This window comes from Brassica napus, chromosome A3, assembly GCF_020379485.1.
Source record: "Brassica napus cultivar Da-Ae chromosome A3, Da-Ae, whole genome shotgun sequence".
Classification (NCBI taxonomy): Eukaryota; Viridiplantae; Streptophyta; class Magnoliopsida; order Brassicales; family Brassicaceae; genus Brassica; species Brassica napus.
The window spans coordinates 36,539,294-36,611,382 of record NC_063436.1 but is presented as its reverse complement, the minus strand read 5'-3'; the positions used below and the strand labels follow the sequence as shown (position 1 = coordinate 36,611,382).

General features: G+C 31.6%; 3 protein-coding genes, 1 long non-coding RNA gene and 1 pseudogene across 4 annotated transcripts; all 5 read right to left on the bottom strand.

Annotated features, from left to right (window-relative positions):
- Nucleotides 1-14,499: 14,499 nt before the first annotated feature.
- On the bottom strand, nt 14,500-23,076 carry LOC106352232 (MD-2-related lipid-recognition protein 3-like). The gene is made up of 4 exons (XM_013791895.2): nt 20,332-23,076; nt 17,825-17,923; nt 17,563-17,726; nt 14,500-15,199 (listed from the first exon to the last, which is right to left on the bottom strand). Exons 1-4 carry the CDS (start codon nt 20,423-20,425, stop codon nt 15,071-15,073), a joined length of 486 nt encoding a protein of 161 aa, XP_013647349.1. The 5' UTR covers nt 20,426-23,076; the 3' UTR covers nt 14,500-15,070.
- A 9,544-nt stretch (nt 23,077-32,620) lies between these two features.
- On the bottom strand, nt 32,621-33,424 carry LOC106350738. Its single transcript, XM_013790590.1, has one exon. The coding sequence runs from the start codon at nt 33,422-33,424 to the stop codon at nt 32,621-32,623; it is 804 nt and encodes a 267-aa protein (XP_013646044.1).
- Nucleotides 33,425-44,019: 10,595 nt separating this feature from the next.
- LOC125607667 lies at nt 44,020-44,129 on the bottom strand (annotated as a pseudogene).
- A 1,949-nt stretch (nt 44,130-46,078) lies between these two features.
- On the bottom strand, nt 46,079-46,840 carry LOC125607266 (secreted RxLR effector protein 161-like). Its single transcript, XM_048777168.1, has one exon. It carries the CDS (start codon nt 46,838-46,840, stop codon nt 46,079-46,081), a length of 762 nt encoding a protein of 253 aa, XP_048633125.1.
- An 8,149-nt stretch (nt 46,841-54,989) lies between these two features.
- Nucleotides 54,990-56,587, bottom strand: LOC111214684. Its single transcript, XR_002664038.2, has 5 exons — nt 56,088-56,587; nt 55,914-55,977; nt 55,690-55,790; nt 55,443-55,600; nt 54,990-55,300 (listed from the first exon to the last, which is right to left on the bottom strand). It is a non-coding gene; the product is annotated as an uncharacterized LOC111214684 (long non-coding RNA).
- Nucleotides 56,588-72,089: the final 15,502 nt, after the last annotated feature.

The following is a 72,089-nucleotide window of genomic DNA, read 5'->3' as shown; positions in this document are numbered from 1 at the left end:
CTCCTGGCTCATACTACGAGGTTCAGAAACTCGTAGCTGGTCTTGGTTTATCGTATCAGGTAATAGATGTATGCAGAGACAACTGCATGATTTATTGGAGGGCGGATGAACAGCGGGTTTCATGCAAATTTTGTGGGAAGCCTCGTTATAAAGATACGAGTGGAAGAGTTCCAGTACCATATAAAAGGATGTGGTATTTGCCTTTGACGGAAAGGTTGCAGAGGCTGTATCTGTCTGAACGCACAGCGCAACCAATGAGATGGCATGCGGAGCACTCAACAGATGGTGAGATCAGACATCCTTCAGATGCAAAAGCGTGGAAGCATTTCCAATCAAAGTATCCCGACTTTGCGTATGAGAGAAGAAATGTCTACCTTGGATTATGTACTGATGGTTTCAGCCCGTTTGGCAAGAGTGGAAGACAGTATTCTCTATGGCCAGTCATTCTTACACCATACAACCTACCCCCAAACTTGTGCTTGCGACGAGAGTTTTTGTTTCTCTCGATTCTCGTTCCCGGACCAGAGCATCCTAAGAGATCACTTGATGTGTTTCTTCAGCCACTAATATATGAGTTGCAACAACTATGGGCTCAAGGTGCTGAAACATACGATGTTTCGTGTAAAGAAAACTTTCAAATGCGGGCAGTACTAATGTGGACAATAAGTGATTTTCCAGCATATGGTATGTTATCTGGATGGACAACGCATGGAAGGCTATCATGTCCATATTGTCAAGATAACACTGATGCTTTCCAACTAAAACACGGAAGGAAAACGTGTTGGTTTGACTGTCACAGGAGATTTCTACCACCAGATCATCCATATCGTAGAAGTAGGAATTTGTTTACGAAGAACAAGAGGGTGTTTGACAGTCCACCTCCGGAAATTCGTGGGAAAGATTTGAAGACACAACTTAGAGATTTTGGTGCAGAAAGGACGCCAGACGTCGGTGGACATGAGCGTTTTCCGGTAGATGGTGTTGGAAACCTACATAACTGGCACAAAAAAAGTATTTTTTGGGATCTGCCATACTGGGAGGATCATCTACTAAGGCATAATTTAGATGTCATGCATATTGAGAAGAACTTTTTTGACAATCTCATGAACACGATCCTTAATGTTCAAGGTAAAACAAAGGATAATTTGAAGTCAAGACTGGATTTAGTCGATATATGTGATCGTTCAGAACTTCATGTTGATGAGAGTGGTAGGGCTCCTTTTCCCATATACCGACTTGATGCAGCGGGAAAGGATGCGTTCTTTGATTGGATTTCAAACGATGTGGAATTTCCAGACGGTTACGCATCTAATTTGCGTAACTGTATCGACAGAAAGGAAGGAAAGTTTACTGGCTTGAAAAGCCATGATTGCCATGTAATGATGCAGCGCCTCCTTCCGTTTGCCTTCAAGGAACTATTACCACGAAATGTTCATGAAGCAATTGCAGGGATAAGTGGTTTCTTCCGCGATTTATGCACAAGATCAGTGACTCTTGAAGGTATTGAAAATTTGAAGACTAACATAGCTGTGATTCAGTGCAACCTTGAGAAGATATTTCCTCCCTCATTTTTTGATGTTATGGAGCATCTTGTTATTCACCTGGTAAGAGAATTGGAACTTGGTGGTCCTGTGCAGTATAGATGGATGTATCTGTATGAGCGGTATATGTTCCATTTGAAGAAGATGGTGAAAAATTTAAGTAGGGTGGAAGGGTCTATAGTCGCACAGATGATCAATGAAGAAACTTCAAACTTTGCCGAGTACTACTTTCCAGCAGAAGTTCAGACCAAAAACAGAAGACCTGCTCGGCATGATGATAGAGGCGAACGGGCAACATATCATTGGAAGGTTCCAGACATTTTCACAGACGTTGGACGACTTAGCGGAAAACCAAAGGACCGTCGACTTACTGATCAGGAGCGCAGTCATTTGCAAACATATTTACTCACCAACTGCGAAGATGTTCTTCAATATGAAAGGATTTTCATGGCAGAAAAGCGGTTCGAATATAGATACGCCACAGAGGACGAACTAGAAGAAATGAAGCAGAGAGAATTTGGTGGATGGATGTTTACTTATGTGAGTGATGGTTTGGCCAGAGGTGAAACATTTGACGATTGGATACGCGAGATGGTCGTTGGACCAAACTTTGTTGTGAAGTCATATCCGAGATTTTGTACTCGAGGATATGCATTCACAACTCAGAAGAGGAGACGTTCGAGTACGACTTACGATGCTGGTGTTTGTTCTGCATCAGGAGATGATGTATACTACGGACACATAAATGAGATTTTGGAAATCAAGTATTTGGGCATGGTTGGATTGCGCTGTACTGTTTTCTATTGTGATTGGCACGACAACACTCCAGATCGAGGTGTGAGAACAGATGCATTTGGTGTTACATCAGTAAATTCAAGACGGAAGCTGCAATATTATGATCCTTTCATTCTTGCTTCTCAGGCCGATCAGGTTTGTTATATCAAGTACCCCCGGGTAAGGAACAGAGATGATCCATGGGTTACTGTTACAAGACTCAACCCGAGAGGCCGAGTTCAGGGAAGTTCTGAGCTGGAAGACCCACTACAACCAAGCACATCCGGCAACTTAAGTGCAGCAGAAGATTTAGGTGGAGTTGGCCTTGTAGTCGATTTAACCGACTTCGGAGAGGAAGCCGCCGTTCACGTAGAGGATGAACCAGTGATTGGAGAGTTTCACCAAGATCCAGATTCAGATTCATCTGGTGATGACGACTCGGAAACAGACTAGCGTCGACTTTTTTTTTTTTTTTAAATATAAATACCGAGGAAATTCCGAGGACAGATAGGTTTTCCTCGGAATTTCCTCGGAATAGATCTTCTCGATTTAGGGACTTGATTATAGATTCCTTTTCCTCGGAATCTCCTCGGAAGTTTCCGAGGAAATTCCGACGAAGTAAGGAATTCCTCGGAATTTCCTCGAAAATTTCCGAGGAAATCCCGAGGAACATGGGCATTTGATTATAGATTCTTTTTCCTCGGAATCTCCTCGGAATTTTCCGAGGAAATCCCGACGAAGATAATTGTTTCCTCGGAATTCCCTCGGAAATTTCCGAGGAAATTCCGAGGAACTTGGGGTTTTAAACCGAAAACAACGTTTTACGGATTGAATAACACGTATATAACCTTCATTAAGTGTCTTAACCAGATTATGATGTTTGGAACTAGGAACTTTGGTGTTTTATCCAATAACAAACACTTTTACGATTCCATGAACGAAAACCACACAACATAAGAGAAACACTTATACACTTTAATAAACGGTAAAGGGAATACTTACAATTATTTTTGAAATTGTGTTATTTCATGGTTTATGATCATCTATACAAAGAATCCTCAATGGTATGCATTATAATTGTATAAGAAATGAAATACGGCGAAAATAATCGATGTTTTAAAACCCCAAACCCTGGTTCCTCAGAATTTCCTCGGTAATTACCGAGGGTATTCCGAGGAATCATGGTTCCTCGGAATATTTTCATTTAACCGGGTAAACCAAGCCGCCAAATATTTCGCGAAAATTGAATCAAAGAATTCCGAGGAAATTCCGACGGATGCATTAAATAATTCCGACGAAATTCCGACGGATAGTTTCCGTCGGACGCGTCATTTTATTAGGTCGAACGCGATCTTCTTCCCCATTTCTCTCCGCCTCACTTTCTCTCCCTTGCGATTTCCGCCGACTCCTCTCTTCTCCCTTGCGATTTCCGGCGATTTCTCTCTTCTCCCTCGCGATTTCCACTCCCATAATCATGTAAGAACCCTATCCCACTCTCTTAGGTAGATTTGTATGGTTTTGAAGTAGATTTGATGATTTTGGAATGAGATTTATAGATTTTTGTTAGGTTGAATGGTAGGATTGTGTAAAATCGAGTTTGATTATGTATTTCACTTGATTTGGATTTTTTTTTGGTTTTTATTGATTTTGTGGTTATAAAAATCGAATTTGTAATTATATATGTATATATTCAAAACGTTTTTTGTATATAAAATCTATTTTTTGCATTTTAAAATCATTTATATATTTATTAATGATTTTTAAAATCTATAAAACTTTTTTGTGATTAAAAATCATATATATATAATATTTAAAATCATTTTTTTGTGGTAATAAAACGTTTTATGTATTTTATATATAAAATATAAATTTTTATATTTATTTAACATTTTTAATATTATTAAAACTATTTTTTGTAATTATTAAACATTTTAAATATTTTTAAAACTATTTTTTGAAATTATTAAACTGTTTTTTGGGGTTTATTAAAACTATTTTTTTTAATTTTTAAACTATTTTTTATTTATAAAATTTTTTTTTTTTAATTATTAAACTATTTATATTTTTGTGATTAAAAATTATTTTTAATTAAAACTATTTTTTTTTTTAATTTACAGGTCTAATGATGATCAGATCCGGCCTCGCCAGCGTCGTAGCCGGGGTGGTATGGGGAGCCAGTCTCGGGGTTCGTCCAGCCATGTTCAGGATTCCGTTTCGCCCCACAGCTCCTACCATACATCTCCTTCTCCATTACCCGCTCCTGCTGCTCCCGCTCCCGCTGCTATACCCGCTCCTGCTCCTACGGGTCCTCCGGGAGTGATGAGTGTTGCGGAGTTGGTTCGACAGCCCGGTCGTGACCATCTTCCCTATCTCACTGAGTATCCACATGGACATGGTCAAACATGGTAATTAAACTTTTATTTTTTTCCTTAAAATTTGATTGATTATTAATAATTTGTTCTTTTTATTAGGTTCAACCGATCCGGGAACGGGATCAGCGCATGGATCAACCGTATGATGTACTCTGCCCTCGACAAGGGACATCCGACTTTCACTCACTTCCCCGTCGAGAAGCAGCATCTGTGGTTTCGTCAGTTTGCGGTAAGTATTCAAATTTTTTACTTATATTTTTTATTTATTAAAACTATTTTTTGTGATTATTAAACTATTTTCTATATTTATTAAACATTTTAAATATTTTAAAAACTATTTTTTTAATTATTAAACTATTTTTTATTTATTAAAACTTTTTTTTGTAATTATTAAACTATTTTCTATATTTATTAAACTATTTTTTATTTATTAAAACTATTTTTGTAATTATTAAACTATTTATATTTTTGTGCTTTAAAACTATTTTTAAACTATTTCAGCAAGAATTCAACTGGAATTCCGATGATACGCTCTCTATCTATAACCATTTTGTCCATAAAGTTATGGACAACTATGGGAAGCAGATGTACGAGTGGAAGAAGAAGTGGGAAGTAAACAAGGTAGTTTTTAATTTATTAAACTATTTTTTAAATTATTAAACTTTTTTTTTTAAATTAAAAGGTCCCAAAGTCGATGAACGACACGGTATGGAAGGAGTTGTGTGAGCATTGGGATAAGGAAGAGACGAAAGAAACTTTTTCCACCAACTCCAACAACCGCAGGAGCGACCGTAAAGGGAAGGGCATCTACAAGCATAACTTGGGTGCCCAATCTATTGCCACTCTCGCGGATCGCATGGTAAGTTCAACCGCTTTTTCTTTAATTATTTAAGTTTCAGAATTTTATTTTTTATGCATTTTTTCAAATTTCTAATGTTTGTTTAATTTATTTTTTTTTCAAGGCGGAAGAAAATGAGGGCGAGCCGGTTGATGATCTCGCCCTAATGAAAAGGGCGTATACCAACAAGAAGACCGGTCAGATTGATGATGGTCTTGTGAGGGACGTGGTCGACCTGGTCCAAACTCAGGTGTACGACGAAGTGTCTCAGCTTCAAACCGATGATGACGATTCGACGGCTTCGACCAACTTGTCCCGGGTTCGAATCAACGAAATCGTTGAATCGGTAAGTTTTTTTTTTTAAAGTTCAATTTATTTATTTCTTGATTTTTATTTTATCATCAATTTATATTATCTAAATTTGGTTTTTTATATTTCAGTCGGTTCCAAAGAAGAAGGGACGTATGGTCGGTTTGGGTCGTCGCTCCCGGTCGGCTGCTCCTTCTTCTGCACCACCGCCATATGTTGATCCGGAAGTTCTTACGGCTCAGCTGAAGGACAAGGATGATCGGATATCTGCGTTGGAGACCCAGATGGCAGCTCAACAGGCGGGCTATGAGACCCAGAAGAGGCTCAACGAGCAGATGATGGAGATGATGAAGAGGATGTACCCGAACGAGGTGTTCCCGAACATCCAAGACCCGTAGTTTTTTTTTTTTTTACCAAAAACTCTGAATGTTTTATTTAACTTTGACTATTATCTACTATGTTTTATTTAATGTTTTATTCAATTTTAATTTTAATTTTAAATTTTTAAATTTAAATTTAAAAAATTTAAATTTTTTAAAAAAAAATAAATTTTTTCGAAATTCCGAGGGAATGGAGTTCCTCGGAAAATTCCGAGGAACTTTCTTCCCTCGGAAAATTCCGAGGAACATATTTCCCTCGGAATTTTCCGAGGGAATGGAGTCCTCGGAAAATTCCGAGGGAGTTTTGTCCCTCGGAATTTTCCGAGGAACTCCATTCCCTCGGAAAATTCCGAGGGAAATATGTTCCTCGGAATTTTCCGATAAACATTCCGAGGAATGTTTTGTCGAAACTTCCGAGGATTTGACCATCGGAATTCTATCGGTATATTCCGAGGAACCATCCGACGAACATATGTTTCTCGGAGTTTCCTCGGAATTTTGTTTCCTCGGAATTCCGTCGGAAATTTCCGACGGAATTCCGAGGAAGTATGAATTTCCGAGGAGATATTTCCGAGGACTTTTTTCGTCGGTATGTCGTCGGAATAGCGTTATTCCGACGACATACCGACGATTTTTTCCCTCAGTATCCCGATGTTTTCTTGTAGTGGATTGTGTACTCTAAGCTTAAGAAAACTACTAGAGCTTGATCTGCGGATGTTTGTTTATATTTTTTATAAATAAATATTTATTTGTATAAGTGATAATATATAATTTTAAATTTACCTGTTTAAATAATTATTTAATATGACATTTCTAAACATAAAAACTTTAGTTTATATTTTTAAATTTACCTGTTTTTAAACCATCAATTGTATTATCCATATTTTAGAATATGACTCATATATCCGCACAAATGTATTTTTATTTTCTTATGGATCAAAATTTTATGATAATGTATAGTAAAATTATTTTATATACTTTTTAAAATATATGGTGCTATATGTTTTCTACTTTTCAACATTTATCATACTGAATTTGCATTGGACTATTATTTATTTGAAAATATATGTAACATAATATATTTATATAATAATCTATATATTATATAAATGATTCTTTTATGTGACTTTTATTTTAGTTATTACTTATAAATAATGAAAATAAAATCATATAGCTTTTAAAAAAATATTTTCCATTAACTATTTAAAGCTAAGTAGAGGATTAATAAGAAAAAATCCTAAAATGTAGGTTAATTAATATGGAATTAACTGTTATGTATATGTGAAATTAGAAAAATAATTACCATATAATGTATGTATTTCGAAATGTATATATGGAATTAATTATTTCCAAACAAACATTATATAATAAAATAGGAAAAGATTATATAGAACATACCGAATTTAAGGACTACAGGAAGATGGTGTTACACAGACGGTTCTTGGAAGGATAAAGATTTATTTTCAGGACAAGGCTGGTTCAGCACGCTACCGGGGTTTGAGGGTATGTTAGGGGCCAGGAATGTAAGGGTATGCCTCTCACCTCTTCATGTGGAGATGGAGGCACTCATTTGGGCCATGGAAAGCATGAGAAATCTAAGACAGTTTAGGGTTACATTTGCTACAGATTGTTCTCAATTGGTGAAGATAGTTTCGGAACCAGAAGAATAACCCGCATTTAAAAGTTACCTGAAAGATATTAAGCTCTTGAGAAGAAGCTTCATCAACTCAGATATAGTTAATGTTCCCAGGACGGAAAACATAAAGGTGGATCGCTTGGCACGCCGTGCTCGGACACAACCGTCTTTCTTCGTACACATGGATGCAGAGTTGCCACCTTGATTTACAGAGTCAACATTAGTCTAAAAATGTTTGCTGTAAAAAAAAAAAATAGGAAAAGACAAAGAATACTAAAAGCTAGGTTTATTAATTATTGTTGCTATGATTTTTTAGTTAGAATTTGATTTTGGAAATATATTAATTAAAGAGGAAAAAAACAAAGAATCCTAAAAGGTAGGTTAACTAACAATTTCAGTGCCAATAAGTTGAAAAACAAACAGTTTTTTTTTTTTAATGGAAATCATAGATAATCGACATGAGTATTTAAGTTAGGACGAGATTAAATAAATGCCAAAGTTCTTATAATATAAATTATGATACTCAATAGTTGCCATAGAAAAAACACTTTAGAGAAATCTTTACAGAAACACTCACCTAAAACAAACGAAATAGTTCTGAAAGTTTATGAAGCGATCGACGGAGCGAATGATAACGTAAGAAAGGCATCACCACCCCTCATGAACTCAGTGTCGCCCAACAGCCTTCTCTCTCTCCACCATGTTGCCAAACACACTCTCTCTCCTCCATGTCGCTAAACACACAACATCTCCCTCTCTCTCGACGGTGAACTCGTCATGAACAAGTGTAAAGCGGTGATTCTATAATCCCTTGTTCTTGCGCTGACTTACAACTTTCTATCTATTTATTGTGGAAGTTAGCTAGGTCTTTTTTTTCTTTGCTGACATAGTTTTCTTCAACCGCCTCGCTTCTTGCTATTGTCCAAGTTCATTTACATCATGGGCCTTGTCGAGGGACAAATTCTATCTCCAACAATAATTCCATCCCCCCCCCCCCATTCATTCATTGAGAGAAAAATTTGTTCTCAATGAGTTACAAAGAATGAGTTCATAGAGTAAATAAACCCGAAACTATGCAGCTTCAAATCTAATTGGATCAAAATTTGATCTCGGTTTGGCTGAAAATGTCATCTTGGTTTAACTAATTTTTATAGTCTGGTTTAATGTTAGACAGCTTATCAAGTGTTTCAATAATGGGAATCGTTGTCTCCATGTTTCAATAATCTTGTCCTAACTTAAATATTCATGTCGATTATCTATGATTTCCATTAAAATAAAAGCACAAAAATAAAATACCGTTTGTTTTTCAACGAGAAGCGGCACGAAAATTTTGATACTTAATAGTTTCCACGAAAAAACCACTTTAGAGAAATATTTACGGAAAAACTCACCTAAAACAAACGAAATAGTTCTGAAAGTTTATGAAGCGATCGACGGAGCGAATGATAACGTAAGAAAGGCATCACCACCCCTCATGAACTCAGTGTCGCCCAACAGCCTTCTCTCTCTCCACCATGTTGCCAGGCACACTCTCTCTCTCTCCTCCATGTCGCCAAACACACACAACATCTCCTTCTCTCTCGACGGTGAACTCGTCATGAACAAGTGTAAAGCGGTGATTCTATAATCCCTAGTTCTTGCGCTGACTTACAACTTTCTATCTTTTTATTGTGGAAGTTAGCTAGGTATTTATTTTCTTTGCTGACATAGTTTTCTTCAACCGCCTCGCTTCTTGCTATTGGCCAAGTTCATTTACATCATGGGCCTTGTCGAGGGACAAATTCTATCTCCAACAATAATTCCATTCCCCCAATTCATTCATTGAGAGAAAAATTCGTTCTCAATGAGTTACAAAGAATGAGTTCATAGAGTAAATAAATCCGAAACTATGCAGCTTTAAATCTAGTTGGATCAAAATTTGATCTCGGTTTGGCTGAAAATGTCATCATGGTTTAACTAATTTTTATAGTCTGGTTTGATGTTAGACAGCTTATCAAGTGTTTCAATAATGGGAATCGTTGTCTCCATGAAGTATGGAATGTCTGCTCCACTCCTATGTCTACTAGACCTAATGATGATGTCTATGTAGGTCTCTCTCCCTCTCTCTCTCTCTCTCTCTCTCTCTCTCTCTCTCTCTCTCTCTCTCTCTCTCTCTCTCTCTCTCTCTCTCTCTCTCTCTCTCTCTCTCTCTCTCTCTCTCTCTCTCTCTCTCTCTCTCTCTCTCATTTATATTTTTATTAGCCACGGTATTATCTGCAATTTTTATGATCGATTCCATGTTCTACACTTCTTACCTGAGAAGATGTCTTCGGTCCGTAAATGCTCAACAAAGGTAAAGAGGTTGTTGTTGCGGAATCAGACTACGATAAATCTAGCTCATCTGCCGATTTCGTTAGGATACACATATTGGGACTAGCGACCACCTAAGATTCCACCCAACTTAACTTGATTCAGTTTTCTGTGAACCTGCACTGAGATGAAGAGAACCAAGAGAACGAGTTGAGCTACATATCACACTCAAACAAAAACAATAGCCTAATCAAGGATCAAACTAACCCTAGAACCCTTCATAACCGCCTTGCCCTTATGTTTTGTGATCACATACACTAAACCCGTTGTGCTTATGGTCTTTCTTTTTAGATGGTACCTAACCCAAATCACGTCTTTCTCTACTTGTAGATTTCGTGGCTAGCCTTAGACAACTTACCAAAGAAGAGATATTCTCAAATCTTCTTTATGGAATATTTTCAATTCTTGTTCAAAGCCTTTTAGAAATCCTCTGTTGATAAATTACCATTCTCCAAGGTAAATCGTAGCTTGCTTAGCCTCTTATTAACTTTTATTTCAGTACTACATGAGCTCCAGTTCTAGTCTTCAATACAGCTACTCACCTTTACTTCACGAAGCACTTCTTGTACTATTTCATGTAACAATTCAGGGGTGGTACATGGACACCTGGAGGAGTTGTTTTTCTTCGGCTTCTAAAATTCAGTCTTCACTGCACTAACGATCTCCCCTTTAATGATTTAGTTTTAGAATACAACGCACACACACTGCTTTAACTCAACCACCATGCTTCATGTTGTACTCTATCATTCCTCTTTCCTCCAGGATCTAACCAGTGACTTTGGTGAACCGCTCTGATACCAATTGAATGCGCAAGATGGGTATGCTATAGTGTAGTACGAGTACTATATTAAGAAGTACTACGAGAGATGAACACAAAAAAAAATTCAACAAAGAAATATGTTTTTACTTGATATTTTCCAAGTAAACTTACATGATTTACTTAACCATAAAATACTATTCCTCACACGTTTCTGTGATCTAACACATGATCCAAGAAACTCTCTATTCTATAACAGTTTATGTTTCGCTCACAGTACAAGTTATGAAACCCCTTCTGCTATAAATGCTTTTCTTTGTGTTGATTCAGTATAACACTCCTCCAACCTAGTTATACTAGGTAGATTTCGTGGCTTACCCTAGCCAATTTCCAAAGAAATAAAAATTCCTAAATATTTATTTTCCTAAAAGAAAACATCCTTTTTAATTTCAAACTTGTTTTTTTCTCTCTCAAACCGTGCGACTTCTGAAGCGATAAATAAAAGTCAACACCTTCTTCACTATAACCTCCGGCCGGCGCCGGCTCCGGCGTCGGTACGTACTCTTGTTTTTCTTACTGTTTTCTAGTTTGTGTTTTAGTGTGTCAATAAAGTATGATTTCGTTGAAATCATTGTCACACTGTCTCCTCTATTCCGGCCAACGTCGCGTGATGGTTTCGCAGTGGGCATACAAGTTTCTGTTTATCAATTGGCTCATTGGGCAGTCACGGCGTTTGGGTCAGATTTGTGACAAATCCATCTTCTCCCTAATTGGTGAGTTTTTTATCTCCTTAATTGTTGAGTGTGATCTTCTGGCAAACAAAATTTGGAGGTTCTGTTTTGTCGGTGTGTTCCCATGGCTGGTAAGTCATGGCGGTTTATTCTCTCCAGAAAATTCTTTGAAAGAATTGAGAGCCCCATGTAACAAAAAAAGGAATCTCAAACCGCCATGGACATGGAATAGAAGGAATCTCAAACCGCCATGGACATGGAATAGATTACGTACTTCGTGTGCTTTAGACAATCTATCTTGGATGATTGTGGCTCCACTACTTCGGAACGATAAGATTCAGCATTATTTGACAATAAGAAGGGAAATGGATCGTTTATGTGAAGGCATGGAATGGAAGACGATGGTGTTTGATTATTATCAATGTCAATTTGAGGAATTATGTATGGTATGGATATGGAATACAACAAAGCATGTTATCTCCTGCAGCGGGAGTATATGGAATGGGCAACGATGTAACAGATGGATCGTGCCTCCTGATCTATTAAGTGATGAAAGGCGTTGGATCACAATGGATGATAGCCAAACACAAGATCATATAAGGCCGAGAACAACGATAGAAAAGTTAGCGAATCAGTCTATCCTGCAAAGTGAGTTAGGAAGCATCGTGTTATTACTTTTCTGTTATCATGTTCAGTTTAAAAATGTATTTGTTGTATGTTTCGATTCTGATACTTTGTTAAACTTCAGTTGATATTAATAAAAGTAAGGCGTTAAAAAAAATTTCAAACTTGTTATTAAACAAAGTCTCTTTTGCTTAATGGAAAACATCTATTTCTCTTGAAACAAATATTTTCTATTTTTTTCTATGTTTAAATAGTTCAAACACGAATTCTAACATAGCTCCAGCTTCATGACACACGCTTGTACGATCTCATGTACCACATCGCAAACTGATACACAAGATTATTGAAATTGCATCTTTATATATATGGATCTCTTGGTTTTTAAGAGACATAGTTGGATTGTATTATAATAAAAACTTTAAAATTCGTCTTCTTTGTTCACGGCATATCACTTTGTGATCTCAAAGTTATCCAGACGGCTTGAACCGGCCGTGTATTCTTCGACTAAACAATCAATTCTTGCATCTGCTATTCCTCATGCTATCAGTATATATTTGATTAGCAGAAAATAGAGCTTAAAATTAATTTAAAATTTCAACCTGGGTACAGCTTGGATGGGAGGAACCCTATATCTATCAATAAAAATATATACCATAATCAATCGGCTTTGAGTCTAATAATTAAATGCAAAAAAGGGAAAAATGTTTTTTTAGAGCAAAAAAATGATAACTATGTCCTTTTAGACTAATATCTATTTTGTGTTATTTTTGTCTATAATACCCTTTACTATTTTTGAAAATAATTTTAATAAATAGTTGGGAAAATTGTTTTTTTAGAGCAAAAAAATGGTAACTATTTCTCTTTATACTAATCTATACTACTTTATGTCCTATTAGACTAATTTTTTTCAAAATGGTAGTAATGCCCTTAAAATTGTAATTTTTTTTTCCGTTTTCGTTTTTTTTTTATTTTTTTTGTTCCTTTTTCGTTTTTTTATTTTTTTTTAAAAAAATCGATTTTTTTTTTCAAAATATAAAAGTGAATATTCTCAAATATTTTGTTTCCATATTTTTAGGAACTGATTTCTTATCCGTAGAATACAACTAATATGTAGAAATCGGTTTCTACAGTTTTTTAGAATTTTAGTAATGTTTAGATTTTGATTTCTACATGTTTTAGATTTATAGTAAATCTGTAGAAGTCGGTTTCTACGTGTTTTAGATTTATATTAATGTGTAGATTTTGATTTCTAAAGATTTTAGAACGATAGGTTAAGCGCGGAATGTGTATTCTAAATATTTTTAGAATACTCCTATTTACTTAGATCACGTATTCTAAACATTGTAGATTCAATGAAAAAAGTGGATTTCATTTTCTACTTCGTAGAATGTCATTTCTACTTTATTTAGAACATAATATGAAATTTATAATTTTGACTTTTTTATAACTGGAAAAAATATCACTAAGTTCATATAGGTATTTTATCAAAAGTTATTATTTTTCCAAAAAAATTTTGTTTGTAAAACTATTTATTAAATTTATTTTCAAAAATATTAAAGGGTGTTATAGGAAAATATGACATAAAATATAGATTAGTCTAAAAGGACATAGTTACCATTTTTTTGCTCTAAAAAAACAGTTTTCCCATAATAGTTTTACAAACCAAAAAAATTTGAAAAATAGTAACTATTGATAAAATACCTATATGAACTTTGTGGTATTTTTTCAGTTCTAAAAATGTTTAAATCATAATTTTCAGATTATGTTCTAAATAAAGTAGAAATGGCATTCTACGAAGTAGAACACGAAATCCAGTTTTTTTTATTGAATCTACATTGTTTAGAATACATGATCTACGTAAATAAGAGTATTCTAAAAATATTTAGAATACACATTCCGTGCTTAACCTACTAATCTAAAATCTTTAGAAATTAAAATCTACACATTAATATAAATCTAACACACGTAGAAACTGACTTCTACAGATTTACTGTAAATCTAAAACATGTAGAAATCAAAATCTACACATTACTATAATTCTAAAAACCTGTAGAAATTGATTTTTACATATTAGCTGTATTCTACGGATAAGAATTCTGTTCCTTAAAATATGGAAACAGAATATTTGGGAATATTCACTTTTATATTTTGAAAAAAATCAATTTAAAAAAAAAACAAAAAAGTGGTAACCTTCTTCTCACGCCGTCTTCTATATTTCATTGATTGTTCACAAAATGTTCACAAAAATTTCACATTACTTCTACCATGATTCATATCTATGCTTCCACAGATCGATCGGTCTATAATTCGAGATCGGTCGATCTGTATGAAATCGACCTTTGCCGATAGAGTGAAATGGACAAGGTCGATCAGTATATGCTCCGCAGTTTTTTTTGTTCTGCATAATGATCAGGATCGATCCGTTCGACCTTGTAATTTCGGATCGATCGATCCCGCTTGATCGAACTCATTATTTATTATATTTAAAAATTACAATTTTAAGGACATTATTGTTATTTTGAAAATAATTAGCCTAATGAGACATAAAGTATATGGGATTAGTCTAAAGGGACATAGTTATTATTTTTTTGTTCTAAAAAAACAATTTTCCCAAAAAAAAAATCCAAAACTAAAACAAAGATATTATTTTTGGTGCAGGATTTTCTTTATTTGTTACACAGTGCATAGAAATGGAAAAGATACAAGTACATAATCATAGAAGGATTTGAAAGGACACGAGTATCCACCCACTAACTTGACTAAGCAGATATCAATGTGGGAGCTGAAGTAGGTAACTCGAATTCGACACACATTCTTACTATTGGCGCTTCAATTAATCCGACATCTGTATCAACCAGTTTAATGGAATACACATTTTTGGACTCATCCTGCACAGTTTTTTAGTGGGCTGTTAGAAAGGCAACCCAAGTTAAGGAATAAAAATACAAGGATTACGATTTTTCTTTTCAGTGTTAGAATTAATGAAACAAAACAATTCCAGTGTTCTTGTAGTGCTTTTATAATCATCTTTGCTAATTGTATATAAGACCTATTTTATATTAACGGCCTAAATCGTGAAAATATTTGTGCTCCGTTATATGATACTTGTAGCTAACACAAAGATACTTCTGATTTCAAGAAATTATGCATGACATCACAAATATTAGAGGTGTAGATAAGTAGCTAAAAAGGAAGAAAAGTAAGCTAACAGATTCTCTTAGCAAAATAAAGTAAGCTAACAAATCAATATTCGTAGCCATTTTCAGCAGAGACACCAAAACAGTCATTTTGGTAACTTTTGCATAAACAATTTTTAAACTAGGATAAGATCTGCACCTTGCGCATGGTGAATTTATATGAAACTTATTTAAGAAATATCGTATAGAAAAATAAAATTTATATTCTTGATCAAATTAATATTTTTCGCCCTTAAACAATTTTTTTTTGTTAATTACATAATTTGTTTACTGATGAGCTGATCTCATTTTTAAAAATATTTTAGGTCAAAAAATTACTTATCACATAAGAACCAAACGTTTAGGCCGAAGAATTTCAGGCCTACTACTTGGTTACAATGAAACTATGCCAGCTCGGTTTTACATCATGATTTAGCAATTTCAAAATTAATTATGGTTATGAGAAGTTTACGTTCACATGCCAATTCTATCTATCTTCAATATTTTTTTTCGTTTTTGTGTCGCTTTTTCATTTTGGTTATTTTTCGATTTAAATATTGATTTTTGAGTTTATTCTCATTTCGTTATTTTGTTTTGGCCTGAGATTTAGAAAATTTTTAAGATTTAAAATTATTAAAGAGATACATACTTAGGTTAAGATCTGCGCTTTTTTCAAAATAAATATTTTATATTTATTATGTTTTTATGTTTTTTTCTGCATATTATAAAATAATAATTATATATTAAATAACTGAGAAATCAGTAACTATTTTGGTGTGCGCATATAAATCAAACGACTGCTCTTGTTTATTCACAATCATTGTAGGGTAAATAAATCAAAGCAATCCTTTTTATCTATCGGATATGATATATAATTAAATTTAAATGATATTAACATAGATATATAGTATACTTTTAATATAGATATTTACTAAATGAGGTTTCTACTCATATGATTTTATGATTTTTGCATATTTGTGTAATAAAATTTCACACCAACGATTTTTTTTTTAATGTGGAATATTTAGTGGTTTCAATAATTTATAAGTATGTATTTTTCATATGATGTATAGTTTAATTTAAACGATATATATATATATATATATATATATATATATATATATATATATATATATATATATATATAAATAACATAAACACCTATTAAAATAAAATTATTTATTCATATGATTTTATAATCATTGTATCTTATTATAGAGAAAAATTTAAACTTTGATCACAAAATTTTATCTGAGATTTTTAACAGTTTTAGTAATTTATACTCTTTTTAAAAAATTCAAAATACAATATTTACAAAAACAAAATCTAAATTATTATATGATTAATGTAATTGTGTAATTTATTTTACTAATAAATAATTAAAAAAACATGATAGAAAGTATAAAGATTGTTAGCAAATATTTATTGTTTATTATTTATAATCATTAATTGCCATATATATCTTAATCACATTAGGTAATTATGTTGGTTTCATTTAAGGAAAGAATATATAATAATTTTAATTTGATAAATAAATGGTCCATAATGGACATACTATATAATATAACATTCCCTAGTAATTTAATTGGACTAACAAAATTCTCAATTGATTCTCAAACTATCACGTAAGCAAAATTAGCATTTCAATTACGTGACAACTCAACATTGTATTTTTAAATTAATACAAACTACACGTTATAACTTTTTAAATTTTTATTTGTTAATATATAGGGGATTGGACATTTATACTCATACAATTTTGTAACACATGTAGAAAACTTCAGCAAATTTTGTGCTACAATCCTCACAACATTGAACCCCTATTAAAATATTTTCTTTAAAAAGGTATTTACCTAAAGAAATATCTGACACGCTCATAATTTTACTTGTTTACAAACATTTGATGTGTCTTTTGAATTCATTTAGAGGCCAAATAGGTCATTTGGTGTCTAAATTCATCAACTTAGCATTTAAAGATAATTTTCAGTTTTGCATTCTAAGTAACAATCTATATTACCACAGGCTGTTTTGTTTTTATACGGATATATATATGCAAAGAATGTAAGAATGGTTACCTCAATAAAATGATGAGGTAGGTTTTTAAGAGGTAAAAAAAATTTGCTTTCGGCTTTAATATAGCATCCAGGAACCAGCACACAGAGAGGGTACCGAGCGACATTGTAAGTAGATTCTCCTGCTTTAACAGACACCCCTACATATCCTCCATGGATGCTATTTTCTGTATACACAGAAATATGTTATTTAGAAAATATTAGAAACTAAAAAATAAAGGAGAGTTCTGAAATTTTCTAAGATCATTAGAATAGTGTAACTTACTTGCAAAACCGAATATCATAAGGGTTGCCTTGTCCTCTTTCCCAACGGGGTTGGGCGTGATATCAACATAACTGACATTACCGAAATCGTATCCACTTTCTGCAATAGTAGCAGAGATAAATTGTGGAAATTATGAACCATGAAAATTCAAAATCTTGGATCTGTACATCTTTTGCATAATAAACCCAAAAAATGTTATTGAATTAGTTGTCAGCCATAGTATTAGCCAAATATAACTAACTAAGATAAACATATAATGCTGACTCTAACCAAATCGAAACTTAGATCTACCAAAAAAAAAAAAAACTGAAACTTAGGTTCTACAAACCCATATCCAGATAACATAAATGTAAGTGCTCGATTTGTTTTTTTTTTCTTTCAGTTAAAAAAAAAACAAATTGAACATTTATTATCTGGATTTGTGGAACCTAAGCTTCGAATGCTAAGAACTTAGATATAGATCCATATTTATATTATTGTAATCTCTCTATATATTAAATGAGAAGTCACTTTAGTGATTTTTGCTGATGTGTCGCTCATAGGTGAAGTTTCAAAAAAATTGTTATAATTTGATTGGTCGATTGTTCTTAATTTTTATTTATTTAATTTAGATCTAAAAATTTAAAGTAAGTCTGAAATCATTTAACATCACTTGCCATATAATCTAAAGAATATTACAAATAACAATTTATGGAAACTAATTCTCGAAATTATAGAAAAATTAATAATGTTTTATCTATTACCTTTAATATTTATAAACTATAAAATATAATGAACGAAATTTTATATAAGATAATTATAATAGTTTTATACTCTACTTGATGAATTGTATTCGAATATAATTATATAATAACTATTTTAAATATTACAAAATTCAAACATGTTTATTAATATTATTTTTAAATTATTTATCGTTATTTAAAGAATAAATTTATCAGAAATTTAAAATAATTTATAAAATGTTATAAATTATTTTTAAAAATATAAACCTACTATATAATGATTGAGAAGTCATATAAGTGATTTTTTATTACGTGTCGATCATAAATGAACTCTTCAAATTGTTATAATTTGATTGGCCGATGATTTTTAATTTTATTTATTCTAATTATATGTAAAAGGAAAGGATAATTAATTACCACTTTCCTAATAATCTACATAATTTTGAAATAATTATTTATGGTAACTAATTGTTGAAACTATGAAAGAGTAATAATGTGATCAAATTTTTTATATATTTATAAATTACATCAAATAAGAAACAAAAATGTTTATTTTAATTGATATAATGATTTTATATTCGTATAGAAAGCCTTATATTTGTATATAAAGTATCATAATAACTATTAATATCTAATAAATTTCATGCATGCTTTATAAATCATTTATTAAATTATAAATAAATTTATAAAATTGTTTAGATTGGCTTATCAGATGTTTTAAATTATTATAAGAGATTCTAAGTTATGTATAGAAGCTTATATATTAATTTATAAAATGTATTTTGAAAATTATTATATATTAAATGAGAACTCACTTAATTAATTTTTTCTTATGCGTCTTTGAGTTTTAGAAAAACTATTATAATTTGATTCGTTAATAGATTTTCTATTTTCTTTATTTTATGAGTGAAAATATCACTTCTAGAACCAATTTTTATCAGTATCCAAACGATATAAATATATTTCATAATATAATTTATGGTAATTAAATATGTGATTTTATATAAAATATATGTAATGCTCATAAAATCATTTTATTACTCAAGCATTTATAAACTATATAATAGATTTCAAAAGTAATTTATATAATTGATATATTAGTTTTATATTCCTATGTATTTGAATATGAATATATATAGAATGTGTAACAATCATATTGTTTTATCTTTTAATCTTAATAAAGGACTTTAGCTATAAATTATTTAAAAATCAAATGTTTCAAAAAAACATACCTTCAAAACTCATTTTTATTAAAAATGAATTATGGATATTATATATAACTAATTTTAGTAAAAAAGTTCAATACAAAATATCAACAGATATTTAAAATAGTCATAATCATCTTTTTCAAAAATAATTATTCTTTAAAAATATTTAACAGTAAACACATATACAATTTTCATGATGAAAAAAATATCTTAATTAGACAAACTATAATAAATATATTGTTACAAAACATTCAAACCCGCAAAATTGCGGGCATCCACCTAGTCTTCTTTTAAAACCATAACTCACTCGGATATATATATGTAGCTAAAACATCTTATTATTCAGATTTTACCCGATCCAATATTAATGCCTGACCTAAACTTGGATACTCTATATTTTTAAAATTTAAGATCAAATCAATTCAAAATATATTCCGGATAAAATTTAGAATCTCAAATTATAACTCTATTTGTGTTATAGGCTGCTTTATCAACTAATAAGAATAAGTGATCTAAATTAATTGAAATTCACAAAAACAGACAAAATGGAAATCAAAGCTCGCAAATGGAAACTTACTGTCACAGTATTCATAATCGATGGAACATAAAGCAGGTAAAAAGAAAAGTGATACGAATAGAAGAAGCACAGGTTGGATTTTAGACATCGCCATGGATCTGCCCGTTGACCTTCTACAAGGAAAAGCTTCTTTTTTTTTTTGTATTTTGAGAAACAAAGTTGTATAACATGTTATGTTCCCTTTGCTTACTATTTTATAGTCTATCGGATTATAGTATTTTTCTAAATTTTAGTGGAGCACGTTCAAATTTAAAAGTGAAATATCGCTGCATATTTTAATCTCCCACGTTATGCGCACAAATCATAAAATATAAGCTAATTAAAAGATACCAACCTTATGAGTTATGACTGACGAATATACAGTTCATAGTTTTAAATAGAAAATCATAATCACATGGAACCCATGTGCCACGAGTGCACAGCCAGTTTTCTAATTTATTTATTTAAAACTGCTAGGACCTTTCATAGGGAGTTATTTTTTATTGGTTGTTCTATTTTAGTCTGGTTACCCAAACCACCTCAAGCTTGAGTAATAGAATGGCCGTTCGATGTCAAAAAAAAAAAATCATTTTCCGTCCACCCAGATCTGGAAAAGGAAACATGATTATTATGTGTTCATAATGAATCATATTCGTTGGTGATGGACTGCTATCTTCAACATGTTTCAAGATAACTGTACTCGTCTCAGATAAGAAGAGAGAAAGTCGAGGAAATCCAAGTGAACTTAAGAAAAAAAAAAGCTACCGAGTTCGACTATAAAAACAGGATGACTCTCAAAAAGAGAAAAAAAAAACACAAAACACACAGAAGTCGGCATAACAATTAAGATTTCATAGATTTAGCTTAATCTTGCCAAATTCATTTCTCTTAAACGATTTCATCGCTCTACGCCTTTGATTTCTAAACAAACGTATTTCAGATAATTCAGATTCAACAAATAGCGGCGCCTGTGAGAAATTAGAAATCAACTCCAAGAAAAATTGAGATAACCGGAAAAAATGACACTCAAACCGGTGGACCAGACAGGTCCACCAGTTGGAGATCTAGTCGCCATGATGAATATGATGCAAAACCTAATGGAGTGCTTTGTGTAATAAGATGCAACAAATAAAGCAACTAGTATGCCTTAGCTGCAACATATGCACAACCAGAGGCGGACCTACTTGTAAGGTAGGGGTGTCACATGACGCATGTTAAATTTTAAAAACTAGATTTGTAAGTATAAAACAATGAGTTACTCTAGGTCTTTTGGTTAATGGTTCTATGTTTGACATCCATTAACATGGTTTCAAGTCTTCATTTTGTTTATTCTTTAGTATAGTATTAGGGGATAATTGGGAAAATACTCTATTTATGTTTTCAAATTTGAAAAATGCATTGATGTTATTTGTTTTTGAAAATTACACTTATCATTTATGTAAAAAGACATTTTGACCATGATAAAGTTAAATATTATCCTTTATTGACTAAAAATAAATTTCAAAATTATTAGATAATATATTAATGATCTAATAAAAAATATATAATTGGATAAATCTTTTAAAAATATATCAATGTTTATCTTTTTAAAAATCTATAAATCTTATATAAACAGAAAATTTTACGTAACTAAGTTATCACTTTCCTTATACATAATATAAGATTTTATATGTTAAAATTTATCATCTCACCAAATTTGCATATATGAAAAACTTTTCTCTCCACTAAATGATCATAAAACTAGTAACAAAACATTGACAAGTGATAGAGAACTCATGTGTTCATAAATTGGTGAATTGGTCATTTGTATATAATAAATTTCAACTAAGGGACAAAAATGTTGACTTGATTCTGAAATTCGTAACAACTCTGTCTATGCAATTTGGAAGGAAAGAAATTCCCGTCTCCACAACTCTGTCTCCCGACCCTCAGCATCACTGGTCGTAATCAAGGAGAATCTCTGGGTTAAATTGGATTCTGTGTTACGAGAGAAAAAGAACTTACCATAAACTGATACTTACGTCTCTATCTGGTTACTTATTTTGCCTAGGTTTCTTATTTTGTTTTTGATGAAGCAGATCGATAAGATATGAGTTCTATGCTGTAAATTTGCAGCTTCATTGTCATTTTTTGTACTTTGATTTGAAATTTTGGAAACATTTAGAAAAAAAATTCAATTGAGGGAAAGTTTGTACGTAAAACTTATAAAGCCCAAGGACACTGAATCATAAAAAAAGTGAAATTTGTTTATACAAAAGATTGTTTCATCAACTATGATTGTTTTTCATCTTTTTCCTATTATTATTTGTCGTTTAATTAAAATATTTAGAAGTTTAAAATTTTAATGTAACTATATATTTTAGTTAGGATAATTTAGTCATTTAACTTAAGAAAAAGTGTACTTTTCAAAAGAAATAAAATAAAATGCATTTTGCATAATAAAATCTCATTGCAGAGTATTTTTCCAAATTTTGAAACCGCAAGAAGAGATTTGTTTTGAACAACTTTAACCCGGTGTATCATAGAGCTGCAATAGATCGAGGGTAGGCCTGGGCGTTCGGGTCTTCAGGTTGGTTTCAGGCCGGTTCTTTTCGGGTACGGATCCTTTGGGTCCTAAACATTTCCAATAGGTACTTGTAAGTTTTCAGGTATGAGTCTCTAAAATACCTATAATTTTTGGGTCTGTATCGGGTCCGAATATTTAGGATCTGAAAAGAATGCGAATAACTCCCCATCAAATTAGTCAAAATATGTCATATATATATATATATATATATCTAAAATTTAACAAAATAACTTAAAATAAACGATTAATAATTAAATTAATACACTAAAACTCTAATTTTACGTTTAAATCTTCAAATTACTAGAAAATGCTAAAAAAATAATAAGAAAGATTGTTAACAAAAATATATTTCAATTAAATCATAAAATAAAATATAGATAATAGAACACAAAAAACATATTTTTGGATATTCATGTTTTTATGTCGGTATGAATCGGTTCTTATAAGGTAAGGTCTATTCGGGTCGGTTCTTTTAGGTTGGTTCTAGTCGGTTCGGTTCCGGGTTGGGTAATTTTCTTGTCGGTTCCGGTTTGTGTTTTCGGGTTTAGGTAAAATGCCCAGGCCTAATTGGGGGTATCAATCAACAAATTAGGAAATTGATTCCCTCCAGAACTTGATACAAGACATCTCGTCCAAAGTACATCGAGTAACAAGTTCGGCTTTAAAGATGTCTTTCCATTCTCACCAGCCATAAGTACGAGCACTTTGACCATCTCTGTCTTTCCATAAGCGGTGTTGATCGACACTTTAGAGGTATAGGTCGACACTATGTTTTTAGAGCTGTTGATCGTCACTCTGAGAGTGTCATACGAGCTTAATGTTTGTTCGTTCCAATTCGAGCAGCTTCTGATTTGGGCTATCCAAAAGCCGATAATCCTTATTGCTTCTAGTACTAAATTGCATGTACCTGAAAGCCACAGGGAAAAATAAGTATACTAAAAAGAAAAACTTAGTCTAAATCCTACGCCTAGCCTAATGGTGAACAAAGTCCTGACAATGGAGCCAAATTTGATATGATCAAATTACCCCAAGAGCAACTCTCTCAAATAAGAGATCAGTGTAGTACTTCCGGATCGAATCCACATGAACTCAATGTTTCAGACAATGGTCTTGAGTTTTAGATTAAGCTAGAAAAACAATTGAAAGCAGAAAACAAAGTTGTACATAAAAGAGAGTTTGTAAACCAATGGCAAAATGTTAAGACTTAGGGATATTCAAACATGTAACTAGAACTTAAATAAATAGATGTTAAGGGTTCTATTAAGTACAATCCTAGAACTCGAATTCATAAGTAACGCATCCAACTCTCGCTGCGAGTACCATCAGATGTCTAAATTCTCAAAAGCCAAATCTCGTTACAGATCCAAATACTCTAGACAATCAATAAGTTCCAATTCGATTTATTCACTAAGTCCTAGACCAACACTCGTTGCTACTAACAACTTAGCTCAACATGTATCGATTTTGGTGTTGATTACACTCTCGTGTCTCATAACTATCCTAGGATCAGGTTTCTAGTTAATTACTCTAGAAAGAAGCATAAAGATCAAAACTTGTGAAGGATATAATTAGATTACTCTAGCAGTTGTATAAATCACAATTTGATCATAAACTTAGAAAATCTCTAAATCTAATAGGGTGATTATTCAGACATGAAAGCAATAATACAAATCATAGTTTGAATAAATATCTTAGATAAATCTAAACAGGAGTTCCAAATAGATGACTGAAGGAGTTATAATCTTTTCTCCAAACCTAAAAACAAAGCTTAGCCTAAATAGTTGTTAGAAAATAAATAAATAAATATAGGTTATATACTCTCTAGGCTCTTTTGTAAATAAAAGAAACTTCTGGGCCAAACTGAAATTCTTAGAAACTGATAAAAACTCGTGGGGATCATATCAGGAGGAGTGTCTGTCGATACCCATGTGGTGTCGGTCGAACTCTTCTATAAACTCGACAGCTTCCTCTTGTGCGTCAGACGGACCACTATTCAGTAAAACAATCATAACTTTCGATCCAACCGTCTGATTGACCTCAAGCTGGTGACATTGAAAAGCTAACTCAATTCTCTATCTTTTGTTAAAAAGTGAGATTCAAAATATCCTTGGAAGACCTCCATCGGTTGCTAAATTCTGACACGACTGCATAGTTCTACATCTCAAATAGCTCAAAAATCTCTAAAATTTTCCAAACGTACATAAACCTAAAAACCCCTAAAACGACTCCAAACATATCTTTATATCTTTATATATAAAATAGAGTTTGCTCTCTCCTTAGAGAGCCACCTAGGATTCCAGCTAAATAAGTCAAAGTCTAGCATTGTGACATGTGTACATAAGCAAAAACCGCAGCGTTTCATTAACCTGTAATATGATGGGCTTTTATTTATAGTTGGGCCGTACGGAAAGTTGTATGACTTATGTTGCGACACGCTTCTTCATCTTCCACGCTTGAAGAAACTCGTGTTATGGTTTTTGTTGAGATATAACCAATTCATTCTTCTTACGATATCTCATTCCATACGTCTCTCCTGCTATAAATAAATGATTTCAATTCTCTGAAGTTCATCACTTTTTTTTCTTCTAAATCATTCTTGAGATTTCTATTTTTTTCCGGTTGTTAGCAATTGAAGATTATTGAAAGTTCTTGGTTCCACGGCTGTTTGACATCCGCTTCTCTGTGCTTTCTCTGATTAGACTGACTCTGGGTCTGTGAATTAGATTGTTCTCTCCTCAGTTAGGCAGTTGCATCTTCGTGCTTATGATCTTAAAAATGTCGATTGAGACTATCGATCCTTTCTTTATCAAAGCGTCGGTCTGTTCTTACGCCGAATTTGGTCTTTTTTCATCACGGTTGCTCTTCGTTGAGCTTTCTCCGGTGATGGTGGTGATGTCGCGACTCGGCGCATATCTCTTCTTCGTTACGCGACTTATACGTGGGACAGCTCTCGAGATTGATCATTATCTTCTTTTGGAGTTTCTTTTGTTTGGGCCTCTATGGGATACTTTGTAACTTTTAGATTTTGTCCTATATGAGCTTTTGTATGTACTGTTTTGGTTTAATAATAAAAAAATATATATATATATAGAAAGAAAAAGAGTAAATAGCTTTACAAGTTCGATCATATATTTTAGTTAACTTTATTGAATATAGTTATTTAATACTAACGTTTAAATCAAAACCTGATTCAAAAAAATACTAAAAACCAAAAATAACCGTTCCAGATTACTTTGAGTAATAAATCTTAATTACAGTTATATTATCAAAAAATACTAATTCTTCAAGTTATGGCGATAAATACAAAGCCGGAAAGTTTTATAGCTTGCTTTCTTTTATTACTAATCATTATTCCTTTTAAGTTCTGTATTAATTATGGAAAACAAATTAATTAATATGTTTTCATATAGCCTATACACTAATTCTCTCTGTAAATGTTTAGAAAATCTTCATGACAAAAATAAAAACTTAATTTTGTTGTGGTCTGTTAACTTTAAGTAAAGCATTAAAACCCTAAAAATAAGAGAAAACAACAAAAGCATGTGACTTGGGTTTCAATTCAAATAAGCATCAGATTTTAACATGCAAGTGCGATGGTTTTGTCCTTAATTCTATTAGAGCGAAACTTTTTCTTTTGTCACTTTCTATTAGCACGAAACTTATGAGTTTATATGGTCTTAAACAGGTTGCCATTTAAGAATAAACGATCTGAGGCAATTTTTATATGTATTAAAGACTATTAATGCATACTCACACAATACCATTTTTACTCTTTAAATACAATTATTGGTTTTTAATAGTCCTACCTTTACAATTTTACTAAAGTCTAAGCAATATATGCACGAAAAGAACACACAAAACAACAGAAAAAAAAATCAAATGTTTATTATTATTTATAATACTTCACTTATTATTAAAAATAAATCTAATATGAATAGTTTTATATAATACAAATATATATTACATATATACTATACTGGTTCTATTAATATTTAAAATACATCCCGCCCGTAGGGTGGACCGACCCTAGTATATATATATATATAAGATTTAGTAATGAAATTATGCTATGGTTAAAACTGGTAAAAACCAAGGTATATAACCAACAAAGAACCCCTGGTCGTAGCATAATTAATGTCATAATGGGAGGACATTCATGCAATCAGTCAAGGTATACCTACAGAAATTATAGTAACAAGAAAATGGTTTTTAGACCAGATAATGATATCCATGTTACCTCATTAAGTTTATTATCATAAAATAAATGAAGAAAATTGCAATATGGGTTAAATAAAAACAAACTTATTTTATTTTTATATAATTGCATTTTTATAAGTTTTGATTTCATTATATAATACAAAAATATAAATTAATTTAAAATATAAACTTAATTATTCTCTAAAAATATAGAACAGTTTAAATCACAAAGATAAATAAAATATATTATTTAATCAACAAAAATTAATCTTGCGCTTTAACAGTATCATATCATGTTTCTTTTGCCTACTATTTATATATGTTTTAACGCTGGATAATTATATTATCATAAATTATGAAAAATATAAAAGAAAAATCTACAACTGGTAGTTATACTTGTCTTATGATGATTACGTCTGACGCAACCCTGAATCCTATGAAAATCACATTTGACGGTACTATTTACACCACACTGAAAATCTTTGTAATCATTTTCTCCATAAATCTGCATATCGTTTTTTTTGGAACTCAAAACTCAAACTTTCTTTTATATAAGTATTAATGTACCCGTAATTAACCCACACATTTAGAGGGTTTCTGCACTATTTTATGGTCAATGGATTAAAATATTTTGCTAAATTGGTGGATCACGTCCAAACTTCAAAATTAAATACCGCTACATATTTTAATCTCGCATGTTGTGCACAATTATAAAATATGAGATATTATTGGTATTGTAAAATATGAGCTAGTTAAAAGATAGCAATTATACAAGAATGGATTATACAGTTCATAATCCACGCTAAATAATTAGAAAATCATTTTTTCCTTACATTTAGATCTGGAAAAACGGAATATGATTAATATATGTTCATATTTAATTACTCATATCATTGGCTACAAATCCAGGCTCTAAAAAAAACTGTTTAGGCCATCAAGACAAAAAAATGAAAAGTTTAGGTTCACAACACTTTAAAATTGTTACAAATATTGTGGCGGTATCTTTTACTAAAAATCCTAGTTAAAAATCCGCGCTATGCCGCGGAAAACTATAACATGAATTGGTTTTATATATAGTCATGCTATTTCATGCTTAAAATAGAGCTAACCTCAAACAGAATTATCAATCTTTTTGAATTTTGAAATGGAAATAACACTGTTAGAATCATCAGTCTTCAAAGCAGATGGCTTGTGTCCAACTTCTTAAGCAATCACAAGTTTTCTTCTATCTTAACTAAACTTCTTTCCAATCATAATACAAATCCAGTTTTGTTCCTTTCATCTAATTGGCCTTAACATAATTTGGTATATAAACTACATCTTCAAAAAACTCCTAACATCAGGGTTTGAAACGCACTCGGCAGAAGAATTACATGCACTTCTCTCCTGTCTTCCTACCCTTGAAGTGTTTACGTTGGACTATTATTGTTTCTCCTTTCACTAAATGATATATGAATTTAACAATTCTAAATATATAAAAACGTTAACATATTTTATGAATATATAAACACATTAACATATTTTTATGAATATAGAAAATATATTTTATGAACATTAATGGACTTGTTCATCTTTCATCGGATTCATACATCACTACCATATAACATCTTATACCATCAAGCATACATATTCATCGCACAAATCCATTCCTAGACTAAGCATCAACCTGATTTCTGATATCTTAGAATAAAAAGACATAATTTTTTGCATATTTGCATCATCTTGAAATTCATCAGTTTTTTTTCTAGTCTATCAATACCAGTGTATATATGACCAACCACTAAAGTTTCACCCAAAAAAATCTGAACATAAACCGAAATACTGAAATATATAATAACTTTACTCAGAGACCAAACGTCTTTTTTTTTTTTCAAAATTCATTTAACATATAAGACAGTAAAAAGAAGGCATAGCTCAAAATGTAATTACACTATACAGAAAGAGAACTCTTGATATCGTCATCATCATCATCTTAATCCTCCTTGAATCTAAACTACATGTGTCACTGTATTTGTTTCTCAGCATATTCTAGAAAAACAAAGTTTCTTTCTCATGGACATGGGTTCCAACCACTTGTTGGAACAGTCTAACATAAACCTTAAACTTTTTGATAATATTTGTTATTTGCTAAATCTTACCATGTCCCCAAGAAAACAATTTTAAGAAAAAAGAAATATTTTTAGTGAGTTTTCTGAAATCTTCCATAGAGTGTCAACATCATCATCCCGAACCTCCTTGAAATCTAATAAATCTTGAAATTCTGAATTTTACACTGTTATATGAAAATAGTAATACATGATCAAGATAGTGGGAAGAATCAAAGGAAGACCTCTAATGCTATGTACCTTTATGAAAGCAGAGTCGTCTTCTTCCTTTGATATTGAAGAAATCTCAGAAGAACATACATTCTTGGTAATGTTACCGGCAGATTTAACCCAAGCTGAAGTGAAATGAGATTTCAAACTGACCAACGGATGGATTTCTCAGGAAAATTCCAAACTGATATCGATCTTCTCCTCTCCACTAAACCAAATCTTGATCTTGAAAAGAAAACATAGCAGTTCTCAGCATTCAGATTCTGATTTCAATGAGGTTTTGCCGAGAAAGTCATGAAATATAAGGAAGTAGTGAAACTTGTGTCAAAAACATACCAATAGAATAATCTGGAGATGAGTTTTTACTTTTATAAGGAGAGATATTTGTCGCCAAATACACTTGTTAATTAAAACTACGCAACTTTTCTTTGTGTTTTCAATTATATATTTTCCGTTTTTCAGATTAAACCCTAGTCATCGTTTGCTTTGCTCGTATTTCTCCATTAAATCTGAAAAAGGATCAAGTGCAGTTTCAAGTTCAAAACCTACAAAAAACGATGGTGCCTCAGTTGAATCTGTGCAGAATCATCGATTTGGTGGGGGAGAAGAATATTTCAGTTGACATCTTTTTTGATAGGATTATCTATTTGGTAAGGGAGAAGAATATATTGACAAAATACTCATTCAAAGAAAAAGACTTGTGTATTATCATGTGGAGAAGCAAATTTTTTTTACTGGTTGTTGTTTTTTCATTTAACGACTTGTCATCACCACATAATTCAAAATTGCTGATGTGTCATCTCCTGGAGATGTCCTTATGTTATTGTGTTGATTAGATATATAAATTTATTCTCTGTATTTTGCTTATTCTTCAAATTTGTCTCAATCTTCTATACTAAGTATTCAGATGATCCATTATTCACTGAATAAGACACACCAATTTATTATCTTCACTTTTTATTTCAACATATTATTACCACAAAAATGAACCACTGCTCAAAAACACAAAACCATGACTAATAATTTCCACGTCTTAACTTTTTGATTCCTTTGTTTTCCCCATCCATACTAATCCAGATAAGTTCTATTTAGTTTTCATCACTACAATTTTGATATTTATAATTATATGTTACTACTATATGAAAACATGTCAGCTATTTTTTTAACGCCATATCAAAATACATGTCAATTATGATTTCATATTTATACAATCTCTTAAGAAATCGGACCGGATATTGATTCGTCATTATAGCTGGGTCAATGTTTGGACCGGTCCCACCGGATTTTAATTTTTTATTTAATTTTAAATTAAGTACCTATATATAAGTACGACAGTAAAATTATTTTGATACAACTTTATATCATTCTTAGAATCTAAAAAAAATGAAAAATACAAAATAATATAAATATAAGATGAATTTATTTAGATAGATTTTCGAAAACAAGATGAACTTTTTATTTAAAAATTTGTAATTTTCTATTTTTACCTTGAATGTGAGAAAATCAGGTTTTAATATCAAACCAGGTGGGTTTTAGCAAATTTTACCGGTTTTTGACTGGGTTTACCGGTTTAAGTCAAATACGGTTTTTGGCACAACCTGTAACCGGTTGAAAGAGTGATATATGATGAATTTATTTAGATTGATATTCGCTAAATCACATAAATATTTGATGAATTTATTTTGATACATATTCAAAAACAATATGAATTTTTTATTTCAAAATTTACAATTTTCTATTTTTTACCTTGAATGTGAGAAAATCGAATTTTAATATCAAACCAGGTCATCGGTTTTAGTGAATTTGATCAGTTTTTGACTGGGTTTGCCGGTTTACCTCAAATCCGGTTTCTGGCACAGCCCATAACCGGTTAGAAGAGTGATATATGATGAATTTAGTTAGATAGATATACGCTAAATAACATAAATATATGATGCATTTATTTAGATAATTATTGAAAAACAATATGAATTTTTTAATTTCAAAATTTGCAATTTTCTATTTTTTACCTTGATTGTGAGAAAATCGGATTTTAATATCAAACCATGTCACCGGGTTTGGCGAATTTGACCGTTCTTTATTGGGATTTGCCGGTTTAACTCAAAGCTGGTTTCTGGCACAACCATAACTGGTTAGAAGAGTGAGTCATGGTCCGACCGTGTAGTCTCATATTATTTTCTTTATCAAGTTTTATATGAAAGATTTATTAAAGTTTGATTAGATAAAATAACTTGCATAAAAGTTAGTATATCTAACATTAATTTGTTCACTAAATTGTTTGATTAGCCAAGAACCTTGCCGAATAGTATGATAGTTGAAACCTAAATATGATGATTAGTATTATTTATTTTCGACATAATAAAGTACTGATAATGATTCTTTAGTTTATAAAATAAAGTTAGATATTCATGCATTTTATATTTCAATTACCATAATTTTATGAGGATTATAAGTCCAACCACTTGACCCTAGAAGATCCATCAACTCTTTAGAATGATCTAAGAAATTTATCATCACAAGAATGTGATAATTATCTAAAGCTCATTATGAACCTTTGCATTTGAAGATTACATTATCTTAAGTCATGTTATGTTGAGAAGTATTTTAAATATACAATTACGTTATAAGTAATGTTGTTCTTTTTTTATGAATAGAAGTAATGTTGTTCCTTTTTTATGAATAGAAGTAATGTTGTTCTATAGACACATTAACATAGAAAGATATATATGAAGTATTTGAAGTTGTATCATGTCTAATTAAGACTGATAAAGGTAATGAGTTATGAAAAAACCATAAATTATTTCTTCTTGGTTATATTTCATTCCTTGAAGTGAAGGTGACATAAAAAACAACACCATCAACATAGACATGAAAATTGCTACATGAGTGGTCGTAGATGTGAAACTAAATATAAATTTGGAGGTGGACAAGGTCCAGATTAAGGCCGAGAAGTTTAATTTTAGAACTCATACTCTAACTTGAAGCTGAGAAAATAAATATGGTAATAACAAAGATACATGATTTAATCATCTAAATATGAAACAAAACTAGTGTGAGTACAATACAAAGTAATATAAGCTTATTTAGTGTTCAATAAGAAGATATATAAATGCTCAAGAAGAGATCTATTTTTTGGATGAAATGTTAAATTCATAAATCAGTAAAAAAAGAATATGTATATAAAGGCTAGTTTTTGTTTTCTTTTGTCTAATAGCAATATAACCGAAAAGAATCAAACGATGATCGCACCCCGGGTGGAGAACCAACATTGCATAAGACCGTACAGCTTCGGAGACTCATAATACTTGGTAGAAAGGATCCTGTTACGTTTTGTTTTATCAATCTCTCTGCAAAGTTGGCTTGCAGGTTTCGATATGTGGTTATGCCTTCTATTGTTCCTCTTTATCCAGATGTAATAGATAGCTACTTGGAAGGCCAGCCGCAAGAGAATGGCTGATAGACGACCAGTTTCTCGAGCTGTGATTCTTTCCAAAGTAGTTTCCCAGTCAGGGTCAGGAGCATCTCCAAACAGGTTGCCAACGACTTCTATCCAAACTGTATATGTGTAAGGGCATGCAAAATAGAGATGATCTCGAGTCTCCACAGGTTCACCACAGAACAAACAAGGCTGCATCAGCCCCCAATTGCGTATACGAGCCCCTGTAGAAAGCCTGTCTTTTATTGCTAGCCAAGCGAAGATTGCGAACCGGGGTACTCCCTGTGGGAACCAGTTCACACAATACCAAGCAACATTTTCTCTAGGATCACGGATCAGACTCCAGGTTTTGTTTGATGAGAAACTATCCCTAAAATCGTCCTGCCCATGCTTCCACATTACTTCGTCTTCTTCATCCTGTATTATAGTGACCGGAAACCTCCAAACTTGTGAGACAATAGCCTGGAGCGTGCGATCACGAGTGCTTCGCATCCTCCACCCGTGGGATCGGAACCTCAAGAAGAGATCTATACTATTAACGCGGAATTCCTCATGAGATTCTGTCCATGATTTTTGGAGATAATTACATAGGAATGCCATTACCTTTTTATTTACTAGGAGTTAATCCACGCTACGCGCGAAGCTATTTTGGTTTTCAAATGTTTACTATGTAGCTATTGTTTTGGATGTTCTATTCTGAACAACAACAAAATTTTGAATTGTATGTTTGTGTGAATACATATTTCCTTAGAAAAAAATCAGAAAATTATACATTTTTTCAGATAGATGTTTGATAAAAAATTTCATTTCTTATATTGTATAATTACTTATTATTTAGTTTTTTTATATTGTACATCAATTCTCTCAAATAGTCATTTTTATGTTTTTGTCACAAACATAGTCCTCAATAAAGAAAATGACCAAAATAGCCCCTTTTTATTTTGAATTTTTTTTTACTTTTTTTTTATTTTAAATTTGAAACCATATCCTCAAAACCCCACCCCTTAACTCTAAACACTAATTATAGATTAGTTAACCCTAGGATATAAATGTATTTTTACTTTTTAATAAAACTTCTTTTGGTCATTTTTTCATTGAGGACTATTTTTTGACAAAACTTAAAATATGACTATCCTAGGGAATTTATTTATATTGTATATTTATTTATTCTAATTTTCTTGCTTTTATATCAAATAGTAATATTACGATAGATGTTTAATGTAATATTTCTATTTCTTATATTTTATATTTGTTTATTATTTATTTAACTATACATTTTCCATTTAACTATACATTTTCCAAGTAGATGTTTAAGTAAGGAATGCTTCCAAAACGCTGCAGCTTTGATGGCTTGGTCGTTGGTGACTTGTTCTCCAAAGTGGGAATGTATCCAGTTTTGGCAAGTTCCCACACAATAAGATCCTCCTGATCATGTGGGCTCTGCTGCATGGTAAGAACTCTTCTAGTCCTCCTGGATCGTTGGATATACTTCCCATATGATTATAAATCTCTTCTGATCGCCTTTTTTTGGTTTGGCTAAGATTGAACCGGTGAGACTCCAAATTAGGCAATTGCAGAACTGGTTTGACCGGTTTAGAGAAATGGACCATAATTCCGTGGACTTTTCTCCTCATTCTTGGCTTGTTGGAAATCTAAGAGCTCCATCTTTAATTCCATGAGTTGGTTTGGGTCAGAACGCTTCTTCGTTGGGCTTGAAACAACTTCTAAACTTGAGATACTCGCAGATGGATGGGCTGGAGAACCTCTAGTTTGTAAAATTCATATCTTCCTTCTCTGAGTATCTTTAAAGATGATTCCAAATGGGCTTGACTCCTTGTTGAGTGTAGAATGTATGAAAATTGGTTTCATGGAAATATTCCTCATGGTTGGTGAGATACTTTGTTTGGACTCAACACATATCCTGGTTGGTCTTTCGGTTAGCCGATTGGTGCAACTGGTTGGCCTCTAGTTCAGCTACTGCTTTGATGGCCGCAACAATTTATTTTTTCATATTTTGTATATTTACTTATTCTTAAAATTTTTGCATTTATATCAATGATTATATTACGATATATATTTAATGTATTTTTTTTCTTTTGTACTATATTTACTTATTATTTATTTTTATATTTACTTATTCTAATATTACGATAAATGTTCAATACAATTTTTCTACTTCTTATATTGTGTATTTACTTATTATTTATTTTATTATACATTTTTCAGATAGGTTTTTAATTTAATTTTTTCATTTTTAATTCTATATTTACTTATTGTATATTTACTTATTCTTTCCCCAATTTTCTTTCTTTTATATCAAATGATAATATTATGATAGATGTTTAATTTAATAATTCTATTTATTATATTATATATTTGCTTATTATTTATTTTTCCTTATATAAGTATATTTACTTATTATCGATTATGTAAGATCTCTATTTCTTATATTTTATATTTACTTATTATTTATTTTTCCTTATATTATATATTTACTAATGATTTATTTTTTAGTAACAATGCCACATGGATTCTTTCGGAAGAAGTATTTTTTGCTGACGTGGACGCTCTATGGAGCTTCAAAATGTCTATTTTATTAGTATATATTTATTTTTTAGTAACAATGCCACATGGATTCTTTCGGAAGAAGTATTTTTTGCTGACGTGGACGCTCTATGGAGCTTCAAAATGTCTATTTTATTAGTATATAAACTAGGAGTTAATCCGTGCTACGCGAGAGGATATTTTGATTTTCAAATGTTAACTATATAGCTATTCTTTGTGGAAATCACATGTTTACCACTTTCATGGTATCACTTTTCATTTTTACCACCACTAAAGAGACATTTTCGAAAATACATTCTTCAATAAGTGGCAAAAGACTCTTATGCCCTTATTATTATATATAAAATAAATCATTATTTAAATTAAAAAAATAAAAAAATAAAAAGAAATTAAAAAAATAAAATAATAAAAAAAAAATAAAAAAAAATAAAAAAAAATAAAAAAAAAGTAAAATTTTTTTTTTATGTTTTGAATTTTACTTTTTCAATTTCGAACTTTTTTATAATTTTTTTTTGGAAATTTTTTTTTTCGAATTTTTTTTATTTTTTTAATTTCTTTTTAAAAAACGAAAATTATGTTTGAAACTATTTTTTAAAAATTTTTATATATTTTTTAAGTATTTATTTATATATTATTAGAATCCTAAATTTCAAATTTTAAAAACTCTACTCCACCCCTCAACTCTAAACCCTAAGTCTAAATTAGCTAAAACTAAGGGTATAATTGTCTTTTACCCTTCATGAAAAGTGAAGGTAAAAGTGGTTAGTGTAAACATGAAAAGTTGTACTATGAATGTGCTATTTGTGGCAATTTCCCCTATTCTTTTGGGCATTATATTCTGAACAACAAAAAAATTATGAATTCTATGTTTGTGTGAATACATATTTCTTTAGAAAACAAGAAAACTATACATTTTTTAGATAGATGTTTGATACAGTTTTATATTTTTATATTACATATTTACTTATTATTTATTTTTCTTATATTGTAAGACTATTCTCTCAAATAGCCATTTTATATTTTTGTCAAAAAGTAGCCTTCAATAAAAAAATGACCAAAACAGTTTCTTTTTATTTTGAAAATTTTAATTTTAATTTTTTATATTTTAAATTTTGAAACCCTATTCTCAAAACCTCACCCCTTAATCTAAACCCTAAGTCTAGATTAGTTAATCCTAGGGTATAAATATATTTTTACTCTTTAATAAAATTTCTTTTGGTTATATTTCTCATTGAGTGTTATTTTTGTGACAAAAGCTTGAAAATGGCCATCCTAGGAAATTTCTCCATATTGTATATTTATTTATTCTAATTTTCTTTCTTTTATATCAAATGGTAATATTACTATAGATGTTTAATGTAATATTTATATTTCTTATATTGTATATGTGCTTATTATTTATTTAACTATGCATTTTCCAACTCAGTATACATTTTTTAGATAAATGTTTAATTTAGCTTTTCCATTTTTTTTATAACGTCTTATCTTTATTATTATGAAAAGGGGATTAAGAGAGTACATGAATCCAAACATACAGCAAATACATTTTTAAGTAAAACATGATAATAGAAAAGTAATAACATGATGCTTCCTAACTCTTTTGCAGGATAGACTGATTCGCTAACTTTATCTATTTTTGTTCTCGGTCTTATATGATCTTGTGTACGGCTGTCGTTTATTGTGATCCAAACGCCTTTTATCACTTAACAGATCAGTGGGTGCGATCCATCTGTTACATCGCTGCTTATTCCATACACTCCCGCTCCAGAAGATAACATGATTTGTTGTCGTCTCTATCCATATCATAAATAATCCCTCAAACCGACAATAATAAGCACTTAACTCCATCGTCTCCCACTCCATGTCATATAAACATGCCGTATTTCCTCTTGTTGTCAAATAGAGATGAAACACATCTCTTTGAATTAATGGAGACACCATCGTCCATGTTAGAATGTCAAAATAACATGACGTACACAATCTTCTCCATGGCCATGGTGGTTTAAGATTCCTTTTTTTTGTTCCATAGACCTAGTAATCCTTCCAAAGAATTTTCTGGATGGAACAAACCACCATGTCTAACAAACCATGGAAATACACCGACAATACAAAACCACTATGGTTTGATTGTTGGGAGATTGCACTCAACAATAATGGAGATAATAGACTCACCTATTAGGGAGAAAAAGGACTCGTCAAAGCTCTGATCCAAACTTCCTAACTGCCCAACGAACCAGTGGAGAAGAAGTAAACTGGTTGCCCATGACGAAGACATTACGCGACGGCACCAGGAAGAGGAGAGATGGTGTGACGATAGATCACGTTGCTTGATTTGATAACTAAGCGACGACAATAAATTAAGGGACATTTGCTAAAACCAACCCAAATATTCAATTCAAACCTAAAAGTGTACTCCACTTTCAGTCAAATACAAAACCAACCTAAAGGGGCAGTGAAAGTACTATTTAACCCTTATGACCATACAAAAAACAAAAATGTATTTTACGTTTCTATCTTTTAGAAGTCTACACGTAATAAAAGAAGTCTACATTTATATAGACTTCATACGAAGTCTACCTTATAGACTTGTTTTGTAGTCTACACTCTAATTTGATCTAATAATTTAATTTTAAAATGTATAAAAATAATTATTGTGATATTTTTAACTAATCATCAATATAATGGATAATATGAAGTAAATAAATTAAAATTTCATATAATCGAACAATTTTGAAGAATATACACTAATTTGGTTATCATGTGTTAGACAAAAAGTTCTAACATGTTATGTTTTTTAGTGATTGATTTCATAGGTTTAGATTTTAGATTTTGTTTTTTTTTTATTAACTTAAATCTGCATATTAATGTTTAGTAGTTTATATTTTGTATAATTGAGACTTTTTGATTATCAGCAAAAAATTTAGGGTTTAAGATTTGTGGTTTAGGGTTTCGTAGACCTACAATAAAGTCTATTTATCTGAAGACGTCTTTTTCAGTCTATATTTTTCAATTCTTTTACAAAAAATCATTATATTTAAACTAAGTTAAGTTCCTTAAGAATAAAAAAGTGAAATCATATACTATAACTATTAAAAAATAAAAAATAAATTTAATAAATCATTTATTAAAATTATTAAAATAATAAAGAATAAACAACAATAATGAAATTATTATAGTAGACTTCCAAAAAGGTCTACTATGTTATAGTAAAATCTACTCCAAAATTTTAATTTTAGTAGACTTCAAACTTCGTTTGAAGTCTACAGTGTCGTAAATTTTAACATAGTTACATTTTTGTTTCCCTATATAAACAAAATTTATACAGTCTCTCTCTAAAGTAGCTGCACAAGTTTTTAAAACTCTCTCCCTTCTCTCTCAAACTCTCTATCTTCTCTCTAAAATTCTCTCATTTTTTTCTAAAACTCTCTCATTTATCTTCTTTCTCACAATATTATCTTGTCATTTTAGATATTATGATTCATGGTTTTCATCTTCTCCTTTAAAAAATGTAAGTTTTAGATCTATAGATTTTAAATGTGTATTTTTATGTTATTTATTTCTCACAATATTTTTTTTGTAGGTATTATCACTCATGGATTTCATCTTCTCCGCTAAATATGTAAGTTTTAGATTAATAGATTTTAAATATGTATTTATATGTTTATATTCAAATATATTTATAGATCAAGCTCTGTGCATTAATTTGCTACTAGTTTATCTTATAAATTCTATTTTGTAAAGTATTTTCAGATTTAAAATTATTTTCACATTTCAAAATGTATAGATTTTTTCAGATCTGAAAATTATCAGACAGTGTAGACTTCTAAAAAAGTTTACTAAAGCTTGCAGACTTCGTATGAAGTTTACTAAAGCTTGCAGACTTCATATGAAGTTTACTAAACCACAAAGTTTAAGCAGACTTCATTGGAAGTCTACAAAAATATGACTTTAATTTTTGTCTATGTTTTTTTGATAATTTTATCTTATTTTACAGGTATTTCCTTCCATAGTTGTTCTCTTCTCTCCCAGAAATGTAAGGTTTACATCTATAGATTTTAAATATGTGTTCTAGTATTTATATTCAATTAAAGTTACATATTAAAATTCTATGTCTTTAATTTATTACTATTTTGTCTATTAAATTATATTTTTAAAAGTTTTTTAGATTTAAACTTATTTCATATTTTTAATGGATATATTTTTCAAATGAAGTCTACTAGCCTTGACTTTTAAGCATATTTCATTAGATGTTTACTCAAATATGATTTTAAATTTTATCTTATTTTTCATAATTTTATCTTATTTTGCAGGTATTCTCTTCCAAAGTTTTCAAATCATCTTCCCAAAAATTTAAGCTTTACATATATTCATTATAAGATATTTTGTGTTTATAATGAACTAAATTTATAGATTCCTACATTATCTTTTTGCTTTGTTACAAGAATGACAAAAAATCTTTTTGAAATATTTTTCAGAATAAAGTATTTTCAATTTTTCTAAATGTACACTTTTAGATATGAAAACTTTTCATTAGTGTATACTTCAACTAAAGTCTACTAAACAATAACTTTACGTAGACTTAATAAAAAGTTTACTAAATATGATTTAATTTTTTATCTTATGTTTTTCTAATAACCCTATCTTATTTTGCAGGTAATTTTTTCCAAGACTTTATTTGAGGCATCAAGATTATGAAAAATCAAACATACTCAAGAATACTTTTTAATATATTGCTCTGTAATAATTTTCATAATAAAATATTAATTTTTAAATAATTTTTAATGCATAATCTATAAACATTGTAATCATTTTTAGTTGTTTTCACTTATATGATAATATTAATTTTTTGTTAGATATCAATTTTTTTCACAAGATCTAACCAACCAAATAAGTAAAACCACCATAAGCTAAAATAACAACTAACACACATGTGAGAAGGAAAAAATCTATACAAAATTTTCCCAAAAAGTTTCAAGAGTAAAACTAATCAAAAAAATTTGCAATAATTTTCAAGTGTATAATTAACACATTAACTTGTGAAATTCATCCAAGACCATTAAAATTTTACTAACATACACTGTAAAATAATTAAAATCATGAAAAAAGTATGATGAATAATACACAAATGCACTTTTAATAGAATTTATGACGTAGACTTCAACTGCAGTCTACATTTGTAGATTTACAAAAACGTCTACACTTATTATCTAACATATAGTCAATCCAAAAATTTCTAGTGTATTTGGCGCAGGCTTGATACACAAAGGCGTACAAAGTGTGTCTTAGCCAACTCGATCAAGTTCCGCACTTGTCTATCATTCGTGACAGGCATAAGAGGAGTATTTGCCTTTTCGGAGTCATTTGTTGTAAAATGGCGTCTGGTAAGGAATAGGTTAGCACCATCTTCTCGATTTTCTTGTCCAGATCATAATTTGTTTGTGCCATTTCAAGAAGTTTACCATGTGTACAGCCATCATGTACCAGGAACATTCTTCATCCATTCCGATTCTTCATCCTTTTCAAATATTTTGTCACCCAAAATGTCTTTGGTCCATGCTTCACACTCGCTTTAAGCTTCCAACCACATCCTTGAACACGACACTTAGCCACATACATAGTTTTCGTTGTCTTATATGCTGAGAATGTAAATTTATATTCCACAGCCACCGACTTCAGCTTTGAAACAAGCTCAGCCTTACTAGCAAAACTCTGACCGACATATATATTGTCCTTTAAGGACAATGATCTTCCTTCACCACAAGAGAACTGTGCTTTATAACCATCATAAAGCGTTTCATTTGCATCCTCGTCAGAATCCTCATCTTTCACTTTCCCGTAATCACTGTAGTTTACACCATCATCAACATCAACAGCAACATCAGCAGTTGCTTGAACATCATCAGCAGTTGCTTGAACATCATCAGCATCGTTACTATCTTCATCCCACTCTGAATCAGTATCTTGACCAGTATCGTCATCAGCAAAATTACTATCATCACCATCAGACACATCCACATCATCATCAACTCCAGCTTCTACTTGGCTCTGGCTTGATACATAAAGGCGTAAAAAGTGTGTCTTATCCAACTCGATCAAGTTCCGCACTTGTTTATCATTCGTGACATGCATAGGAGGAGTATCCGGAGTCATTTGCTGTAAAATGACGTCTGGTAAGGAATATGTTAGCGCCACCTTCTCGATTTTCTTGTCCATACCATAATCTTTTAGTGCCATTTCATGAAGTTCACCATGTGTACAACCATCCGGCACAAGAAACATTCTCCCTCCTTTCCGATTATTGACCACAAAATCCCACAAAAAGCCTTTCACCACCCATTCTCCATATACAACAGGTGTCTGAGCCATTTCCTGCAAAAAAATACAGGTTTACATAATCAGCAAAGAAATATTTCATGTTTCATAAAACTATAAACGAAGACTTACAAATAAGTCTATAATTATTAGCAAACAACATTGTCAAATCAAATGAATTATACCTTCATAACTATAAAAAAATTTATTTTCAAAATCACTCAAACCCATTAGGATTAACTAACACACACTGTCAAACAAAAAAAACTAGAAAAACTTAATGAATAATACACAAATTCACATTTTTATAGATTTTTCTATGCAGGCTTAATAGTCAGTCTCTGAAGATGCAGACATTCTTTTCAGTTTACAGATGTAGACTGTCAAATAGGTCTATTCTTTGGGTTGGTTTTTGTAATTGACCATTTTACGGGTTGCTTTCTATAGTTGAAAAAAGTTGTGATTTTGTACATGTAGACTTTCATTTCAATCTACAATTTAAAAAAGTTAGTTTTTGCAATTGACCAGAATTCATCCAAGATTTGACTTTCAGAAGTAGACTTCATATACAGTCTACATGTTTGAATTTTTTTGAAAGAAGTTAGTTTTGCAATTGACCAAGTTTGACTTCCAATCAGTAGATTGAAATGAACATCTACGGGTGTGTAGACTTCTTATGAAGTCTACTCTCAAATCCGACGGGTTGGTTTTGCATTTGATCCAAATAAAAAAGTAGACTTTATACGCAGTCTACATTTTTTTTTCTAAGATAAGAAGACTGTATATGAAGTCTACAATTTAATAAATTTTTGATTGCTTTTTAAACTTTTTGGTCAAACAAAAAACTAACCTATTCAACGAAGTCAAAGTTTTGGTCAAATGCAAAACTGACTTTTTATAGACTTCGTTGGCAGTCTACATTTTGTAGATTTCCGTTGAAGTCTATTTTGAAAAGTCAAAAGTTCGGTCAAATGAAAACTAACCTCTTTTAGGTAGACGTCTTAGTAAGTCTACCGAAAGTTTTATTTTTGTTGTCAAAGGTAAAGACGGAGACTACTAGGGAAGTCTGCGTTAGAAAAAAAATTTTTTTGGTCAATTGCAAAACTAACCCGTGCGTTGACAAATAGACTGCATCGTAAGTCTCCACGGAGGCGTAGACATACAAAATAGTCTACCGTCGCGACACATATCTGAAAAAGAGTGAAAATCATGTAAATAGTTACCTTTTTCATGTGTAAAGCTCGTTTCCAACCTTTTCAACCGTCCAAACTCTAAATATGAGCAAAAAGAAGCATCTTTGACGATTCACTAATGAAGAAACTCGAAAATATGAAGTTTGTGATTATGAAAATGAAAGTTTTTTTTTTTTTTTTTTGAAAAGCCTGAAAATGAAAATGAAAGTTATGAGAGTTTTTATAGATGAAAATGTAGAGGAGATGAGAGGAAATGAAGTTTTTTGGGTTAGAATGAGAAAAAAAAGTGGTTGAAAATTGAATTCTAGAGCTTTAGAGCTCAAAAATGGTAGTTCATGGTGGTTGGAAAAATTGATGATGATGGCATCTTTGTAAATAAGTAGAAATTGTTAGGGTGTATTTGGTTTTTTGTTAATTTCGAAATTAATAAAAAATCAAATAAAAATGACAATTTTGTGAATAATTAAAAAACATAGGGATAGTATGGAAATTTTATTGATGAATAGTATGGATAAAAAAAAAGAGTTGGTTTTGGGTTTGACTTGAAAAAGTGGGTTAGTTTTGAAAAACACCCATAAATTAATTTGAACTAAAAGTTTTAGAAACATAAAAACAAAAATATACAAGAGTACGAACCGACGCTGGAGCCGGCGCCGGACGGAGATTGGTGTAGAGAAACGGTTGTTTCTTTTTGCCTTTTGTGTCGCTTGCGAGAGAGAAACGGTTTTGCTATATATTTTAGCTTTTCTATTTTTATATTGTATATTTGCTTAACGTTTATTTTTTCTAACTGTTTATATTTTCTTTTATATCAATGATAATATTACGATATATATTTAATGTAATTTTTTTTTCTTATATACTATATTTAATTATTATATATTTTTTCTTATAATTTATATTTATTTATTATTATGTAACATTTATATTTCTTATATTCTATATTTACTTATTGTATATTTTTATATTGTATATTTACTTATTCTAATTTTTTTGTTGTTATATCAAATGGTAATATTATGATAGATGTTTATGTAATATTTATATTTCTTATATTGTATATTTACTTATTATTTATTTTTCCTTATATATATATATATATATATATTTTAACAAAATAAAAAAGGGGTGCAACACGAGGACTTCCCGGGAGGTCACCTATCCTAGTACTACTCTCGCCAAAGCACGCTTGCACTGATGGGATCTGGTGCATTCGTGCTAGTATGATCGCACCCAAATTTTTTTAATATATTTACTTATTATTTATTTTTCCTTATATTATATATTTACTTATTATTCATTTTTATTTTTTTAGTAACAATGTCACGTGAATTCTTTTGGAAGAAGTATTTTTCACTGATGTGGACGTTCTATAGAGCCTCAAACGGTCTCTTTTATTAGTATAGACTAGGAGTAAACACGCACTATGCACAGGGATATTTTGATTTTCAAATGTTAACTACTGTATATAGCTATTCTTTTGGGCGTTATATTGTGAACATCAAAAAAATTCTGAATTCTATGTTTGTGTGAATACATATTTCTTTAGAAAAAATCAGAAAACTATGCATTTTTTAGATAGATGTTTGATATATTTTTTCATTTCTTATATTGCATACTTACTTATTATTATTTTTTATATTATAAGACTATTCTCTCAAATAGTCATTTTAAGATTTTGTCAAAAAATAGTCTTCAATAAAAAAAAAACCAAAATAGTCCCTTTTATTTTGAAATTTTTTATTTTTTATTTTTTTAAATTTGAAACCCTATTTTCAAAACATCTCTTAACTCTAAATCCTAAGGAGGGTGTATTGAATCATGGATTTTAAAAAGTTTGAATGGATTTGGAAAATGTTGGAGTTTGAAAAGATTTGGACTAAATCTCATTTATATGGGTTGGATATAGAAAGAGAAACAGAGATTCGGGTGAGATTTAGGGTCTGACTGGTTCAAACACGGCGGTTGCGGTTGCGGGAGTTTGTGGATGCGTGCGGTTGCAGTTTTTAGCGGTTTTAAGAGATTTGTACGACTGGTACTGCGGTTAAAAATTGGTGCGTTTGCGGGTGACTTATAACTGGTTAACTACCAAATGCGGTAACAGTCAAATAATAAATTAACAATATTTACATTTAATATAATTATAAAAATATCAAAAATCATAAAATTATAATAAATATAAATGTTGACTTTTAGCTATAATCGATCTTGATCTGTTAGGATTGTTTAGTGATCTATCGTTCAATTTCGAGTTCTTCTTGGTACGTATGAGCTTAAGCGTAAAGAAAACACAAGATTTCACTATCTCTTTTAGATCGGTACAAGGTCTCGGTATTACCTTATACTCTCCGAAATACACCACAGGTAATCGGAATCTCTATAGAAGCAGCTGAGGAATCTTCTTCGCCTGTTCCGTTGCTCTTCTATCACGAGATGAGACTCTTTCGCTCTTCGATCTTCTCGATCTCCTTATCGCCTTTCTCTCTCTAATCTGTTTTCTCTGTTTTCAGATTATGATCGCACGAAGGAGACAAAGCTGACTCACCAACCGTTATAACGGCCTGACCTAACTCTCTTAAAGCTGATGTGGCTACCGGGCTCTCATAAGCCCAACAGAGAGAACGAAGTGCCGAGCATTGGGCTTGTGTGAAGTTGAAGCCCAATCAACAAAACTCCACCTCTTCGACTTCAGACAACCCTCATCCAGACAACCCTCATCCGCTTTGTGACTTCTCTCTCTAACTGTAGCTGTTTCGTTCTCTCCTTTTGATCTTCATGAATCCAGTGTATCTCCTGATTACCCCGAAGACCTGAACACCCTTTCTCCTCAGCTTATCCGATTATCCAGAATCACTTCACCTCCTTTCCCTTATGACCTCCAAATCTCAAATCTTTTGTTTCGAGATCTCACTCGGTGACTACTATCTCTCAATTTGACCCAGTCAAGAGACAACCGTTCTACACCTCCCTATGTTGATTCCAAATTTGTTGAACCCTGCACTTGAAGCCTCTCCATTTTGCACGCTTCCCTTTCCTCTCAGGTAACTCCACCTCCTTAGTTATCTTAGAGTACTCTGCAATCCTTTTAGAGAACATCTCTGTGACAACAGCTGATAGTCAATTTAATGTTCTTTAATTTTACGAGGTACCACTTCCTTGGAGTTACCTGAAGCTGTAGTCGCACTCAGGCGACATTCAATCCTTCACGGCAGAGCTGGAACTTGGATCCAGGTACCGTTTTAGTCAAAAAATCTGCTAGGTTGATAGACGTGTGAATCTTAGTTATAGATACCCACCCTTTATCAACAATGTCTCTGATGAAATGGAAGTCTCGGTCCATATGTTTAGTACGTTCATGATGTACTGAATTCTTCGACAATGCGATTGCACTTTGAGAGTCACAGTGTATCCTTACACTGTTCTGCTCAAATCCCATTTCTGTGCAGATATCTCTCAACCAAATTGCTTCTTTCACAGCCAGGGTCAGAGCCATGTACTCTGCCTCTGTGGTTGAAAGAGCCACCACAGATTGTAAACCTGACTTCCAAGACACTGTGTTTCCTCCAAACTTGAAAACAATTCCTGACACTGACCTTCGCTTATCCAAATCTGTAGAGTAGTCAGAATCTGAATAACCCTCAACACTGAAATCTGAACTTCTCCTGAAAGTCAAACACATATCATAAGCTCCTTTCACGTATCTTAGAAGCCACTTAGCAGCCTCCCAATGTTCTCGGCTAGGATGTGACATAAACCTGCTGATCAAACCGACCACAAACCCCAAATCTGGACGCGAACCAATCATTGCATACATAAGACTTCCCACAACACTAGCATATGGCAAATTCTTCATATATTCATATTCTTCAGCTCTTTCTTTAGGATGTAGGCTTTGTAGTTTGAAGTGTGAAGCTGTGGGAGTGACTACAGACTTAGCTTCAAACATCCCAAATGTCCTAAGAACTTTCTCCAGTTACTTCTGTTGAGATAGTATCAAGGTTCCCTTTTCCCTATCACGAGCAATGTCCATTCCTAAGATTCTCGAAGCTTTCCCTAGGTCCTTCATTTCGAACTCACAACTCAGACTGTCTTTTAGAGCTCGAATCACTTTCGGATTTCCAGAGGCAATCAGCATGTCATCCACATATAATAACAAGTAGATCATCTTGCTAGTACGCACATCCTTCATGTAAACACACGAATCAAACTGACTCTTCTGAAAATCCTGCTTCTTCATAAAACTGTCGAATTTCAAATTCCATTGCCTAGGTGATTGTTTCAGTCCATACAAAGATTTTTTCAACAGACAGACTTTGTTTTCATCCCCCTTTTTCACAAATCCTTCAGGCTGTTCCATCAGTATTCTCTCCTCCAATTCACCATGTAAGAAAGCCATTTTTACATCCATCTGTTCCAACTCGTAGTCCAGATTTACTACTATTGAAAGTAGAATCCGAATCGAAACATGTTTTACAACTGGAGAGAATATTTCGTTGTAATCAATCCCCTCCTTCTGAGAGTAACCTTTAGCAACCACTCTTCCCTTGAACCGTCTGTCTTCTACTCCAGGTATTCCTGGTTTCAACCTGAATATCCATTTGCATCCTACAAGCTTCTAGTTCTTTGGTCTCTCAACAAGAACCCATGTGCCATTCTTCTCAAGTGAAAACATTTCTTCTTTTGCTGCTTCTTTCCAGAATTTTTTCTCTTTACATTCCATTGCTTCCTTGTATGACTTAGGTTCCTCTATCTCGAGTTCATCAGCTACAATCAGTGCATAAGCAACTAGATTTGCGTCATCAAATCTTGAAGGAGGTTTCACATTCTTTCTTCTAACTCTGTCTCTGGTGAGTACATATTCGTCTAATGACTGAACATTTTGACCAGCTCGTTCTCTTCATCATGAGAATTATCTGAATCAGTATCAGGCAAGTCAGTAGACTCTGGATCAAAATCTTCTGAGTTATCTGAGTCTGAGATATCTCCACCTTGACATGAAGTCTCTCCAATCTCAAAACTGTTCTGAGATGGTCTTCTTATCAGATCACTGCTGAATGTTACTCGCTTATCCCTCTTATATTCTTTTGAAACCGATGAAGCCTTCTCTCTTGACTTAGCGTTCTTGGTTTCCACGGTATCTTTGAACACTTCTTCCTCATGAAACACGACGTTTCTACTAGTCACACACTTTCCTTCTTCCTCAATCCACACATGATAGCCTTTTACCCCAAACGGGTATCCTACAAACGTTCCTTTAATAGCTCTCGGACTTGCCTTTTCTTGGATAGTATGAACATAGGCTGAGCAACCAAACCTTCTCAGGTGTGATATGTCTGGCTTCTGTCCTGACCATAGTTCCTCCGGTAGTTTAAACCCAATAGTGGAGTTTGGAGTCCTATTTATCAAATAAACTGCAGTAGAAGTGGCCTCTGCCCAAAATTCTGATCTCAAACCAGTCTCAGCCAACATACTTCTTACCTTGTCCATTATTGTTCTGTTCATCCTTTCAGACACACCGTTTTGCTGTGGAGTGTAGGTGCAGGTATGGTGACGTCTTAGTCCTGACTCTCTGCATAACCCATCAAACCTTGAGTTACAAAACTCCAGTCCATTATCAGTGCGTAAGCATTTGATTTTCTTTCCAGTCTGGTTTTCCACCGCCTCTTTCCATTCCTTAAACTTCTCAAAAGCTTTGTTCTTTGTTTTCAAAAAATATACCCACACCTTTTTAGAGAAATCATCAATGAAGCTTATGAAGTATTTACAACTTCCTAAGCTTTCTGGTGTAGTTGGAGAGCCCCGTAAGTCTGAGTGTATATAATCCAAAATAGCTTTAGTCGTGTGCTTAGCAGTAGAAAAACTCTGCTTGTGTGATTTCCCTAACATGCAGCTCTCGCAAAACTCCAGTTTGTCCATCTCCTTCAGCTGAATATATTTTTCTTTACTCAGTATATTCATGTTTGTAACGCTCATGTGTCCAGGTCTGGAATGCCACAGCTTTGTCATATCAGGTTCTGGTTTAGAGATGTTGGCTTCACATATCGACACCTTTCCTTGAAGATAGTACAACCCGTCTCTGTAATTTCCAGTGATAAGATAGTACAACCCGTCTCTGTAATTTCCAGTGATAACCCTTTGCCCATCTTTGAAAAACTCAATTCTGAAACCACCACCTTCATATGTACATCCAGCCTTCTCTAGAAGTCCATATGATATTAGATTCCTGCTGATACTTGGCATGTATCTCACGTCTTTCAAAATTACTTCAACTCCATCCTCATTTGTTATTCGAATCTTTCCTATTCCCTTGACTTCACTTTGAGTATTGTTTGCCATGAGAACTTTTCCACCTTCTAACTCTTTGAAATCAAACAGAACATTTCTCTGAGGTGTAATATGGAACGAGCAGCCTGAGTCCAATACCCATTCCTCCTTGGTATCATGAATACTCACGGTGAGCACAATAGGCTGCTTCGGTCCTGAGGCTACATTCACAGAGTTTGAAGCTTCGTTCTTTTTAACCTGATTGTTCCAATTTTGTGGACATTCCCTCTTCCAGTGTCCATCATTTCCACAAATAAAGCATCCTGTCTTATTTGAGTTTCTGCTCGATCTTGGCCTAGACTTCGACCTGCCATCACGGGACTTGGATCTTCCCTTTGCATAATTTCCATTTCCTCTATTCTCTTTTTCCTTTTGTCTGCCCCGAAACTCAACATACAGTCCCTCTGAGTTCGTCTTAGCTTTGCCCAAAAGACCTCGTTGCTTCAGCTCAATCTCCTTTGCGTAGGCTGAAGTAGTCACATCTTGTACTGTTAATGTGTCTTTCCCAGTTCTGTATTTTAACGTATGAACCAGGGCCTCATACTGTGGTGGAAGACTTGTCAGTATCTGTATAGCCTGATCTTCATCACTGACCTGTATGTCGAGACTCGCTAAGTCAGTTATCAGCTTTAAGAAACTGTCTAGGTTTTCTTCAATGCTCTTAGATTCCTCCATCTTGTAACTAGCAAACTGCTGCTTTAAGTAGATGTGATTGGGTAACGTCTTAGTTTGATAATCAAATTCCAAAGCTTTCCACATCTCTAGAGCCGTAGGTTCAGTCATCACCTTCCTCAGAATCATGTCACTCAAACACGTTCCCATTAGGTTCTTTGCTCTTGTATCCTTTGCAACCTTGACAGGATCAAGAACTGGTTCTGAACCTTCTTCAAGTTTCTCTGAACTCTTATAGAGAGTAGCATTTTCTTCAAGCGCAGAAGCTAGCCCCTGAATCTCGAGTTGACCTAGCAGCTTATATTTCCACAGTCCAAAGTATCCTTTCCCATCGAACTTCTCCATCTCGAAACGGCCTCGTGTAGGCTCCATCGAGAACTGATCTGTTGCCATTTCTTCCGCTTCAAAAGATCAGATCTCAGAAGCAATAACTCGTTCTGTAGTCACCTGCTACATTCACCACTAACCACAGCAACACAATCAATTAAACCAAACGCTCTGATACCACTTGTTGACCTTTAGCTATAATCGATCTTGATTCTGTTAGGATTGTTTAGTGATCTATCGTTCAATTTCGAATTTTTCTTGGTACGTATGAGCTTAAGCGTAAAGAAAACACAAGATTGTTTACCCAGACTTCGTTGCCTACTTTATGGGGAGAGATCGAAACTCTCAAGCTTTCACTATCTCTTTTAGATCGGTACAAGGTCTCGGTATTACCTTATACTCTCTGAAATACACCACAGGTAATCGGAATCTCTATAGAAGCAGCTGAGGAATCTTCTTCGCCTGTTCCATTGCTCTTCTATCACGAGATGAGACTCTTTCGCTCTTCGATCTTCTCGATCTCCTTATCGCCTTTCTCTCTCTAATCTGTTTTCTCTGTTTTCAGATTATGATCGCACGCAGGAGACAAAGCTGACTCACCAACCGTTATAACGGCCTCACCTAACTCTCTTAAAGCTGACGTGGCTACCGGGCTCTCATAAGCCCAACAGAGAGAACGAAGTGCCGAGCATTGGGCTTGTGTGAAGTTGAAGCCCAATCAACAATAAAATTTATATTTAGAAAGTTATAATTTTAATTTTTAAAAATTTATTGAAATTGTTTTTATTATAAAATTTTATAATATTAATTAAAATTTAATTAATATTATAAAAAATTTATAATAAAAACAATTTCAATAAATTTTCAAAAATTAAAATTATAACTTTCTAAATATAAATTTTATATTTATTATAATTTTATGATTTTTGATATTTTTATAATTATATTAAATGTAAATATTGTTAATTTATTATTTGACTGTTACCGCATTAGGTATTTAACCAGTCATAAGTCACCCGCAAACGCACCAATTTTTAACCGCAGTACCAGTAGTACAAATCTCTTAAAACCGCTAGAAACCGCAACCGCCCTCATCCACAAACTCCCGCAACCACAACCGCAACCGCTGCGTTTGAACAAGTCAGGCCCTTAAATGTGTGGCTTGTAGTTCGGTTACTTATTTTTTTTTTTGTTAGTAAATGTTATTTTTTTTTATATAAATAGTAGGATGAAGTTGTTCTAGTAAATCTGTGTCATAATCATTATTTAAAATCTTGAAATTGAAACGGTTTCTAACTTTATATAATACCAATAGATTGATTTGTTATGATTTCTATTTGATTAGTTTTATTTTTTTATTAGTCATTAATAGAGAAAGAAAGAACAAAGAGAACCACACAATATAAATATTGACCATATTTCGCTGCAATTATTATGTTTAGTAACAATATATTGATTCAATTGGGTTATAAATAACTTATGATGGCAATCTATTAGTTAAATATATAATAGACTATATTATTATTCACTGCAATATAGAAAATTCATAATAAACCGATTTAGTTTAGTTGTTCTAATTATTTGACAATTTATCTTTACCAAAAAAAATGGAAAATGGCTTAGTACTGGTTATTAATTACATCATCTATATTAAATTTTTGATAAATAAAAAAATCCGGATTAGTCTGACCTAGCAGTATCTTCTCTATTAAAAGTGAAGTACCATTTTTATCTACTATTTAGAAGTCTACTAGGACCATTTCATTAATCACATAATATGACATAATAATTAATAGGAATATTAATAATAAATTAATTTTAACTTTATATTTGAATTTTATTTCCAGTTATAACAAAATCTGTTGAGAAAAATCTAACAAAATTCTACTAAATTTTTAAATAATTTTAATTAAATATTGCATTAATTAATTTCGTAATTAAGTAATATAATGCTTTCATTTAAATAAATTATCATCTATTTAGGTGCTGAAGAATGATGGCTTTGCGATTTGGGCCAGATAAGGCCGTTGACAAGAGTCAAATGTTTGTAGATATTTTTATTTTAAGCATGTTCTGAGACTTTCTTCTGTAAGAGCTCGGTTCAAATTTGTTAACCATGTCAGATTTTTTATACAAATAAAGTTATTAACATATGTTAAAAATTTATTTCTGCAGCTATATATTTTCAAAAATCATATGTTGAAGAATATTTTTAATTTGATTATTTCAAAGTATGAAAACTCGAAAACGTAATAAAAAAGGTAATATGTATAAAACAAACCCCTATATTAATAAAGTAATAAGAAACCTAAACAATAAAATTAAAGAGTTATAAAATACATAACACTAAGATATAAATTGTATATTTAAATTTATATAATAATATCAAAATTAAATATTTATAAAATGAAAATATACCCGCACGATGTGCGGAATAAACTCTAGTTATACTATTGTTTATACCGACATGGTAGATAATGAGTTAGTTGGAAATGTAAAGAGACGTAACACAAGATAAAATGATTTCTGCTATACTATATTGTATTATGTATGTTCTATTTAGAGAGATATTTTTATATGTCAAAATTGAATATCATTTGGTAAATTTTGGTTATGATTAATGTAACAGAATTTCCAGAGTTATATATTTAATATCTAATATAAATAATTTGTTCAAAATATAATATCTAACTAATATATTATTAATGAATAAGTGTCTGAGTTCAAAACTTAAATGATAACCTCTTATCAGTAGATAAAAAATTAGAAATATAAATTATTAACTAGATTTTGACCTGCGCAACCGCGCAAGTGTTTGTTTTCACTTTTCTATACATAAATTATTATTTTTAAACATTAGTGGTATATATTTTTAACGTTAATCATATACTTAAATGTTTATATAACTATTTCAAATACAATAATTTTATAATTTACACGTTATAATTAATCAATTTTTTTAAAACCGCATGTATTTTCACTTCTTATTATATATTTATCTTATTGTATTTGCATTAGTTATTAAGAAAATTAATATATTAATGAGAAAATATATTTAAAAATTATTTTGTATTTAATTTATGCTAAATTCTGACCCGTTTTTTAAAACTTGATTTCTTTTTACCAATATTTTTATGCTTATTCATTTTAGATAATTTATTATTGTATATAAGAAAGTCTAAGATATGTTAATTTTTAGACATGTATTATATAGTTTGTTAATTTTAAGCTGTTCTATCATCATATTATATTTTAAATAAATAGTTTATATTTATGAAAATAAAATTTATAAATTTATCAATTGAATATAATTTTATCATTTTTTTTTTTTTTTTTGTCGTCAACTTTACAGACTCATATAGACTCTGTAAACCAAGCCGGAAGATATTGATCCATGTGAACGACGAAAGACGGCTGAATCCTAACACTGCGTGCTAGGCTATCCGCCTTTGTATTCTGCGCTCTTGGTACATGGACGATCTCTGATTGTAGGAAACTTGCTCTCAGCCTTTTGATGTCTTCCAAATAACTTGCAAACGCTGGCCACTCTTCTGGTTCCGAAACCATCTTCACCAATTGAGAACAATCCGTTGCAAACGTAACCTGAGATTGACGTAAATTCCTCATACATTCCATAGCCCAGAGTAGTGCTTCCATCTCCGCATGGAGAGGAGAAAGACTAGCCCGAACATTCCTCGCCCCTAGCAAACCAGCGAAGCCTTCTAAAGTGCTGTGCCAACCCTGGCCGGAAAAAGTATCTTTCTCTTTCGAGGAACCATCTGTGAAACACCATCGTCCTGGATTTAACAATGAAGACCGAATCTCTTCCTGTGGGACCATACTCTGTTCGTTCACTAGTTGGGCTTCAGCCCAAAGGGTTGATTCTGTTTATTTTATTATACTAATATCATATTTATTTTAGTATAATAATTATATTTTAACATGATCATGAATATAAAGTATATAAAATATGATATAATTTATTTATTTTCATTTTTAAACGATAACTTAAAATACAGTAAGTTATTGTTTAAATATTTTTACCCAGATTTATTAGAATTTTTAAAACATAATATATAAATATATATTATATTTAAAATTAAAATATATTATGATTAAAGTAGTTACAAAGATTTTATGTTATTAAATTTAAAGAAATACATGTTAATTTTTATACATTTATTATATAGTTTGCTAATGTTAACCCATCTTACCAACGTATTAGATTTCATTTTTAAACATCAATATTTTATACTTACGAAAATAAAATATATAAATATATAAATTTAATACAATTTTATTATATTTAGCTCAATATAATAATTTTCTTTTAATATATTTGATTATGATTATATAATATATAAAATATTACATAATTTTTTATTTTTCATTTTATAAACGATTACTGAATTTATTAATGTATAATAATATTTCAAACTAATTTCAAAATTAGTGAAAATATTTAAATATAATTTCGAAAATGAAGATCTTGTAAAAATCTTTTAAAACAGATTTGTTAGAATTTTAAAATAAATATATTTATATTTAAAATGAAAAGATATCAAAAGATATTATGATTAAAGTATTTTAAAGATTCTATGTATTATTAGTCTTAATAAAATATATTTAATAAAAATTTTAAGTGATGGTCCAAATTAAAAAAAAAAATCACACATGAAATAAGTCATGACTTCTATTTTAATATATAAGATAGATTAGACGAACAAAGATGAAAAAATCTTGGTCTCATCTAACTCAAAGGGATTTCCACCTGTTGGGGAAACAAACCGAAGTTATAAATTAAAGACTTTCCAAGAGATTTGCAGATGATAAGAACGTTGTTGTTACATTATAAGAAAAAAAATAAACACACCTTTGTTATTAATAGAAAACAAAAGGAAAAGAGGTAGTCGTTACACGAAGAGCTAACCTTGTAAATGGGAGTCTCATCAACATTTGGTTGCATACCCATAAACGTGCATGGTGTTGGACAATACAATGCCATCTTATGGGTGGAAGTTATCTAAATCCGTGTGAGATAACGCTCTGCCTCGAATTGCTTCTGCGAGTTCTAGTGCTCACTCTTCAAAACACACAACATCATATATTCATATGTATTTGTTTATGATGAAGAGTAGTGTTAAGGCTGAGTTTGACCAGTAATAGAATATCTTAACGTGTTTATAAAGGAAAAATTCATAAGGGAAAAAATTATATGTATTTACCGTAAGTTCGATTAGCAACTACAACTTTGGCCCCTTCTCTTTTGCACCATGAGCAAGTGCCTATATTTCCTGCTTACCCAGCACCAATAGTTACCCACGTTTCACATGTGGTTAGTCGTGAAGAAGAGGAAGAATGTCATTGATTGGATCAACTGAGGCTTAACAAAAGAAAAAAGATATATATAATAAAACCAATATTTCTCCATGAGGAGCAAAATCAGTTTAACACTATGAACACATAACTTACTTTGTAGGCGGTCCTCAATGCCGAAATAAAATCAAATGCAATCCGTCTTGTAACCCAGTAAGTTCACGTCCTTTATCTCCTTAATATATTGTTCACAACTCCTATAGACGGTAAAAGATAATAAACCAAGCATTCAGAGTGAAATATGATGACGATTTATTCCATCTAACAGTGATATGAGGCTTAGAATCAGAATCATTTGGTGGTTATTAGTAAAACCAGACCTTTGCCAGTGGATCAACCTCATCGCTACATTTTCATGCAGCTTCTTTGTGAGGAATTGTACAGCTGCAGGTAAAAAAGATTTACATTATTCACCAAAATTGATATTAGGTTCATTACTTCAGAGTTTTATACCCTGGAGAAAAAAAAACTTATTTGTCACAGTGGTACTTCACCTGAATTCAGCGAAATCAGAGGATGAGTAACGATGATTCATGTAATCGAAATTAATTGCTTTATGTAATGATGACCCTTTGATGAAGCACATACTTACAGACCAAATCGAAAAACTCTTAATTCAACTCAGAAGGAGCTGAGCCAAATCCATCGCAAAGACGTTAAATCAGAAAGTATCCAAATCATTCAATCTAAACGGAAACCAATCACATAGAAAGTTAGAAAACCAGATATAACTAAACCTAGAGACAAAGAGATGAAAGGTGAGGACAAAAGTGAAACTTTCTTCTTAGAATGCTTGAAATCTTCCCAAGCACGGATAAGAACCGAATCGTACAGAATTAACAAAGGGCTGTAACTACGTGTTAGCCTCTCCCTTTAATGTTATTAGGGTTTCATCTTAGACTGAATCAGAAAAATTAGTCATAGAATCATACGTAGGAGTTATACTGAAATGTATACAATTGTTATAATATCCTTTTTTAATTATTTGAGGAGCATCTATATTATTAAAAGAGAAGTACCAAAATAGAAATACCCCTTGATTTTACCATTTACTTACATTAGAATGCCATTAAAATTTTTAGTAAACATATATTTAAGTATGCTTGTCTTTTCCTAATTTAAATAATAGATTTAATCATTTAATGTTTTTTTCTAATTTAAATGATAGATTTTCTTAATCAAATCTTAATCAAAATAGATTTCCTAATATATTTCTTATTAACATAATAAATATTTCCAAATATTTATTAGTAATAAATAATAAAATAAAAAATCACACATCGTAATCAATTTATATAACATATAAATAAAATATAAATAGTTATTCATATATTATTAGTATAATGTTTTCATAATATAAGTCCAATTAGTTATAAATATTGGATTTTTTAGGTGTCTTTTTGTTTCAACAATATTTACAAATTTATGCCACTGGAATATTTAAAATCTATGGTTTTTATTTAATTCTGCATTTCCAATTTTACTTTTAATTAACCATATTCGTTTTTGATTGAGATCTTCATGGATTGGGTGCGATTCAGATGGCATGGAAAAAGGGGCTTCACTTTTTGTGGTTTTCGAATGGTTGTGACTCGAGATTTCGAGCTCCAGTATATATAAACAAAGGAGGTTCGGACGTGGGATTGATATGGACTGTGGTATCACTACTGCAGCTTTTGTCAAGATTCATGAAATCTCCGATGTTAAAGAGATGGAGTACTGTAAAGGAAGTGTTTTTTCTGGGTAATTTTTTGAAACTTAATACTCTCAAGGGATTTGCAATCCGGTTAAAAAGGGAGTGTACAGATTCAATTGATCTTTTCCAATTGCTCTGGTTATTCACTCTCATGATTGGAGTGGGGAAAGAATCTCTAAAGGGGGAAGAAAATCTATTAGAAGTAATGGGTTCCGGGATCACATCAAAACAAAGGTTTCTCTAATCTGTTTCTTTCTGATGCAGAACAAGAGAAACAAAATCAAAGGAAATATGAGGAAGAGGAGTTACCTTCAAATTAAGGTATACAAGGCTCGACCCAGGCTACACAGTGTATGGTTTTTTGGAATGTATAGGTCCTCTCTTTATTGTTACAGTGCAGAATGGTAATAGCATATGTTTGGTCTGTTAATGTATTGTGGTTGTCTTTTGGTTTTTGCACGTTATGTTCTTTGGGACTGTCATGATCTGAACAGACAGAGATATCTTATATATTAAAACATAAGTCACAACCTTAATTCATGTGTAATTTTTTTAAAAATGGACCTAATGGACCTATTCATATAAATTCATATTACATTTTAGTTCAGACTAATAATAAATATAATTTTTAAAATATTTTAATCATAATATCTTTTGATATCTTTTTATTTTAAATATAAATATATTTATTTTAAAATTCTAACGAATCTGTTTAAAAAGATTTTTACAAGATCTTCATTTTCAAAATTATATTTAAATATTTTTGCTAATTTTGAAATTAGTTTAAAATATTATTATACATTAATATATTCAGTTATATAAAATTAAAAATAAAAAAATCTATAATATTTTATTTATTATATAATCATAATCAATCATATTAAAATAAAATTATTATATTGAGCTAAATATAATAAAATTTTATTAAATTTATATATTTATTTATTTTATTTTCGTAATTATAAAATATTTATGTTCAAAAATAAAATCTAATATGTTGGTAAGATGGGTTAACATTATCAAACTATATAATACATGTATAAAAATTAACATGTATTTCTTTAAAGTTAATAACATAAAATCTTTGTGTGACACCCCCGATCATAGATGACCGGAAATGACACGGTCGATGTTCCTCGATGGTCGATCTGAGGTTCTCAGAATACTTCCGATCGCCTTAGACCAACAATCAAAGAACACCAACGCTCCTATCGGATACCACTCTAGGCTTTTCAACCCTAAAATGGGTTTTGATCAACATTGGATACGCCTGATGATGGAATGTATTTCCTCAGTACAATATAGAGTATTATTAAACGGACAACCGAAAGGAAATATAATCCCACAGCGGGGACTTCGGCAAGGGGATCCTCTTTCTCCTTATCTATTTATTATGTGTACGGAAGCGTTGGTAGCGAATATTAAAAAGGCGGAGAGGGAGAAATTTTTGACGGGTATAAAAGTCGCTAGGGCTTGCCCTTCGATATCCCATTTACTCTTTGCAGATGATAGTCTTTTCTTCTGTAAAGCAAAAAGGGAAGAATGCCAGACTATTCTCCGGATCCTTAAGGAATATGAAGTGGTATCAGGTCAGCAGATAAACTTTGAAAAATCTTCGATTCAGTTTGGGCATAAGATTGAGGAAGATTTAAGGCAGGATTTACGGGACATCTTGGGAATACAAAATCTAGGTGGAATGGGATCATACCTGGGAATACCTGAGAGTTTGGAAGGCTCAAAGGTACAAGTTTTTGGTTTTGTTCAAGAGAGATTAAATAATAGGGTTAATGGATGGACTTTCAAGTTTTTCACTAAAGGGGGTAAAGAGGTGATTATAAAATCTGTGGTAACAGCTCTACCAAATCATGTAATGGGATGTTATCGTATTCCGAAAACAGTGATGAAAATACTGACCAGTGCAGTGGCACGGTTTTGGTGGAGTCCAGGAGGTAATACTAGAGGGATGCATTGGAAATCTTGGGATAAAGTCTGTGTGCCTAAGGCTGATGGAGGTTTGGGTTTTAAAGATCTCACAGATTTTAATACGGCCATGCTTGGGAAACAATTTTGGAGGTTAATTGAGAAACCAAACACTTTATTTGCAAGAGTGTTCAAAGGAAGGTATTTCAGGAATGCTTCACCCCTGGAACCAATTAGATCTTACTCGTCATCTTATGGCTGGCGTAGTATTGTCTCAGCTAGATCTCTGGTTAGCAAAGGACTAATCAAAAGGGTGGGATCAGGATCATCTATTTCAGTATGGAATGATCCTTGGCTCCCATCCACCCGTCCGAGACCAGCAAACAAATATCAACACAACCTTTTCCCGGATCTCACGGTGGATTCTCTTATTGATAAAACATCAAGAACATGGAATTCACAGGTTATTAGGACTTTAGTGGACCCGATTGATGCGCAGATAATTGAGAGTATACCGTTAAGCCGGTTTCGGACAGCGGATCGGGATGGCTGGCATTTTACAATGAATGGGAGATATACAGTTAAATCAGGATATGAGGTGGAACGAGTGTATCCAGACAAAGTTAGGCCACCACCAGAGTATGGCCCATCAGTTTCTTTATTGAAAGCACAATGTTGGAAAGTGCGCTGTCCACCAAAGTTAAAACATTTTTTTGGCAATTGGTTACCGGTTGCATGGCGGTAAAGAAAAATCTAAGGTCTCGAGGTATTCAAGGGGATACGATCTGTGCACGATGTGGAGCACCTGAGGAGTCCATCAATCATGTATTTTTTGAATGCCCTCCGGCAATCCAGGTTTGGGCATTGTCACGGATTCCGTCAAACCCAGATTTTTTTCCCCTGCAATCACTATTTTCAAATATGGATCATTTATTTTGGAGGGTGTCTCCACCAATGGAAGATAATCATTTTGCATGGATTCTATGGTATATATGGAAAGGAAGAAACAATAAGGTCTTTAGCAATTTGGATATTGATCCCCGCGATACCCTCAAGTTGGCGGAAACAGAATCGGCCCTCTGGGCTGAGGCGCAGATTAAAAATGAACAGGGATCTGATCAGACCCGATTGGTAGTGGATGCGACATTGCCCACTATCTCCGGTAGATGGTGTTTCACGGATGGTTCATGGAAGGAAAATGATCGGTTTTCGGGACAAGGATGGTGTAGTACTCTAGAAGGTTTTGACAGTTTGATGGGAGCAAGGAATACTAGAGCGGGTCAATCCCCACTGCACTCGGAGATAGAGGCGCTCATATGGGCAATGGAATGTATGAGGAACTTAAGACAATATAATGTTACTTTTGCGACGGATTGTTCTCCGTTGGTGAAGATGGTTTCTGAACCCGAAGAATGGCCCGCATTTGCAAGTTATTTGGAAGATATCAAGATCCTGCAAAGAAGTTTCCACAGCTCAGAGCTCATCCATATACGAAAGACGCTAAACACAAGGGCGGATAGTCTAGCACGCAGTGCAAGAAAGCAACCCTCGTTTGTAGTCCACATGGATGCGGAGCTACCAGTTTGGTTCACAGAGTCTATATGAGTCTGTTTGTTTGCTGACAAAAAAAAAAGGATTTGACTTGCTCAAAATGTATATTAAAATTTAAAATTACATAATTTAGGAAAAAATAATTGAATTCATAACAATTTTACACCTACCAATAATACAAATGTTTTCTCACCAAATGAATTTCATAGAATCCCATAATATTTATACATTCACGAATACAATTCAATTTGGTTTGATAGATACAAAACCGGTTTATTAAACCGAGCTGGGTGTTTGTTAAAAATCTATTTTATAATTTCAATAGATTTCAATTGATATACAATAAAGTATATTAATATATTTATTCTATTGATATATGATAAAATATATTAACAAAATAATGGTTAACTATATGGTTGACTTAATAATTCATCCCGAAGCCACTAAAATAATTTAGAGTAATGTTTGTATCATTATACTCAACATAGCTCCATGACTTCTTATATATTTTATTGGGAATATGAAAAACAGATGATAATTATATATTGCCATTTTGATTTTAGTGGTTTGTATACATGATGCAAATGACCAATATATCATGCTGTCTCGATTTTATGTAAAATAATAATCATAGAGTATAAAGGTGTTGGAGAGTTCCTCATCGTACATGGTATATGGTAAATCAAAATTTTTTTGGGCATAGGACAAATCAATTTTGTGAACGTTCACTATAGAACCGGTTTCTAGATCTAATAATGAGGATGCATATAATATATCATAGTAATTAAAATCTAATGTTCAATGGCAAGATATGTAATTAATCTAGTAAAAAGAGGGTCTTTAAAGATATGGTGTGAGAGTGATTGTGGTGTTACCACATAGGAAATAGCATTTTTGATAATAACACATGAGGTAAAGGTTATTTAATAATAACTAAACCTTGACCCGCCCAACTGGGCGGCTATTTTTTTTTATGTTTTTAGTTTTTTTTATTTATATTAAATGATGTATTTTAGCATTTAAACATAAATTTATATTGAAAATTAATATTTTCAGTTATAATAAAAAATAACATTAAAAGTTTAATAAAATATTCTGATATAAATTTTAAATTTCCTAATTAAAATAATATAGAGGTGGGTCATAATTTTTTCTAATTTCAAAATCTTAGCATTCCTTAAAAAATAAAATAAATTTGTTAAAAATAATAATATTGCGCTATAGTTGTTTATTTCTAGATCTTGATCTGTGACCGTATAAATATTTGCTTTCACTTTAATTTTTTTCTTTGTACTAATGGGATAATATATATATATATATATATATATATATATATTTGTAAATTAAAATGCATTACATAATTGATAATATAACATTTTAAAACATAATGATTTTATTTATTACTTTGAATAATTATATTTTGTGATTTTAATTGTCTACTAGATTTTGATCCGCGATTTGAAAGCGCGGAATATAATTTCAGTTAAATCATTAATTTAATATATATTACTTCGATTCAATGAGAGACAAAACATTTAGATTTCAATGTGTGATCTATGGTGAGCATTCGTGTACCCATTTGGATTTATTTCGGGTCTACTTAGGTTTCGGGTTTTCGAGATTACAAATTTTAGCTCGATTCAGATATTTATAAATTTTGGTTCAGATTCGCCTCAGATCCTTACAGGTTAAGTTTTTGTTCCGATAACCTGTTTATTTTTTTTTTTTTTTAATAAATTTAAATATCTTTAAATTTCTCAAAAACTAAAAATAAAAACAATATATTACATATAAATTTGAAATTGTTTTGCTAAAATACTTAGATTTAATATATAAACTAGATTTTGACCCGCGCTTGAAAAGCGCGGGGTTATTGGATTATAGTATAATATAAAGTTTTATTATAACGAAAAACATAACTTTTAACAGCTATATAATCTACAAATTATTTTATTTGAGATTTTATATGTACACTTTTACGTAAGTTCTTTTCGACATGAGAATTATATACAGATCAAAAAAAACAAACCGAACCGACCCAAAATTATAGGTTTAGTTCAGGTCCAGAGAAGATAACGTATTGGGTTTTTTTTTTGACCTGCAGGTCTTTGTTTGAGTCCGGGTCCTATCCTAGATCCGATCATAAATATGTGTTTATTAGGTATATTTGGATATTCCGAATATGTTTCCGGTATTATGGATATTGTTTTTAAGTTTTTGGTTAACGATTAGAGTTTTGATTTCAGGTAAATTTTTCAAATTAAAAAAAATTGGGTATTTGGATAAAATTTTGGGTATTTTTCAGTTTATCTTGTCAGATTTTGAATAAGATTTTAAATTTTTATGTATTTGAATTTTTTTAATATTTGTTTGGAGTTTCAAATACTTTTCGTGTTTCGGATATTTTTCAGATTTTTCATATATTTAAAATTCTTTTAGGATCTTAAATACTCGAACAGATGTGGACCCATTACGTTCATATCAGGTCCAACAACTTTTTGATATAGATTTTTAACGTTATTGTACAAAAACATGGTTGATGAAATATTTTTCTGAGTAAATGTATCATAAGAAATAATATTAAGATCTCTTAAAAATATTTAAAATATTGTATGTTTAGAATGATAAATGTATTATCAGAAAAATAATAAATAGTTATACATAACTCCAACAATTTTTTTATATTAGATTTTTTAAAACTCTTTCATTTTTAATAGTATTGATTCGTTTTAAGTGAAAAGTATATAAAAGTATAATATCTAAATAAATAATTTTCAAAATCTTGAATAATCAATACTGATATCGTGAAGTCAGGTTAGCTTTAATAGAACCAATGAATTTCTTCATTTTTGTGAAGGTAACATGAATATTCAGAAAAATCATTTTTAAAGATGAAAATATTATCGAACTATAGACGGTTGAAAGTTTAGTATATGATATGAGATTTTAGTGGAAAAGTTTATATATGATATGATTACTTTATTATAAATGAAAGAGGAAGTCAGAATGTACACATATATATCTTGTAATTTATCTTGCTTTAAATCATATATTATATGATAAAAGTTATAATATAAAACATTAATTTCAATACTTTTACGATTTAAAATCAAAATGATAAATATAGTAATAGTAATGATTAGGATTTAGGAGTGAGATTTAAATAAATAAAAGAATTGACTAAATTATTGTTAGAGAAATATATGGTAACATATTGTTATTATAAATTTAAGGGAAGACAAAAAAATAATGAATTAAATGAAAGGGTCCAAACAACTTTGAAAATTGATTGATTTGTATTGAATATTTGGATAGAGAATATATAAATATTTTAAATATTTTTAGTGTTTTGAAAATTGTTTAGCTATTTTAGACATTTACTTTCAACTATTTTAAATATTTTCAAATATTTTGGATAACTTCAAAATATCTTATAAGCCGTTATAAAAAAAATCTTATACATTTTAAATATTTAAGATATTAAATCTAAAATAATTAATATATTTAAGTATATAAATATATTTCGGATAAATTTACATACCCAAAATACTTAGGTTTGAGTCGGATTTGGTTTCAGTTATCTAAATACTTAAATTTTGGATCCATTTGAATATTTAACCAATTTTGGTTTTGATTCAATATTATATTTCGGATCAGATTCAATTGATTCTTTGAATTCAGATTTTTTACCCAGTCCTAGTTTGATCTTTTACGTCTATGTTAATCCAACTATATATATTTATATGGTATGATAATTATGTTCTATATTTATGAAATAATTTATTTAAACATTTTCATTGTAAATATTAGTTTCATCGTAAATATAAATATAATTTCACTTCTTAGTAATTTATCACCTCTTTTATCACACATACACAGGTCTTCTATCAATCTATCTTATTTAAAAAGAATAAATTTAACAACAATATCAATACAATTTAAAATGTAATTACATACAAAATTGTTAAAAAAAAATAATCTAAATAAGAAGCCATTATATAGCTACATGTATTTATATGTCAGAAACAACAATATTAATACAATTTAAAACACATGATTTCAATGATGCAGTTTACAAATTATATAAATACAGTGACCATTCTAAATAAAAATAAATAAATACTCATTTTTGACAAAAGAAACAATTACCCAGATTTTTTTTTACACAACAAAGCTAACACAATTATTAGACAATACATGTTTAATTTTGGAAAACAAAGTGTCTTTTTGACTCTTTCCAAAATAATCTGGACCTAGAAAACACCAATGATGTACCACAAATTCAACCAATATCATAAACCATCCTTCATCGGACTGAATCTTAGCCCCTCCATCACTCTTCTCCAAATCACCAGCAACTTCGATTGACCAAGTTGTGTCAGTTGGCATAAAACTCCTGCATATAAAACCCAAACATGAATAGTTACTGTCTCAGGAAACCAAACTTCAATGAGGATTTCTTTATTCTTTCTCCCCACCTTAGCCCCACGTAAACCAGAGACATAAACTCTACTAGATTTTGACCCGTGCAACCGCACGGGTGTTTGTTTTCATTTTTCTATACATAAATTATTGTTTTAGAACATAAGTGGTATATATTTTTAATGTTAATCATATACTTAAATATTTATATAACTATTTCAAATACAATAATTTTATAATTTACACGTTATAATTAATTAATTGTTTAAACCGTATGTATTTACCACTTCTTATTATATATTTATCTTATTGTATTTGCATTTAGTTATTAAGCAAATTAATATATTAATGAGAAAATATATTTAAAAATTATTTTGTATTTAATTATGCTAAATTCTGACCCGTTTTTCAAAACTTGATTTCTTTTTACCAATATTTTTATGCTTATTCATTTTAGATAATTTATTATTGTGTATAAAAAAGTCTAAGATATGTTAATTTTTAGACATGTATTATATAGTTTGTTAATTTTAAGCTGTTCTATCATCATATTATATTTTAAATAAATAGTTTATATTTATGAAAATAAAATTTATAAATTTATCAATTGAATATAATTTTATCATATTTATTTTAGTATAATAATTATATTTTAACATGATCATGAATATAAAGTAGATAAAATATGATATAATTTATTTATTTTCATTTTTAAACGATAACTTAAAATACATTAAGTTATTGTTTAAATATTTTTACACAGATTTATTAGAATTTTTAAAACATAATATATAAATATATATTATATTTAAAATTAAAATATATTATGATTAAAGTAGTTACAAAGATTTTATGTTATTAACTTTAAAGAAATACATGTTAATTTTTATACATGTATTATATAGTTTGATAATGTTAACCCATCTTACCAAGATATTAGATTTTATTTTTGAACATAAATATTTTAGTATAATAATTATATTTTATCATGATCATGAATATAAAGTAGATAAAATATGATATAATTTATTTATTTTCATTATTAAACGATAACTTAAAATACATTAAGTTATTGTTTAAATATTTTTGCACAGATTTATTAGAATTTTTAAAACATAATATATAAATATATATTAGATTTAAAATGAAAATATATTATGATTAAAGTAGTTACAAAGTGTAATAACCCTCACGAGCAGATATAATTTTGGTCAAGAAAATTCTTTAAGATCAGTTTGAAGATTGATCGATCAGAATTTAAATAAAAATCGACACGGTGAATTAATCTCGACGGGGCTGTCTTTTGGTCGAAAAACCATCTCTTGATGGTTCTGGTCGAGTGTTAATTATTATCGTTGATTTTTATTCATGCTGGGTGAGTTTATTCAGAGCAGGACGAGATTTGAATGATGAAAAATATTTAGTCGAAACAGTCCGAAAAATATCGACAAAACTCTTAAAATTATTTCTGAACAGTCACATGCTTTGCACCTTCTAGCCTACTTGCTTCCTCAGTAATTAGGTCACATGACCTACACCTACTTGCTTGCCTGCTTGCTCATTAGAAGTCACATGCTGGTCACAAGCTACTTGCTTCAGCTGCTTGTAGCTTTCTTCATGAGAAGGAAAAGTTCAGCTGCTTGTGCTGCTTGGTGTGCTGAAGCATGTCACCAGCTGTCTAACCTCATCTTTGTCTTTTGTGGGAGCAAACCCTCATCTGAAGCAACTCCTTATGATATAAAATACCCTCTTCTCTCCTCTGGACGTTCATAACCTGCAAGAAAAACCAGAGAAAAATTCAGAGAGAAAGAGAGAAAGAAGAGAGAAAAATCTGTGAGAAAAGATTCATGAAAAATTCAGAAAAATATTCAGAGAAGAGGAGTGAGCATGGACAACTCTTTCTCACCATCCTGTGACTTTAATCAGTGAGTTTTGGAGTGTTTAAGAGCTGAATATTTGGTGTCCTGAAGTTGAGAATCACCTATGTTCTTCAGCCTTTGATTTTGATCGGTAAGATGGTTGTGGATCAGTTTCTGTGAGAAGTTTTGTTGGTTTGCCTACACTGGAGATAAATTCTGAATAAATCCAACCATGGATTCTTGTGGTGTTGATCAGGTTAATTCGTGGTTAGCTTGAAGAGAGACAACCAGTCAAGTTTAATTAGTTGAGTAAAACCGGTAAGCTTCAGCTTCTTGATTCAGCCATGTTTTGATGAGAACCAATTGCTGTATGTTGGTTAACCTGTCAGGATCAGTTGTCTAAGGTCTTGTTCTCTTCAGTCTTGGTTGGTTTATGATTTAATCAGTCTCATAGATCCAGTAGACGAACTGATAAGAATTATGGGAATTAAACCGATCTGATTTGATCTTGTTTAGAACTGAATTGAGCTGAGTATGTTCTGATCTGATCTGAGCGGAGCTGTCTATGGTCTGAAATTGTCTTGAACTGATGTCGTCTCAGTATAACCGAGTTAAGCTGTTGGGAACTGATTAGAACCGGAGTTAGCTGAGCATGAACTAAGCTGATATGAACCGAGTTAAATTGTTAAAGCTTGAACCGAGCTGAACATGGTATCAATCTGTCTTGAACCGAACTGATATGAGAGAACTGAACTGAAATGTTATGAACTGAGTTGAGTTTCTTCTTGAACCAGACTACTGAACCTTATGTTCCAACTGTTATGTTTTGAATTCAGATGGCCAAGGAGAGTATTCGGATCAGCTGGATCCTTGTGATGGTTCTGAACCGAGAGTGATCCAAAAGTGAAGTGTGATTAGCTTGAGCTCGAGTCTAGTCTTCCTTAGCCAATCTCAAGGATTTAAAGGTGAGTCTAGATAGATGATGAATGAATTATGAATTAGTATGCATGATTGCATATTGAATATGGTTGATTAATTGAGAATTAATCATGAATTAATTAAGGGATAATCATTGATTAATTAAGGTTTAATCATGAATTAATTAAGGGATAATCATTGATTAATTAACGATTAATCATGAATTAATTAAGGAGTAATTATGGTTGATTGATTAAGTATTATCCCTTGATCTATATTTATATGAAGTATTTATCTAGTTTAAACACTTAAGAATTAATAAGAATAATTCTTTGAGGTTATCCCGAGCCTTAGTACTTGTTCTCAAGTACTAATCTATATTATTCTATGAATAAGCGTGAATCATGTGAAGTCTTATTGTATACTCACTCTCCCGAAAGTCCCGCATTGCCGTGAATTGGTCCTGCGATATGGATCAAGGTCATGAAGACACGATGATGGGGTCGCACCCTGGAGGCCGTGTAACTGCATGCAGCGTTGGATGTTCTATCTTATAATATCTGATGGAGATGATGGTTATATTTATTCCCCGTTAGGCTCGGTTAGCCTTGGTGGTTTTCCGGGTTTAGCATATATATATATTAAGAGTATGAGTGATTGGCGGGTATCGTGGAGGTGATGTTTAAGATAGATTCACATGGATGGATTGAGAGGCCTTATATTAATTATGGAATATAATTCCACTGCATTCAATGGTGTCGATTGCTCGGGATACTATTCATATGTGTTTGGAGAAAGCAATACCTGATAGTTAATCGTCCAGACAAGGACTAATATCATATGGAACCCGTACTTTAAAAAAAACATTATTTATATATCATTCAAAATTTGTTATAGAGAGAAGTTGTTGAATAAAAATCCATTCAACTCTATCATAAGCTTTACTCATATCCGTTTTTATGGCCATAAATTTATCCTTACACGCCTTATTAGTCCGCAATCCATGAAACATCTCCTGAGCTATAAGTATGTTATCCGAGATCAGCCTTCCCGGTACAAAGGCCGACTGTGTTTCCGAGATCAGAGAAGGAAGGCACACCTTCAATCTCTGACATAAGACCTTCGATATAATCTTATATCCTACATTACATAAACTGATCGGTCTGAGTTCAGTCATTCGCGTAGGCCTTTCCGTTTTAGGAATTAAGCAAATATTCGTCATATTTAACCTTGCATCCAGAATCCCTGATGACATAAAATCATTAACCATTTCCAGTAAATCCTTCTTTATAATATTCCAAGAGTGCTGGAAGAAAAGAGCCGTCATCCCATCCGGTCCTGGAGCTTTTTCCGGATGCATCATGAACAAAGCTTGACGTACTTCCTCTTCAGTTGCTAGTCGAATCAACCTCTGATTCATCTGAGGAGTAATCGTAGGTATAATCTCTTCCAAAAAACCTTCAAACTCTGTAGGAGAGGTAGTCTGAAATAAATCGTCAAAATAATCTACTGCTACCTTCTCTACGCCTTGTTCCTCAACAACCCATTCACCATTCGTATCATATAGGCCAACGATCCTATTACGAGCCCGACGTTGTTTTGTCAATGCATGATAAAACTTTGTATTTAAATCTCCTGATGTATGCCACATATTACGGCTTTTCTGTTGCCAATATTCTTCCTCGTCTTTATACGCTTCCTGCAATTTCCTCGAGACATCCAAAATATCCTCTTGAGTTCTACTATTATCATTTTGAACTTCTTCCAGCGCCTGTTGCAGCTCACTAATTATTTCCTTCCCATATGGTGGATTATTTTTACGCCAAGTGGAAATCTCGTGTCGGCAATTAATAATTTTTGAAACGAAAACCCCCGTATTCTCTGTTGCCGGTGTCCCCCAACCCCTCTCAATCGAATCCAGCAAACCATCCTGTCCGATCCACCTTTTATCAAACCGGAATTGTCCTCGTCGCTTCTGTATCTTATTATCCAAATAAGCCACCACTGGTCTATGATCAGAACTCACCATTCCTAAATATTCTGTATAAGAACATGGAAAAAGTGCGTGCCAATCTTCATTAGCCAGCGCACGGTCTAACCGACACTTAACCAAACCTTTGTTTCTTCTCCCTTGCCAGGACATTTTATTTCCTCTGGCTGGGAATTCCAGTAATCCTGTATCCCTTATCATGTTATTAAAGGATAAGAAAGATGATGGGTGCCTTAGCGTCCCACCTTCTTTTTCATGATTACCAGTAATCTCATTCAAATCTCCTATTATAAACCACGGTTCTGATCTTGCAAGACCATACCTGGTTAACCTTTCCCATACATGATACCTCAACTGTTGTACCGGCTCTCCATATACAAAAGTCATAAAAACTTGTTTCCCTAGAGCCATCGCTTCCACATCAATCATCCTATTACTAGTATATAAAATATTAAATTGGAATTCATTATTATAAAATAAAGCAAGTCCTCCTCTTGTACCAATTGGGTCCACCGTAACTAAATTGTCATAACCGAAATGAGCCTGATAACCTTGAATGAAATTTAAATCTTGTTTTGTTTCCGACAAAAACAGAAAATCCGGTTTATGTTTATGCCAAATTTCCCTTAGATAGCTAATTGTCCAATTACTTCCCGCACCTCTACAATTCCAACTCAATACTTTCATAAAAAATTCCAAAAAATAAGCTCTACAGAGCTAGTCAAACGGGAGTGAAGAGGCCCTATCTGTCCATAAACCGATATGAAGATACCAACGTAACTCGTGAAAACATCAACCCGTCTCCTTAATATTACTTCTATCCAAACGGCATACTTATAACTAGACCGCCTAAAGCCCGTAACTTGATACCCATTCAAACATTCATAAAGCCATGATATCCAATAGAATAAATAAATAATAAGAGAGCATAAGTTTGGACACAGAGATGTAATAAGCCCATCGAACCAAAGCTCATAACCAAAACATACCGGGACAACCCATAAGCACTTAAAATATATCCTTTGTCTCAATCTAAAGTTCCACAACAACCATATCTTAGGAAAAACCATACAGTTGCCGTAATCGAAATAACCACTCCATAGTTGCATTAACCATTGAGACCACTCCATACCAAACAAAACCCACTCAATAAAAACCTCCAGAACGTGCCATATTAACCCCATCTGAGAAAATGTGCACCCATACTCCACACCCATAAACTTTGTCTCAACAAACTGCAACGGTATCTGTGTTTGACTTAAAGAGGTCAAACACATAGGATACATAACAAGACATCTCATGCCATCACTACGAAACCGGCAGCGTATCAACCCCTGGCCAGACACGAAGACCGCAGATCCATAACAAAACCAGTAAACCAAAACAAATTTATTATTCCATATCAAGATCTTATAGTGTGATCTGACCAAAGACTCCAAAAAGACCAAACTCACATCAAAACCCAACACAGAAATGATAACTATGCTCATAGAGCTAACTTGAACAAAACCAAGAAAAAACACAAAAACAACAAAAAGAAAACCAGAAAACATTCCATGCTTGCTTCCCCCTTCTGATACTTGTATCATCATCATCAAAACTAGGATTTGGATGAGGTGGCCGTAGGGTATGAAGGACCCTTCTCCTCATGATGCTTCGCTCCTTCACCTTGACGAGTTGCAGGCTTGGTGTTATTGGTTGCGCGCTTACGAGTAGATATGATAGCTTGGATGTTGCGCGCCTTAGAGGAAGCCCCTGCCACTGCTGTTTGCTTAAACAATCCTTTACGCACCACCTTCTTCTTTTCCACTTCACCCGGGGGTTGCTCCTTTCCCTCCGTTTCCTCATTGATTTCTTCATCCTCTTTAACCTCAGGGAGCTCTTCCTGAACCTGTTCATTACTCACCTCCACCTCACCATCAGATAGATTCAGAAACCCATCATCACTAGCCTCAACAGTTCCTAAAACATTACTCAGATTCTCATCTAACACCATGTTATCACCAACAGTCTCATTATTCCCCTCTTCTAATAAATCATTGATCACGTCAAATCCTTTAATATGATGATTTTAACTATTATTTCCTTAAATTTGGAAACACAAATAAATTTGGAATACTACCATGGAATTACATATGGC

Coding starts and splice junctions, on each gene's coding strand:
- LOC106352232 (XM_013791895.2), bottom strand. CDS start 20,425: ATGGCGATGTCTAAAATCCAACCTGTGCTTCTTCTATTCGTATCACTT. Junction 17,924..20,331: donor CGATTATGAATACTGTGACA/GTAAGTTTCCAT, acceptor CTACTATTGCAG/AAAGTGGATACGATTTCGGT. Junction 15,200..17,562: donor TACCTCATCATTTTATTGAG/GTAACCATTCTT, acceptor AAAACTGTGCAG/GATGAGTCCAAAAATGTGTA.
- LOC106350738 (XM_013790590.1), bottom strand. CDS start 33,424: ATGGCATTCCTATGTAATTATCTCCAAAAATCATGGACAGAATCTCAT.
- LOC125607266 (XM_048777168.1), bottom strand. CDS start 46,840: ATGTTTGAAGCTAAGTCTGTAGTCACTCCCACAGCTTCACACTTCAAA.